The sequence below is a fragment of the Nuphar pumila genome, chromosome 6, assembly GCF_984573655.1.
Source record: "Nuphar pumila chromosome 6, dmNupPumi1.hap1.1, whole genome shotgun sequence".
NCBI classification, from domain to species: Eukaryota; Viridiplantae; Streptophyta; class Magnoliopsida; order Nymphaeales; family Nymphaeaceae; genus Nuphar; species Nuphar pumila.
In genome coordinates, this window is record NC_143254.1 from 79796036 (window position 1) to 79868124 (window position 72089).

Sequence of the window (72089 nt, forward strand, 5' to 3'; positions counted from 1 at the left end):
GCTTCTGCGAAAAGAGATTCAAACTTTAAATTCTTTCTATTGGCTAACCAAAAGGATGAAGGATAAATCTTTGATATGGCCAAAAAAAAGAAGATTCAATGTTATTGAAAATTCGTAGATGATCGATATTAATCGCAGTCAATGGCGCATCTTTAAAGACTATTCTTGTAAAATGAGGCAGTGGAAATATCCTGACCGCTGGAAAAAGAGAGAATTCATCCAAGCCATGTCTCCTTAAAATCACCTAAGCTGCAATTAAGTATCCGCAAAAGGGATCTCTCACCTGTCGTCAAGATAAAGGCGAATTAGGCGAGTAGACCCCCGGGGCCAAAGAAGATTCGAAACATCTCCAAGATGACGGAGTTTGTGACGGATCCTTTCAGAGAAAGTCCAAAGCACTGTCGAGATGAAGGCAGATGCGATGAACCTCTCGACAATCCCTAAAAGGTATTTAATTTCAGCTATCATCCAAAGAATCCCCAGCCAATTAGCCAATATCATCAACATGAACCCATCGTCCAAGAAGGATCGAAACATCTCCAAGTTGAAGGAGCTTGTGATGTACCCTTCCCAAAAGAGAGCAAGAGAGGAAAAAGAGAGAGAGAAAAAGTCAGAACATCTCCAAAATGAAGAAGAATGTAGCCAAAACACCAGAGAGTAAAAAAAAAAAGTGCAAAAAGATTATTATGAGAGAAGCTCCCAGGATATCAAACTGCCAAATTTATCAAGAATCCTCTTTAACTTTGTGAAATTCTATTATCAATATTCTTTCATCAATTGCTTTCATAATATCAAATTCTCTTTCTTGTTCATATCAAGGAAATTGATAGCTTCCTTGAAGAAGGTCAATTGCAAACAATTTGGGTTTCCAATTTCGATTCTACGAAGTGAACCTTGTTTGGAGGTAATGCTTTGGGTAGAAAAGAAAGAATATCTTTGCAGCCATGTGCAACATTTTCAAAAACTTGGAATCAACAACAAAATTCTCAATATTTTGATAATATTTTCTAGCTATCCTGACGTGAAGTGAGAGCTCGATATCCGTCTTTGATACATCCAGACACCAATTTTAAATCCCTCCTAAGGACTTGATTCCTTCCCTTCTTTGAGAGCGTGAACTCTCAGATTGCACACTTCCCTGTGTCTCCACTGTCCCACCATAGACAGTCTAATTTCGGTTCGAGGTCGAACCACAAATCATTTCTCGCAAAAGGCAATTTCAAAAGCTATTTAGTCTCAGCAATGAGGCACCCAAAATCAATCCCTTTTCAAGCTTTAGGGACCCCATTTTCCTTCATTTTGCAAAACCCCTGTCGGATTTATTGTGCAAAATCTGAAGGTTCCATCATGGTCTCTTCTTTCGAGGGTTCCATTCCATTTTCCGCCCGATCAGGATAAGGGTACAAACCTGAGCCTCATTCAAAGAGGTATTTCATTTTCCGCCCAATTAGGATAAGGGTATAAACCTGAGCCTCCTCAGATGAGGTATTCCATTTTCCACCCGATCAGGATAAGGGTACAAACCTGAGCCTCAATCAAAGAGGTATTTCATTTTCCGCCCGATCAGGATAAGGGTACAAACCTGAGCCTCATCCAAAGAGGTATTTCATTTTCTGCCCGATCAGGATAAGGGTACAAACCTGAGCCTCAATCAAAGAGGTATTTCATTTTCCGCCCGATCAGGATAAGGGTACAAACCTGAGCCTCAATCAAAGAGGTATTTCATTTTCCGCCCAATCAGGATAAGGGTATAAACCTGAGCCTCCTTTGATGAGGTATTCCATTTTCCACCTGATCAGGATAAGGGTACAAACCTGAGCCTCAATCAAAGAGGTATTTCATTTTCCGCCCGATCAGGATAAGGGTACAAACCTGAGCCTCAATCAAAGAGGTATTTCATTTTCCACCCGATCAGGATAAGGGTACAAACCTGAGCCTCAATCAAAGAGGTATTTCATTTTCCGCCCGATCAGGATAAGGGTACAAATCTGAGCCTCAATCAAAGAGGTATTTCATTTTCCACCCGATCAGGATAAGGGTATAAACCTGAGCCTCAATCAAAGAGCTATTTCATTTTCCGCTCAATCAGGATAAGGGTACAAACCTGAGCCTCATTCAAAGAGGTACTTTATTTTCCGCCCGATCAGGATAAGAGTACAAACCTGAGCCTCAATCAAAGAGGTATTTCATTTTCCGCCCGATCAGGTTAAGGGTACAAACCTGAGTCTCATTTCGAGGAGATATTCCATTCCCCAATCAGGTTAAGGGCCAAACCTGAGCTTCGTTCCATACGAGGTATTTTTGTCCCATCCAGGTCAAGGGCATAAACCTGAACTTCGCTCTCATAGAGCAAATCTTTCTTCTTCATTCTTCGTTCCATATCTACCATCTTCCTCGGGCTAATTTCTTCACACCCAGTCAGATCCTTCTAACTGGGGCATTTTTTATGTATAGCCCAAATTTGGTGTGTTTTTCTTTGCCACTAAGCTCGGCCATGAGCCGGCTTAGTAGCAAAGAGGGGCATCTGTAAACACCCTAAATTTTCACTCACCTCCCCAACATTTCCACCAAGCATCAACATCCAGCCTCTGAAATCGTTGGAGGGCAAAATGGTCATTTTTTGAGCTCGGACCTTGCAAAAGTCCAAATTTCATCTGGAACTCTCAAAATTTCCCTATTTTTAGCTCAGATGTTCAAAATTTTACTCCTAACAGGAGACAGACATCTCCGAGTCTTGGCTCAAGATTATATTGCATAAGACATGACATTGCCTATCATTGCATGAGCATTTCAAATCACTGCACTGCACAGCATGTCATTTCGAGGTCCAGAACTCTTGATTTCAAAATTTTCAATCCAGATTAGAATTTCAACTCTTTTCAAAATTGATTTCAAAACCCTGGGTCTTCAAAATTATCAGTTCTTAACATTTTACCCCCAGGGCTCTGAATTTTAAAATATTTCCTCAGGAAAATGATCTGGATAGTTTTAATATGGATTTCAGCCACCTTATCTCAGATTTTGCCCTTTTGACAATTTCAACTATCTTCCTTTTACAAAATCGCCCTACAGGGGCCAACTCTTTCCAAAATTTCCTGTGTTACCAATTAGTCCAGATTTTATAAAAATTCCAAAAAGAGGTTTTGTTGTTTTATCCTTATTTCAATAAAGAAGCAATGTGGGACCCACATTGAGGTGGTGTCACACAGGCTTTTCTTTTGAAAAATTTGAATTTTGAAAAACCCAAAAATATAGGAGCCTTGTCCCCTGGATTGGTGCCACTTGTCCTTTCTCTCTCCTCCCATTTACCTGCCATGTGTCAGCATAGGGTTCACCTAGAGTTGGCGCCACATGTCACCTTCTCTCTTCTGCCACCCTTTAACACGTGTCAGTGTGGGACCACCTTAAGATGCCGCCACATGTCATTAGTCATCCTCTTTATTTTATGTCACGTGTCAATGTCTACCATCTTCACCCTGTGCCAAGTGTCATTCCAAGGTCACCATGAGATGCCACGTGTCATGTGTTGTCCTGTTCAGAAAAAGTAGAACTTGTCTCCCCTGAGGTGGCACCATTTGAATTATGTCTCCTGCAGGTGACACATGTCACTCTCTTCTTTCCTCAGGAAAAGCAAGCGACACGTGTCAATCTCTGCTCCTTTCAGAAAAAGCAGCGGACACATGTCTCCCTCCTATTTTTCTCAGAAAAGTAGATGACACATGTCATCTCCAGCTTCCTTTAGAAAAAGTAGAAGACACATGTCACTCCCTGCTTTTCTCAGAAAAAGCAAGTGACACATGTCACCCTCTGCTCTTCTCAGAAAAAGCAAGGGACATGTGTCTCTCTCTGCTTTCTTCAGAAAAAGCAAGTGACACATGTCACTTTCTGCCTCCTTAAGAGAAAGCTAGAATTCAAATGTTCAAACTCCAGTCTGAGGTGGCGCAAATCCTGAACTTCACCTTTTCTATTTTGTGTGAGATGGTGCCACGTGTCCTTTTTCCTCCCTCTTGCCACATGTCATTGTAGGAGCCACCCTGAGGTGGTGCCACATGGCAGTCTCTCCTTTCCTCTAGAAAAAGCAGAAATTTAAATTTCAAACTCTCTCTGAGGTGGCACCATCTGAATCCTCTGCCTTTCCTTCTCACACATGTCAATGAAGATGCTCTGAGATGGCGCCACATGTCAGTCTCTCCTTTCATCAGAAAAAGTAGAATTCAAACCCCTCTGAGGTGGCGTCTTCTGCTTCCTCTGCTCCTACCTTCTGACACATGGCAATGTGGATGCTCTGAGATGGCGCCACATGGAAGTCTCTCCTCCTTCCAGAATAAAGCAGAATTTGAATTTCAAACTCCAAGACAACACCCTCTGAGATGGCGCCACATGGAGGGCTCAGATTAAGCTTCTTTGAATTTCAAAATTTTCCAAAAATCTCTATAAATACAAGGCCCCATGCCCAGCCTAGGGGAGCTTCTTTTGGATTTAGCATTTTCACTCTGAGAGCCTTGTTTGAGAATTGAACTTCAGAATTCCATTTTCATTCTTTCTTGGTTTCCTCTGGATTCACGCCCCTCTGGAGCCCATTATCAAGGTAGCCACTCATTTTGGGATTTCCAAAACCGCTGGAGAACACAAGGTAAGCCTCCATTCCTATTGATTTCACTATGATAATTCTTTTGGTTTGATTCGTGTTGTCGTTTGAAGAAAGAGCTCATCCGAGGGATGGATTGAGCTATTCTCATAAAACGACATATATAAAAATACATAATTATACTTCCTTGATGATTTTTAACATGCATGTAGTTAGATAGATTTAATTTGCATTTTATTTCATTCATTTAGTACATTTCATGAATTAATTAGGATTAATTTAGCATTTATTTCAATTCTGCTTATTTTCAGTAGGTCTCTGTTTTTGTCAGTCAGTACACACGTCATTTCATGCATTTATTTTTTATTAAAAATCTAAAAAAAATCACAGAATGCGTCCTTAGGTGTCCCTGAAATTTTACCAAAAATTCGGAGGCATTTGAATTTTTTTACTGTGGTAAACATTCAAAATGGCAAGTCGGTGTTTGTTACCCGGGATGCATTTTGAAAATCATTTGCTGACTTGTAAAATCGAGATATCCCTTATGGAAGATCAGATTTTCAATCTGAAAGATGTTATGAACTCGGGCGAATGTCTAGTTTTTAATATGATTTTTTCAGATTTTTCAGATTTTTTTTATGTCTGAAAAAAATCCGAGAGTTTGGGACACGTGTCAGAGCCTAATTTGGGCCTCTGAGATCTTGGATCGCCTTAGGGCTATGGTTTCTCTTTGTGTGTTGCTCCAAATCCGAAACTGTAAAAAGTGAAAGTGGTGTCCGAGATGTCCTCTGTTTGAATCTAAAAGCCTGTAATTTTTAAAACAGTGTTGATACCTGCTTCGGATTTTTTTTGTCAGTTCCTTGTTTTGCTACATTTGTCTGTTCTGTTAGTTTAGGCAAGAATAGTTATATTTTTCTCTGTGTTTATGTTAATCAAATGCCGAAGTAATAAACATGAAAGTTGTTTATGTAGGTGTTGTGCATAGCTCTGATTAATTTCATAAATTTTCATGGCTGTTTTATATTTGTTTGGAATTTTACATCAGATTAGGGTGATTTTTACCTCTGTCAGAACTAAATCCATGTTATTGAACTCACCATGGCTCAAATCCCGAGGCTGTAAAAACCAAAAATGTTCCATTTTGGGTCTTTTAGCAGTCTGCAAAATATCAGAAGTTTTCATGGTGTAAATCTTGCATTATCATGTTAAGCATTGCATTTGGTTCGGATCCATAGGCAAAATCCACCATTTTAGGACTTTCTTTGAATTGTAGCCTTTAAATCATATCATTTCGTGATTTTTAGCATTCTAGGCTGTTTATCAGAGTAAGTAGATGCTTCATACCGAATTTGGTGCAATTTGGAATCCATTTGAGGTTCGGATTAGCCACAATACCAAAACAGGGTCCCGCGGGACCCGGATCCAAGTGAAAAACAAGCGAAATTCGTTATTTTGAGTAAATTGCAAAATGCCAAATTCTGATTTTACAGTCCTAATGTGTTTAGCAGCATGTCATACTGCATTTCATCATCATTGAATTCAATTTGAATTTCGAAATCCCAATTTTACTAAGTTTTCCTTCAAAAAACCCTGATTTTAAAGGTGTAACTTTAATTTTAGGGGTATTTTGGTCATTTTGACCCCAATTCCGAATTTCAAACTGTTTTCCACTGAATTCCCTGCATTTACATCATTTCAAATATCAAGGAAGCATGATCATAGGGTTTATATCCAATTAAATCCAATAATTTCATAATATTATTGGAAAATTTTGGAAAAACCCACATATTTGAGCTAACCTTATTTCAAGTTTGGCAGGGACATTCAAAAGAAGGAGGTGAAGTCTGCATATTTCTTTTACTTCCTTTATTTAGTGATGTAATAATGTAAATTTTGGAATAAGAGAGTTAATTTCCTGCTTAGACTAGGATGCATATCATATAGTTTGAATTTATGCAAATATCCTGCTTATGTGATGCATACATCTTATTTCAAAAGCACTATGGATGTTCACGAATGGCACGTGCACCAACTCTTAGGGATTTGATGGACTCGGTGGGATCCATATTTACGGCCCTAGTCGGGATATGGACGAGACCCAGATCCATCATCTTTCTACTAGTCACATAGAGCCTACACTCTTAGGCTATCTTAAAATGCACATCATATTTCCAAAGTTTTCAAAATCATGTGCATCAAATCAACTAAATTCTGAACATATTCATGGCCACAGTCAGAATATGTGAAGGATTTATCTTGACTTAATGCACATTTTTCCAACAAATCTCTTACAAAATCTTTTCAAAGTGCATTCATTCACTCATGTCATTTGCATCATGAAATCATTGATTTTCTCAAGATTTTCTCAAGAAAACTTCATTCTCAAGAAATCGATTTCTCAAGAAACTCTAAGGATTTTTCAAAATCGGTTTTCCAAAGACAAGTTTTTCCACAGTTTTCCCTGGAAAATGATATTTTCTTAAGAGATTCAAAAGAGTTTTTCAATCTTTCTCCAAGATCCAAAATCGATTTTCAAGTATTTCAAAAGGTAAAATTCCCAGGATTTCGATTCCCCAAGTTTTGAATTTCCTTCTCCAATGAGTTTTCCTATAAATCTTCCATCATTTTCCTAAGAAAACTCTCAAAGTCTAAGTTTTCCTAAGAAGTGTTTCCCTTTTCAAAAGGTTCATCTTTTCTCAAGAATCACTTCCATTTTCCCAGGATTTTCAACCATTCATAATTTTCCCAAGTCTTTATGAACTTTCCTGAGATTTCAAATCTTTTCCATCTGAGTTTCCTGAGAAATTGACTTTCAGCTTTTTCCTGAGAGAATCTTTTCAACTCCAAATATTTTCCAAGCATACATCATGTTTTCCCAAGCTGCATTTTCCAAAATCTCATAGCACATGCCTGAATTCTCTGTGCATTTAGGATAGAACATAACTTTGATAATTTAATTAAGTCAAGCACGATTTTGGTCCTTGGTTCGATTACCCCTGTTAAAGGCGGCAGGAACGGTCGAACCTCGTACCGACAGGTCGAGCCCCATCCCATGGATTTTCCCGCAATTTTCAAAACGGAGGCGAGTATTTCAAAACAATTTCCAAAATCCGGTCAAAGTTTGAAGCGCGAAAGTGTTTCCTCTTTTTCTCTTCCGCAAGGAAGGGAAGACGAGGGAAAAAATTCGCGACGATAACAAACCTAAAGCTCGCTGATCAGTAGGGGTTCAGCCTAAAGATCGAAAGGAAAGGTCCTAAAAGATTTCAACCTAAGGATTGCGAATCAGTAGGACTTCAACCTAAAGCTCGCTGATCAGTAGGGGTTCAGCCTAAAGATCGAAAGAAATGATCCTAAAGGATTTCAACCTAAGGACTGCGAATCAGTAGGACTTCAACCTAAAGCTCGCTGATCAGTAGGGGTTCAGCCTAAAGATCGAAAGAAAAGGTCCTAAAAGGATTTCAACCTAAGGACTGCGAATCAGTAGGACTTCAACCTAAAGCTCACTGATCAGTAGGGGTTCAGCCTAAAGATCGAAAGAAATGATCCTAAAGGATTTCAACCTAAGGACTGCGAATCAGTAGGACTTCAACCTAAAGCTCGCTGATCAGTAGGGGTTCAACCTAAAGATCGAAAGAAAAGGTCCTAAAAGGATTTCAACCTAAGGACTGCGAATTAGTAGGACTTCAACCTAAAGATCGACTGTTTTGAGAAAGAATTTTAGTTCAAGAGGAATTTAACCTGCGAGCCATATTGGTTTGACAGGGGTTCAACCTACGAGCTTTTGATTCTATGGGAATTTCTATCTAAAGAAAGGATTCAACTTGTGGATTGAGATAGACCATCATAGTTAAGCTGTATGTGGCCTGGTTTTCAGGATTAACCCCTTATCCTGAATGGGGCTGAAATAAAATCTGAGAAGAATAGAAATTGATGGAAGTTTTGACAAAAGAGAAGAATCAAGGAAATTTTATGGAAATTATTTTTGTAAAAGAATTCTCACAGTCATTGTTGCTCCTATGAGGGTTTTCAGGATTATCCCTTATCCTGAATGTATAAAATTTAGACAAAAGTTGATGAAAAGCTTTGATAAAGAATTGGAAGAATTAAAATTTAATTAAGAAATAAAATTGATAACATTGGATGAAGAAAAAGATTTAGCAGAGATTAATGAAGCTTTAAAAGAGAAAGACATTCAGGACTATCCCTTATCCTGAAGAAAGAAGGACCTCGTAGGATGAGGTTTCAGGTTTATCCCTTAACCTGAAAGGGGGGGAGAAAGAAAGAAAAAGAAGGAAAAGAAATACCTCATGGGAAAGAGGCATCAGGTTTATCCCTTAACCTGAAAGGGTAATTTTTGAAATAAAAATTTGTCAAGAAGAATTAATAAAAATGAATGAATAAAAATAAAATTTGATAAAGATGAATAAAACGGATAAGACTGAAAAGAAGATTTGATAAATTCGATAAAAGTTGAGAAAAGATTTGATCCTGTCTGCATGTGGGATCTTAAAAATGGGAGAAGAAGATGAGAAAATCATTTTTGGAAAGAAGGATTAACCACGAGAGCTAATCTTTGAAAAATGGATCATTCATGAGAGATCATCATGAGGGTTAATTTTTTGAAGCAATGATTTGAAAACCAATTTTCAGAAAAATATGATCAACACAAGGGTTAATCTCTGAAATGCAATGATTCGAAATTAATATGATCAACACAAGGGTTGATCTTTGAAAATGCAATGGTTCGAAAACCAAATTTTTAGAAAATATGATCAACACAAGGGTTGATCTTTGAAATGCAATGGTCCAAAAACCAAGTCTTTAGAAAGTATGATCAACACAAGGGTTGATCTTTGAATGCAATGAAATCAAATTTTGGAAAATGAGATCAACACAAGGGTTGATCTTTGAATGTAATGATTCGAAATCAATTTATAGAAAAATATGATCAACACGAGGGTTGATCTTTGAATGTAATGAAATCAAATTTTGGAAAATGAGATCAACACAAGGGTTGATCTTTGAATGTAATGAAATCAAATTTTGGAAAATGAGATCGACACAAGGGTTGATCTTTGAATGTAATGATTCGAAATCAATTTGTAGAAAAATATGCTCAACACGAGGGTTGTTCTTTGAATGTAATGAAGTCAATCAGATCAACACGATGGTTGATCTTTGAATGCAATAGTTTGAAACCAATTTTTAGAAAATATGATCAACACAAGGGTTGATCTTTGGAATGCAATAATTCGAAATCAATTTTCAGAAAATATGATAAATGCAAGGGTTGATCTTTGAATGTAATGGTTGAGAACCAAAATTTTTTTTTTGGAAAAGATGATCAACACGAGGGTTGATCTTTGAGAAAGGTTTAGACTAAAATATGATAAATTTTCATGATTTTTGAAAGACCCTCATAGGTAATATCATTTCTCTCATGAGTGATGTCAGGATTGTCCCGTATTTTTGAAAAGAATAGGAATTTGGTGGCAAAAGAATACCTTGAAGTGTAAATAAAAATTTAAACAATAAAAGGTGCCTCAATATTGCGAAAAGAAATAAGAATTGAACCTCAAAGAAAGGAAATTAACATTTCATTTATAAGTAAAACTGATAGAAAAGACTGAAATATTTACAAGTATCTTTGACCAAAAGGTCGCAAAAGACTCGGGCTGACTTGTCCTTACAGGATGGTTTGATAGAGAAAATGGAGGATAACAGAAAAGACTCTAGTATCATCAGCCTTTTGAACGATCTGAAAGAGGTTATGCCAGGACGGCGGGCTGCTCTTCAGTTTTCTCCTCTATCAGAAGGTGTTTATCGATGCAGTCCTGGACGATATTTTTCAGAACGAAGCAATGCTCTGTGTCGTGCCCCACTGCTCGATGATACTTGCAAAACTGTTCCTTGAAGCTGCCCAAGACTACTGAAGGATCGGCAACTTTTGGCAGACGAATCATATTCTTTGTGAGCATATATTTCAGAACCTCATCGAGTGTCTGCTCTAAAGGGGTGAATTCGCGGTCAGGACCCCAATCCTTGCGCTTTGGTTTTTCCTGATTCTTTTCTTGTTGCTGAGAATTAGGTTGGGAAGGCTTATTCTTGTTGGAAGACCTTCCTTTTTGACCCCTGAATCCTTCTGAATTGCTAACATGATCATCCTTGTTACCCTTGTTGTCGGATGAGGGACCAGCGGAAAGAGTGAAATGGGCTTTCTTCTTTGCATCTTGATTGCCCCTTGCCAGAGTGGTGCCATCATAGACTCCGTTATCTATTCCCATTTCGAGCCATTCAGCTCGCTCAGTCAACTCAATAAATGACTTGGAAGGGTATGGGAAAATGAGGCTTTTCAAAGGTTGAGAGAAGTTATTGAGGATGAGTTGAAGGGCATGCTCTTCTGAAATGGGGGTTCTCATCTTGTTGCAGGTATCTCTCCACCTACGGATGAAATCTATGGCCTTTTTGTTGTCATCCTGCCTCAAATTGCATAAGTAATTAAGGGTTGGCGGTGCCTCAGTATTGAACATGAACCTCTCTACAAACAGGTTGACAACTTTATCAAAATCTTGCAGCTCAACGGGGTTAATGTGCTCCGCCTACCACTTAGCTGCTACACCCTCCAAACTGCTAGGAAAGCACAAGAAGAGGGCTCGATTGTCTTCACTGAACCTGGCACATTCGGCGAAGAACATTGCGAGATGAGCCTTTGGGTTGCCGGACCCATCGAACTTAATAAATTTTCGGGGGAGATCTTCCAAGCTGTTGTCCCCATCTAAACCAAGGTAGAAGTCTTGTCTGGTATACACACTCTTTCCCTTATCTCGAGTCTGCAGATCTTTGACCATTTTAGTTAATGCTTAAACTAAATCTTCTGCCAGGACTCCATCTTTAGGTTTGTTGACTGATTCAGGTTCTTCTGCCACTTTCTTGGGCTGCCGCAGATGTTTTGGGATGAATACAAACTGCTCTTCTTCGGAGTCCTCATCTGCTGATTCCGTGCCCTCAGATGTGTTGTACTGCTGGACCCTCTTTTTGTTAATTCTGACATGCTTCTTTACTGGCTTTCTCTTGGTCTTGCTTTTAGAGGATGTCTTCTTTGAACTCGCACCTCCTTGCTCAAACATCATCTTTGCCATCATTTTTTGAAAGATCTTATACATCGCCGGGTCAACATCATCTTCCTCTGATTTATGTTTTTGAGACAATCTGGAAGAGTTTATTTCTTCCACTTCGCTGTCATTGTGCTGCTGAGCTGCCCTTCTTCTCGCTCTCGTTTGAACCATGATGAAACGTTGACGTTTTCACTGTGAATAAATGGAGGGATTTTAGAAAAGACCTAGGAAGGAAATTTTAATAAAGGAGGAAATCACAATTTGACAATGAAAATATCCCATTACGAGGGATCGGGTTGTCACCAAAATTTGCGACAACCGCATTGTTTTTCTGAAAAGGATATAACAGATTAATTTTAAAAAGGACATCTCGTGACAAAGATGTTTTATTGTAAATGAGGGTAAGAAAAGAAAATTTTTAAAGAATTACAGGCAGAATAAAAAAGAATTAGAAGAATTTAAGAGAAAAAAGGAAAGTACACCTGGGTTTTAAAATAAAGAGGAAATTTTGAATAATATACACCCAGGGTTTTGAAAAATATAGGGAATATCATACAATCATAGATATACAAAGAAGGATGCACAAACAGCAATCCCTAGAGGCTGACTCTAAATGCAATATTTGAAATGGCTTGTAGGACCTTAATCCTAACTCTAGGGTTCAGATCATCTGATTCCAATCAAGATATGCCGATATACTCAAGCCAAAGCTCGAAGTACGTGGCATAAAATTATTCCTCCGGTTCTAAAGTAATGGTTTCCCAACATCCTTGAGCACCTACTGATATACCTCGGACTATGGCCCTTAGGTACGTGGTAGGGGGGCGCGAACCCAAATAAGTGGTCCAGTTGTTAGGCTCTCTCCCGAACTATGGTTCAGTGAGACAGCCCAGCAACGTGAAGACCAGGACAATGTAGGTAAGGAGGTTTTCAAAATATGCTCAACATGCAAGAAATCAGATGGCTCTAATGCAAGTCCTAAAGAGATAGATTTAAAATGAAAAGAAGCATACACTTGCATACATTGTTTTGCATTCAATCCCTAGAATTGAGGAGAGTTGTATTTCAAACCTAAGTCTAATGTGAACATGAAATAATCTCCTCAATATGGTCCTACCAAACCATACTTAAGTCCTATATGCAATGATGTCAGCTTAGGACAAAATCTAGGCTTCCTAAGGTTTGCATGGAAATATAGCTGACATTTGAAGAATAAAGACATAGATAATATCAAAGCAAAGAAGGAAAGGCATAATTCGACCAGACGGGGACGAGTCCCATCACGGTCGCCAAAACTGTGATCATCGCAAAAAATTTCCTCTCTTGTGTATTTCTCTCTCTTCCTTCTCTTTTCCTTTCCAACCTCTATTTCCTCCTTTTTGAAGGGAGAAAATAAAAGACGGAAAGAAAGAGGGAAGAGAAAAGAAGAGAAAAGAAGAAGATGAATTCTTTTGCGGGTCTCACTTGACCTTAATTTTGAATTTTTTTTTGAAATAACTCGCCTCCGTTTTTGAAATATTTGCGGGAAAACTGGGAGACGGGATCCGCTCGTCGGTACGAGGTTCGACCGTTCCTGGCGCCTTTACCAGGGGTAATCGAACCAAGGGTCGAATTAATGCCTCTTGCCTTGCTAAGAAATTATCTAAGAATTTATTCTAAGTCTAAATGTACAAAGAATCATGCTTGTGCGCAATGCAAAGATGTATGCTCTTTTTGAAAAATGTTTTGTAGAATTTCCAAGTGTTTCTGAGATGAATCTGATAAAGTGAAGAAATGATTTCTAACTTAGAGCTTAAGATTAAAGTTCTAAGTTTTTAGAATAATCAAGAGCTTTGGGAAAATAAATCTGGGTTTAGAAAATGATCTTGAAACTAAGATGAGAGAAAAGAGAAGAAAGGAAATTTCAAAGTGATAAATGGACTTTGAATTAGAAATTTGAACTTGGATGAATATTTGGAATGGAATTGAATTCTATCTTTGAAGTTTTGAAATCAGAATAAATGTGGGAAATTTAAAATAGAATTTGAGAAATAGAATTTGATTTGAAAGTTGGAATTTCAAGATGAAATCCGAATCCAAGATCTGGGTTCTGAATAGAGTTCAAAGTTGAATTTTGAATTTAGGATCTGAAATAGGAACTTGATTTGAAATCTGGAATGAAATGGAATTGGTTTTAAGGATTGGAATTTGGATTTGGAATTTTGAATGGAATTGGATTCAAGATTTGGAATCCGGGATGGTATTTGGATCTGAAATCTGAGATCCAAGATAGGGTTGGATTCTGGATCCTAAGATGGAATTGGATCTGAAATCTGAGATCCAAAGGGGAATTGAGTTCTGGATCCTAGAATAGAATTGGATCTTGAAGTCTGAGATCCAAAGCAGAATTGAATTCTGGATCCTAAGATGGAATTAGATCTGAAATTTGAGATCCAATATGAATGCTGAATCCTAGATCATAAAATGGATTTAGATTTGTTAAATTCAGAAGATGGATTAAGAACTTCCAAGTTTAAATTGAACTTGGAAAAATGAAACTTAGAATTTTGAATATACAAATGAATTTCAAAATCAAATTGGATTTTGAATTTCGGGGCTTTGAATTTGGAATTCAGAAGAGAAATCAAGAATTTCAAAGTTTTTGATTTGAACTTTGAGTTTGATTGGAGTTTTGAATATAAAATGAATTTGGAATTTCAAAGTCAATTTGAACTTTGAAATCTGATTTTGAATTTGAAAAAAAATGACTTTAAAATCTCGAAGTTAAATTGAACTTTGAGATTTTGAAAATGAAATTGAATTTGAAAATGAAAGGATGAATTGGATTTTATAAGAGCTGAAGATAGATTGAGGAAGATATTTACATCACTTGGAGTTTTTGAAAAAGGAATTTTGAAAATATGATGCAATTCTACCCAAAATGATGAATGAATTTAAAGAATTTGAAATTGGAATTTGAAAAGCTATTTCATTCTTTAAATGAATTAAGAATGAAGTTGAAGACATAATACATCCCTGACTATGGTCATTGAATGTATTATGTAATAACTACATTTTAAATTCAAGTGAAGAATGAAAATACATTTTTGGTGCTTTTATAGAATTTAAAATGAAATTAATTCTCAATATACCCTGACTATGGTCATTGGTATATATTTTGAATTAATTTTAAGTTAAATTCTGATAAAAGAAGAAAATATTTGAGGAAATATGATGAATTTTGAAAAAAACGGATCCAGTGTGGATCCAGTGTTATTTCGTAAAAGATAAAAATAATAAGTTTTGTCCATACCCTGACTATGGCCATTGATATGGATCATCAACTTAGGACTAATTTACCTCTTACGAAATGGTGCACGTGCCATTCGTGTTTCACCATGGTGAGAGTTTGAGAAAATAAAGGCAAAATGCATGAGAATAAACAATTTATAATATTTTATAATGCTCATTCATTCTACCTAAAGCAAGAAATGTAAATTCTCATTCAAATCTAACTATTACAATAGATAAAATCAGATGTACAACCCTAAGTAATGATATCTTTTCCATATTTCCTGCAAAATGGACTTAGTGAAATGTACTGTATGAGAGAATGCTATCTTAGATGTGAGATAGGTAAGTTCATGCTTATATACGTATGCTGGAAGAAATACATATATATATACATATATATATATATATATATATATATATATATATATATATATATATATATATATATGTACATATATATATACATATATATATACATGTATATATGTATATCTAGTCTTATCTAGACATGAATGCTTATACCAGGAGATACATCAATGCTTAGAAAGGCTAAGGCTGGGATAAAATGGAATGCCCACACAGGACTGGACTAAAAATATACATGTTGAAATACCCATGTCGATGAATAATCCTAGAACCCAAATATATCATAAGACAGGATATATGACAGGGTGGACTGGGCAACTATGATGGTGACAGCATAGGTACATGTGCATTGTGAAGGGAAGATATGGGAAAATGCAGGTGGTTTATAACAGGGTATGCTCAGTATTGCTGCAAACAGTAGCAGCATGATGGTGCATGGTAGGGGAAGAGTGTATGGTAGTGCTATGGTGACAGCATGCCGAATATGGTGGAATTTAGCAGATGAACTGGGGAAGTGCAGGGGGAGTAACACTATGTATACCACAATTTTGCAGCAAGTGGCAGCAGTAGGTAGATGAAGTGCTGATTGTATGGGGGAAGCAATGTTGCACAGGTAAAATGAAGGTGAAAGTGAGTGGTGAGGTAGCTGATTACAAACGAAGATGCATGAACCTTGGCGAGTGTGGATTAATGAACCAATACTGAAATATTCAGTAAAACCAAACCCATTACATAATATGAACTAAAAACCTTCAACATATTTACTATTACGAAGCCAGTATGCTCATATGATCTGAAGTGATAGAAGCCACCAAGCTACAACAAACCCAATCAGCTACAAAAAAATGCATGATGAACAAAGGAAAGTGTGAACACCCCAAAATTTTCAAAATCTTTTAAATATTCCCTTCTTGCCCTTAAATTCATTTTTTCAGCAAATGAGTCATTTTAAAATCTAAATTCCAGTTCTTTTCTTAAAGTTTTACTGAAATTAAATTCATTTTATATGTTTAAATTAATTTTGGATCCAGATCCATTGTCCAGATCCAAAATTGAGTCTCATTGTCCAATTTTTAAGAAAATACCAAAAATAGTTTTCAAGTAGCTCGGACAGTCCATCCGACATCCGTCTGGATCCATCACATTGTATTTCTCGATTCGAGTGTCAAAACTCGAACATTTTCTCAAAACCTGGGTCCAAACCCCTTTTTCTGAAGAAATTTTCCCCAAGATGGCCTGAAATTCTCGAGAAAACATTTTTTTAAATATTTCTTAGAAAAATACAAAAATTTAGTGTTTAAACTTTGTTTTCATAAAATCTTAATTTTTCTATTACAAAAATACAAAAAGAATGGAAAATGCAAAATAAGAAAAGAAACAAAGAATTAGTTTTTGAAAAACCTCTTTTTGAAAACCATCATTTTTGCAAAAACAACCTTTTCTTTTTAAAAAAACACTTTTGTTAAAAACCGAGCCCCTCTTTGTAAAATCTTAAAAATAAAAGAGGGGCCCATTGTAAAACCTCTTCTTAGGGTTTTCAAATGAGGAAGACAACGCCTCACGCCCCTCTCTTTCACTCAGCCGCACTCCTCTCCTCAACCCTCTTCATTCTCATCGCCCAGCCGCCCGATCACCTTCCCGAGCCACCCATCTGCAACAACCTTCATCCAGCCACCCATCATCAACCGAAACCTCCATTCACCCTTCATCTCCAACAACAAACCCCCCCCCTTCGAGATGCTTCTTCCTCTTCTTTAAGAATCGGCAGAGGCAAAAACGAAGACCATCCGTTATCACCTCCCCATTTTCCTTCTTCAGCAATACCGCCTCCTCACCCCAGCATCCCCCTACTCTTCATGCGATCCATTCCTCTCATCCATCCTTCTGATTCCCCCGAATCTGTTGAAGAGAGTGGAACCTCCCTGCAGCAATACACAAGAAGCCAGGGGAGTGGAGAAAGGGGGGACAGAGGAGCAAAAGGGACATCCGGCTTTGACCCCATTGCTAGGCACTATTCGCCATTAATATCTCCATTCCTTTTCCGTTTCTTGTAGCCTAAGGTTATCCAGTAAGTTTCTTTTCTACTATTCTTTTCTTTTCCTCTCATCGTTTTTTTTTTTTCTCTTCCCGTTTTTGTTTTGTTTTAATCCTCATTTACGCACCACGAGTGGGGTTTGGATCGCTGATAGCAATTTCGACCCTCTCCTTTGTGCAACAGCAAGTGGAATCTCCTAATTCTGACATGTTCTTCTTTCTTTATTTTACATTTCCTTATTCGCTGTTATTATTATAAAAAAAAAAAATCCTTAGTTCTTATAATAAACATTTGTCCGAGGCATCATGGTTTATTTACCATTTTTTTTTTTCCGGATTGCACTTTGTTCGTTCAAATTCATTATGTGTGATTGTCCCTGGTATGCTCTTCCTACACTTATCTCATGGATGACCCTGTATTTTGATATGCCATTATAGTCATCTAATCTGAATCAGGTCTATGTTTTCTCCTTTTGGTCCATTTCAAATATATATCCTCATTTCATCGTATTGTTGGGCTGTGATTCAGAGTCTGGTTTTTGACCTTGTTCGAAGGCTGATTCTGATTTCCTGCTTCGAGTGGGATTAACATTGATTCTTGTTTCAGTTAAGATGCACTGATGTCCTGCTTTTTTTTTTGTTTGTTTTGTCAGAATTTGTTTCTAGATGGTATATGATGATCATACCCTCATAACCTGAGGATCGTATTATCACAGACTAGGGGACTCAAGATGGATTGCTAGTTGAGTACTGATCATCTTCTGGCCTAAATAATCACCGATGTTTTAAGCCTCAATTACAGTCCCTATTTTTGATTTGTTGAAGCTTCCTTATGATTCTAACTGGAACTCGTTAAGGCTTACTAAGTTCTTATGAGCTTAATTTAGTTTCGTTGATCAGGTGGATTAAACTTACTAAATTCGATGTGTACAGTCCTGCTCTGACTCCCAATCAAGGGGAATTGCTGATCTTCAGATATCAGAAATATGGAGACAAATTGGTTTGGAGAATCCAGTTCCTAAGTCGGGCGTTGTCATTGTGCCAAGCTGAAGACTCTATCATCAGTCGGCGAACTGATTTCTTTTAGTCATTACGAATGGTTATCTATCTTCGATTCATTTATTGTCTGTTGTCAGTTAAATTGGTATAAAAGATGATAGCAGAAGTCGTTTCCCATCCATCCTTAGAGCAGAATCTTATATCCTGTATCCTTGTTTTTTTTTTTAAATTACTTTAAATCCTGATTTGGCTGTGATCTCTTTATCCTGAGGTAACAAGAAATGATGCACTAAAAAGTGCATCCTGGCAGAATATTATAAAGGATCAATGGCCTTTGCTGTATTTCTCTTCTAGAACTAAAACTCCTCGTTTGTGCAGGAACACTCCTCCACGTTGATGATAGCTCCATCATCATGATGCCTGAAATCCCTGCTATAAGCGTCAGTTGGTGAATTTCAGCAACCATTCTGATAAATCAGCATTATCATCGCCATTATTGTCAAACATCGTCTGCGTTGAGCATTGCAGCAACCATTCACTGAATTCTACTTCCAAACTTGGGGCGTACGTGGCCATCATCAGCGGCTACCACCGAAAACAGCTACATCTGGATTCTGTAGTGAAATTCCAAGGTATGGTGCCTGTGTGTTGACATTTGAGTATCTCTTTTCCTTTAAGTTTTGTACATAGACCTTGTCATGCTTTTTTTTAATTTTATGACTGCGACTGAATAACCTGCATCACATAGATGTTTAATTTTGAAGTTGGTATAGAAAATGTCAGGCAGTCGATACAAACATGATCAGCTCATGTATATTAAGTACGTTGAGCTTTGTTGCCTCAAGTTGTTGGGAGCATAAAATCTCCAAGAAATATTTTTTTTTTCTTTTTTTTCTTTTTTTATTTTTATTTTTTCATGTAATAATATACCAATTGTCACTGTACCTTCTCGGCTATCCCCTGTGGCCGATGCCCTTCTCCATTTTTTTATTTATTATTCCTGTGTTCTAGAACTCACTGGCGGTAGCTGTTCATATTGATCCATCCATGTCTTCACAAGTGGTGCATCCACTGCCTGATTCATTGATTCGTCCATTATTGAAACAATGAATAAGTAAACAAGAATCACCACCCTGAGTAGTAATTCTAGCTACTGATTGTATCAAATCCCACTTCTATGTTGAATTAGGCTCGATCCAAAAGGCTACTGAACATCAGTTTTTCATAAGAAGGGTCGGATTTCGGATTTGCTTTGCAACATTCCTCTAGTTCAAAATGTGAAACATCTGTTTTGCTATCGCAACATCAAAATTCTGATTCACTGCGCGACTTGTTCCTTTTGAGGTCTTATTAATTCAGAATCAGGTCACTGATCTGCTATGGATCATATGGTTTGGCTGTCATGATAACTAAAAAACCAAAACTTACCTCATTGCACAACAAGTGCTCTGTTGACCCACGGTAGGACACCATCCATATGCCCTCAGCAGTAGGTAACTTCATCACTGATATTAGGTTCTAGTTCAGGAGAGGGCCGTGACTCATGATTAGAAAAGTATTGTTGGAGACATCCTCCTGACAGAATCTTGAACATGGTCCATAGGGGTGAATCCTAAGCATGTATCATCCCACTAAAAACTGTGAGTCGGATTCAGTGACCTCACACAGTTGTGAATGTCTCCTCTCTTTCTCTCCAAAATACACGTATATAGGTATATATATATATATATATATATATATATATATATATATATATGCATATATATGAATATACATATATGCATACATGTATATATACATCTATATGCATATATGTGTATATATATACATATATAACTGTATCTTCAAGTATATTTCTTCACAAACATTCTCATGGGAGGGATTTATTCCCTCATGTATATACATAGCCCTATATATTTTTATTACATTCTTCATCCTATGAATAAAGTGTTTTCTCTCTTTTCCCCTATGTATTTCCTATTGTATACTAACACTCGATTTCGCAGGAAATGTGTAAAGGGTATGGCCTTCCGTTGAGATTAAGAAGTTTTGTAATGTCAATTCCATTCAAAATCTGTAATGAGAATTTACATTCCTTTTTTTTTAGATAGAATAAATGAGCATTGTAAATATCATGAATTACTTATTCTTTATGCATTTTTCCTTTATTTCTCAAAATCTCACATTGGTGAAACACGAATGGCACGTGCACCATTTCGTAAGAGGTAAATTAATCCTAAGTTGATGATCCATATCAATGGCCATAGTCAGGGTGTGGACAAAACTTAGTATTTTATCTTTTACGAAATAACCCTGGATCCGCACTTGATCCATTTTCGAAATTCATCATATTTCCTTAAATATTTTCTCCTTTTATTAGAATTTAACTTAAAATTGACTCAAAATATATACCAATGGCCATAGTCAGGGTATATTGAGAGTTAATTTCATTTTAAATTCTATAAAAGCACCAAATATATTTTATTCTTCTCTTGAATTTAAATATAGATTATTATATAATACATTCAATGACCATAGTCAAGGATGTATTATATCTTCAATCTTGTTTTAATTCATTTAAAGAATGGAATAGCTTTTCAAAATCCAATTTCAAAAAATTAAATTCATTCATCATTTAGATAGAATTGCATCATATTTTTAAATTCTTTTTAATAAATCCAAGTAATTCTTTCCTTCATTTCTCAGATCAAACCCTATTCATAAATTCAAATTCAACTCTATTTCTCAAAAGGATTCAAGAATTCAATTTCAAGGTCCCATTTGACTTTGAAACTTCAGAATCATCTTGTATTTCAAATTCCAAATTCTAAATCTAATTTGACTTTGAAAATTCATTTTTGTATATTCAAAGATTCAATTTCTAAAAATCATTTTCCAAATTCAAATTAAACTTGGAACTTCTTGATTCATCTTCTGAATTTAACTCCAAATCCATTTTAGGATCCAGGATTCAACACTCATATTGGATCTCAGACTTCAGATCCAATTCCTCTTTAGGATCCAGGATTCAACACTCATATTGGATCTCAGACTTCAGATCCAATTCCTCTTTAGGATCCAGGATTCAACACTCATATTGGATCTCAGACTTCAGATCCAATTCTCCTTTAGGATCCAGACTCCAACTTCACTTTTGGATCTCAGAACACAGATCCCAATCCATGTTAGGATCCAGAACCCAATTCTACATTTGGATCTCAGACCTCATATCCAAATCCATCTTAGAATCTAGAACCCAATTTTATATCGGACCTCAGACTTCAGATCCAAATTCATCTTAGGATCCAAATCCCAATTTTATATCGGATCTCAGATTTCAGATTTTAAATCCATCTTTAGACCCAATTCCATTCCCAATTCTAGATTTCAAATCCAATTCCACTTTCAGATCTCATCCAAAACTCCCTAAATCCATTTCTATTCTTAAATACCATTTGATTATCTCATATCCATTCCAAACTTAAAGATCCAAATTCAATTCCATCTCAAGTATTCATTTCCTTTCCTAAATTCAAATTCAAAGTCGATTTTGACTTTGAAACTTCATTTCCTTTCATTTCAAAGCTTCAAGTCATTCTTTCTCATTTATTCTTCCAAATCCTGATTTACTTCAAAAGCTTAGAACTTCTCTGATCTATCTCAAGTTCTAAGTTAGATTCAATCATTTCTTCACTCCCTTATCAAGTCCATCTCAGAACACTTGGAAATTTCTAAATCAATTTTCAAAAGAGCATACATCCTTGCATTGCACAAGCATGATTCTTTGTGCATTTAGGTTTTAGAATAGATTCTTAGATTATATTTAGGCAAAGCAAAAGGCATAGATTCAATCCTTGGTTCGATTACCCCTGGTAAAGGCGCCAGGAACGGTCGAACCTCGTACCGATGAGCGAATCCCGTCTCTCCATTTTCCCGCAAATTTTCAAAAACGGAGGCGAGTTAAATTTCTAAATATTTTTCAAATTAAGGTCAAGTGAGACCGCGCAAAATAGTTCCTCTTCTCTCTTTTTTTCTTTTATCTTCTCTTTCTCTTTTCTTTCTTTTATTCTTCTCCCTTCAAAAAGGAGGAAAATAGAGGTTAGAAAAGGAAGAGAGAGAAACCACAAGAGAGGAAAATTTTTGCGATGATCACAGAAAGCCCTGAACCAAAATGAGTCTATTTAAGTTACTGTAGATGACCCACCATACATGGAAGTAAATGATCCATTTACCATTTCTGGTACATTTCCATGGAGAATAGGTAAAAATAAAAAAAAATGGAATCATGCCCATAATTGACCTAGCAATACAACTACAAATGTTGTCTTTCGAAATCTAGCATGCAATGTATCTGCTCTCAAACCCCTGGAAGATTCTGCAGGTGAAACAAAGAGACTTCAATTCACTTATCACTGTTGAACATCTGCATGGGTAAAAATGCTGAAGGTGGTTTTCTTTTTCTTTTTTTATATATAAAAAGTATCCTTAATTCCATTATATATTTGGGTAAATAAATATAACAAGGGGAAGCACTGGAAAAGAGAAATGAGAAACATCTATTTATGCTATAACAGAACATAGGCCTGTGTTACCATGAAACCCATAAGATTTGCACACACGCAGCGAAACTTAAATAGCAGAAGTATGTGTTTACACTGTAGCATGGTATGAACATCTATCGTAAACGAAAGCAAGGGCCTGCAAAAGAGATAAGGATGATAACCCAAAGAGAAACGATGCTGAATTTCTCCTAATGGCAGAAAGGAATGAAGATTTTTAGGATGTATTTGTTGACAGAAATTCCAAATCCCCTATCCTTTATTAAACCTCAACACCAGATTCCTGGAACATAACCGATTGTCAGGATGTCCAGCACCATGTTCAGAGCTTAAGCAAGTAGGTTTTAACTTCCTAGCAGGTGGTGATGCAGGTGTAATTTCAAGACGTACACAGGGAAGACATGATAATGGTGTTCTGAATGAAACGTTAGTTGGTGCCATAGTGACATCAGATTATAGCTCAACAGGATGTAAATACAAACGGTCATTGGGATTTACACAGATATGGTTACACAAAAAAAAAAAAGCACTAACCACAAATGATTAACTTAAGAGAAGAGGATATACAGGAGTATGATATACATGACTGTATTGCCTATTTTACTGAATGAGTAAAACTTACCTTTTGTCCAACGATCAAATAACTGATGAAGTACATTAATTCTCCACAATCATTGTTGGCATGTCTTAGTGGGTTGAGCACTTCAAGTACCTGGAGCCTCTTTGCAAGACGAGATTTCTGTGCAGGTCATAGCAGCAGCCAGGTCATGGAATGAATTCCACCATCTTGTATGTACAGGTACCCTAGGCAAATATCATCAATTTAAGATATAACTTGTTTGACTGTACAGGGGATACGTTAGTGGTTGAATATTCAAATAAAACCAGACATATATATGACTGCTATGAAATGGTTCAAAAAAAAGTGTTAAATGAAATCTACTATGCACGGTAGGAACTGGGAGAGAAGTATAAGAGCTTTGCCATATGATGTCACAACTTTACCTAGAATCGTTATAGAGCTTCACCTTCTCTTGCTGCAGCAACATGTCTTTCAAAAGATATAACAGAGGTAACATACACAAACTTACAGTATCTTGAACATCTAATTAAGGTGATTGTGGAAGCTTGGAATCATCATCTTGACGTGAGACCACTGATAGTTCAAATGCACAAGCTGGGTGATGCTTACGGCAAATGTGCAGGGTAGATACGATTAGACCAAATTTTAAAACAGAGGGTCCTACTAAAATAAAAGAAGTGATGCTGGGTTATAGAGATATAGGTGGCATAGCATGAGCCAGAATTTCATTGAATGAAAGACGTAACATGAGTACACATAAAAAAAAAAATCGGAAGAGAAGCAATTCGCAAACAGAGAACGAAGCAGGGATATATGTCCTGATGAGCTATTCAACGCAGATGCAAAATCAAATGAGTTATGCTATTGTGGAGGAATGGATGATATTCCTATGATTAACACTGTCAACATAATGCAAATGAACAAATAAAGGGACCAATAAATCCCGATCCAACGAAAACGAAAAAAAAAAAAAAAAGAATAAGATGAACAAACTATGACAAATTTTACAGAATCGCGAAGGAAGAAGAGGGAGTAAATGAAACAAAACAGAAGAAACACCAAAGTAAATTTCTAAAAGGTACAACGATTATCGGAATCGGGCATTCCTGTTGATATAGCATTAGATGGGTCGGTTCTGCTATGAGCAGACCGATATCACCCTTTTGCCTAAAAAAAATAAAAAATAGAGAAGAACGAAATTATACAACAAAGGGATGCTACGAGAAAAAGGGAAAACTTCTCATCAAGAATCATAAAGGAAAATGGGTGGTCGCTTACCTGTAATAGCAGAAGTTCTAAAGGAGGAAGCTGCGATTGATCAGATGGTGTTGCCTCCTCTGGAAATTTGAAGATAGATCAGGTTCCCTGACTCGGCTTTGATCGAGAGGGAAGGTATAATTCTTCTGTCGACTGTTGCGGGAAGGGCTAGTTTCCTTCAAGATGGTGGGGTTGAAGACGGGTGAAAACAAGAGGAAGGAGAAGAAACAAAGGGGTGCGGGGGTGAAGGCGATGGAAGAGAGGGTCTTCGTGCATGCTCTTTTAAGGAGGAAAAAAGAAGGTTCGAGAGATTCGTTTAGGGTTTTGTGGTTGTTACAAATGGATGGAGGAGGAAGGCGTGCGATCGACCATGGAGGAGAGAGAAAGAGAGAGGGGCTATGAAGAGAGTCGTCCGCCACTTTTCCCTAAGGTCTCCTCCAAGAGAAACCCTAAGAAGGGTTCGTTTGTAAAAATTTAGGATTTTCCAAAAAGAGGCTCCGTGTAAAAGGTTTTTTTCCTAAAAACGGCTTTAAATTGATTTTTTGTAGCAAATATGATTTAGAAAGCTTGAACTCATTTGTTTCTCTTGTAAATTTTCCATTCCTTTTGGTTTTTGTGTTATTTCAAAAAAAAATTTTGTATTTTTAAAATAAAATCCTAAAGTTTTGTGAAAAAACAAAGATTAAAACTGATTTTTTTGTGTTTTTGCAAAAATATTTACAAAAGGGAATTTTTCTGAGAGTTTAAAAGCTATTTTGAGAAAATTTCTTCAGAAATGGGTTTTGATCCGGATTTTTGGAGGAAATATGGATTTAAAGTACTGGATTCGGATCCAGAATTAATTTTGAATATAGCTTTATGGAATTTAATTCAGAAAATCTGAAGAAATGACTTGATTTTCTCAGAAAACGGGGTTAGGGGCAAAAGGATCATTTTTACAAAATTTTGGAAAATTTGGGGTGTTCACAGCGAGAATGCAATGTTAAATAGAATAACAAGGCATAAAGGCAATGAGAAGGGAGGAAAATGTTTAGATTGATTTTGGACAGGGTATACCCAAATCAATAGATGAAAATGACAACGCCTAGTGAGTTCTGAATGAGATGTAGGATGATGCTTATGCTGTGTAGAGGTAAGGCCACTGGGTTATGCTGTTATAAACAAATGGACAATGCTTCCAATGATCAGTACTATTGACGTGATGTAGATGAGTAAAGAAACAGGAAATGGTGAACACGTTCGTGTAATTGAGTGATAGTGGTTGTACACAAGGATCTTGATACATGTTGATGTGGTTAAGACATTGTATCCAAACTGTACTAAAGGAAGTAAACAAGCGATCCACGATCCGATTTACTTTGCTTCAATACAAAAACGGAAAGCTGGTCCCTCAATACTTGTCCAGTCTTTCATTCACTCCCATCACCAGCTTATTTGCTTTATGGTCCTCAGCGATTTCAAATTTTCCAATGTAACCTTGCTTCTGTATGAAGAAAAACTTCCAAATGGGAGGGGCCTGAGTGTCAGCAAACCCAATACCTTCTCAACAATCACTTGATTGACTTCATAGCAAACAAAGCATTGAAGTAAAAATTGGGCATCAAATATGCATTGGGACTTGAACTATAAATTAAACATGTAAAACAGAAAGATTAACAGAGCTAACTAGGTTCAGGAGAATGGTAGGCTATATCAGACGAAGTTACAGAAGAAGAAAGAAATGAATTACAGGAAAATAAGCAAAAAAAAAAAAATTTAAAAAAAGGAGCAATACGCTGAGTCGATGAAGGCATGCTGTGAAATCCTACTTGATCCATCAAATACCAAAGGGAGAGAATTATATTAATTTTGGCAGATATGCAAATTACACAGCCAGTTGTGGTGAAATAATGTCTTATGATGGTGGCAGATTATATTTCCTCCGTGTTGCAGCAACGAGATTCCAATGTTGAGTATTGAACTTATTTCACTTGCAGAAAAATCGATGATGACCCCAATCGAATCCAGTTGCAGGAATCAAACTCAAATCTAGGATCAAAACCCGATGGTGGTTCAGACCTGGTTACTTAAATGTTAAATGAAATGCAATAGAAATAAGAAGGGCCAGATGTAAAAGAAAAACAAAAAATCAAAATGCCAATCGAAAATCAAAACGCAAACAAAAATTAACGCGCGATGGACGATTGGAATGAAGACATGAACAATATCAAGAGGAATGATCGTGATGCAATTAGGTACTCAGAATTGAAAAGAAAGTTAAGCAATCGAGAATCAACGAAAAGAAGGAAAGATTAGAGCAAAACAGGATTAAATTGGAATATTATAAAAATAGGGATTCAAGGGATCATGAAAAGAGAAGAAGAAGAAGAAGAAGAAGATAAAATGCCGTAATCAAAAGGCATAGATATATAGAAAACAATTCAGATATGCTCGATTAGAGCGTAAATAAACCCAAGAAATTTAAATAAAGCAAGGAGGAAGGAGATGTTGGAGTGAAAACTCCGTTGATATTGCAATGTGTATGCTGGTGATGCCATAAGCAGACCAACGCTACAACAGGTGCATTAAGGGAGTCAAAATAAAGAAATTAAAAGAAAATTAGAGAAAATGAGGGGGAGAAGGGTACTCACCGTGGCTTTTGCAAGATTAAAGCGATGGAATCGAGGATCCGCTTCTATCGTGGATGTCTTTTACTACCGATTGCTGGACGGTTGATCTTCTTTCAAATGGGAAGGTGAAGGGGATATTCTGAAGGAGAGAGAAAGGTGTTGGGGGGAGAACGGGTATTTCTTGCAGATGATGGATACTGAAGAAAAAGGGTGGATTGTAAAATGGATCCCGAGCCCTTCTCCTTCATGCCTCTTTTAAAGAAGGGGAAGAAGCTTCAGGAACTCATTCGTTGAAGATGGATGGTGTGAAGAAGATGGGTTGTTTGAGATCAACGATGGTGGGGGAAGAGGGAAACGTGCGGGAGGAGTCTGTTGTAAATTTTCTTTTTTTTCAAAAAGGAGGTCCCCTTTTAAGAAATTTTTGTAAAAATGTTTTAAAATCGAGGTTTTCAAGAAAATTAACTTAAAAAGCTTCAAAAACCATTTGTTTTTCTCGTAGTTTTTCCAATTTTTTTGGTTTTTGTGTTATTTTTCCATTTTTGTATTTTTAGAATAAAATCCTAAAGTTTTACGAGAAAACAAAGATTAAAAACTATTTTTTTTGTATTTTTGCAAAATATTTACAAAAGAGAGTTTTTTTGAGAATTCAAAGCTATTTTGAGAAAATTTCTTCAGAAAATGGGTTTATATCTGGATTTTTTTGGAAATATTTGAGGTTTACAACCTCGAACTGAGAAATATAGGGTCATGGATCCAAGATGATGCCGGATGAACTGCTCGAGTCATTCAAAAACATTTTTGGTATTTTTGTAATTTTAATTTGAAAATCAGACAACGAGGCTCAGATTTGGGTTTAAAACACTGGGTTTGGAACCGTAATTGAATTTGAATATATCAATATGAAATTTAATCCAGAAAACCTGAAGAATGACTGAAATTTAGCTTTGGTTTTCTCAGAAGATGGAGTCAGGGGCAAAAAAGGTCATTTTCACAAACCTTTGAAAAAATTGAGGTGTTCACAGATGCCCCTCTTTGCTACTAAGCCGGTTGAAAGTCGAGCTTAGTGGCAAAGATAACACTCCAAATTTTGAAAATGCCCCAGTCATCAGATCTGAACTGGGTGTGGAAGAATTATTTTTGAGAATATGACTTTTTAGGCTTAAAAACCTTATCCTGAATGGTTTTGGGGAGACGAAGTCCTCAAAAAATGATATGACTAGATAATTAGAAATGAGGAAATTGTGAGGGGACTTTGGGTGAAAATCTCGAAGATGGTGGAAATAAAAATTTTGATCAAGTCTCATGGGTGAGACAAGATACGCTTTTGGAATAATTCAGGTTTAGCCCTTAACCTGGATGGGACGAAGATATATCAAAATGAATTGAATAAAGAAAGGAATATATGAGGACCTTTGATGAGACATTTTTGAGAAAATGCCTCGTGAGATGAAGTTCAAGTGGAATCCTTTCTTAGACGGATATACAAAGCATGAATTCCTCGATGGGAAGAACCATGATGGGACTGGAAGAAAACATCTCGTCAAAAATGAGGAATCTCGTTGGAACAAGACTCAGGTTTAATCCAAACCTGAAAAGGAAGATACCTCGTGAAGCGAGGTTTAGGCTTAACCCTTAACCTGAAATGGAAAATCTACCATATGGATTTCTCAAATGGAGAAGCCATAATGAGACCTTCAGAGTTTGGACGAATAAATCCGAAAGGGGTTTTGCGAAAGGAGGAAAATAGGGTTCTCTAAAGCTTTGAAAAGGGGAAGAAATGGGGTGTCTCATTGCTGAGACTGAAATAGCTTTTGAAATCAATGACCTCTCACAGAAAATTTAGGTTTGACCCTTATCCTGAGTGGGAAACGACCATACGAAATTCTTTAATGAGAAAACCGTGATGGGACAGGAAGAGATACTTCTACTAAATGAGGCAACTCTTCCTGAAAGATATAAACAACGCTAGGTTGCATCAAAATGGATATTGAATATTTATTTCATTCTTGGAATAGCTAGAAAATTTTGCCAATAAGATAAAATTGTAGTTGATTCAAACGCTTGAAAATGTGCACGTATGTGCAAAGATATTCCCTCTTTTACCTAGGGTATTTCCTCCAATGAGGTTAACTCCTTGGTTCTAAGAGTCAAATTCAAAATTTTAGCGCTGATGATTTCCTTCAAGGAAGTTATCCATTTCCTTGATATGGGAAGAGAAGAAATATTCTTAATTTCATAAAAGCAAGTAGTGAAAAGATATTGATAAAAGAATTTTGCATGAGAAAAGATGACTTCTGACAACTTTGGCAGTCTGATATCTGGGTGTTTTCCCATGATGATCCTTTTGCATTCTTTTTGAGTCACTGAACTTTCTCAGTTTTTCACATCATCCTTCATCTGAATGTGTCGTGACTTTTATCTCTTTTTCAGGGGAAGGGTACGTCACAAACTCCTTCATCTTGGTGATGTTTCGATCCTTCTTTTATCTTAGAGATTCTGTTGATGATATTGGCTCAAAAAAATCTTTAGATGATAGCAGAAATCAAATATCCTTTAGGGTTTGTCGGTAAGTTCATCACACTCACCTTCATCTCGACGGTGATCTGAACTTTCCCTGGAAGGGTCCTTCACAAACTCCTTCATCTCGGAGATGATCCAAACCTTCTTTGGCCCCGGGGGTCTAATTCGTCTATTCATCTTCATCTTGACGATAGTTGAGAGATCCCTTTTGTAGATATTTGATTGTTGCTTAAATGGTTGAGAAGACAAGGATTGAGTGGATTCTTTTATGGCTCAAGATATTTCCATTGCCTGATTGCCAGATATCCGTCTTTAAACATGTGCCATAGCTATGATCAATATCAATTTGCTTCTGGCTTTTCAATATCATTGAAGATTTCTTTCACTGGTCATATCGAGGATATTTCTTACATCCTTTTGGTAGATCAACAGGTAACAGATTTGAATTTTACCGCTTTTCGCAAAAAGTTTCACCCTTTTAGAAAGAAATACTAGAGGTAATTTGAGGTAATTTTTTTTGTATAGTAAGAATATTGGAATCAACAACTGTTTTTAGCAAATTGGTATAATGTTCCAGAATCCTTTTGTGAAATAATCACTCAATATGGATTTTGACGAAACCTTTAGTTGTAATTTAGGGGAATGGTATAAAGACCAGACTTTGAAAAACTTGACTTTTTAGATTTTGGAAATTTTGACCAGTGAAAACACTGCATTTCAAATCCCGACCAGTTATGAAAACTGGATTTCAAATCCCGACCAGTTATAAAAACTGGATTTCAAATCCCGACCAGTTATAATAACTGGATTTCAAATCCCGACCAGTTATAAAAACCTGGATTTCAAATCCCGACCAGTGTGAACACCCCAAATTTTTCAAAATCTTTCAAATATCCCCTTTTTGCCCCTGATGTCACTTTCTGAGCAATTGAGCCACTTTTAAATTTAAATTCCAGTTCATTTCTCAAGTTTTACTGAAATTAAATTCATTTTTTATGTCTGACTTGATTTTAGATCCGGATCTATTGTCTAGATCCAAATCGGAGCTTCGTTGTCCAATTTTTAAATCAAAATTCTCAAAATTACCAAAATAACCTTTTTAACAGGCTCGGACAGTCCCTCCGACATCCGTTTAGATCCATCATGTTGTATTTCTCGATTTGAGATCCAAAAACTCGAACATTTTCTCAGGACTCGAGTCTGAACCCATTCTTCTGAAGAAATTTCCCCAAAATGGTCTGAAATTCTCAGAAAAATACTTTTGTAAATATTTCTCAAAAAAATACAAAAAAATTAGTGTTTAATCTTTGTTTTCTCGTAAAATCTTAGATTTTTATTCCCAAAAATACAAAAAAAAATGAATGAAAAATAACACAAAAATCAAAAAATTGGAAAAAAATATATATAAAGAAAGCAAATGGTTTTAAAACTTGAAAGAGTTGAACTTTGCTAAAAACCTCTCTTAAAAAACCCCTTTTGAAAACAAAAAGCCACTTTTTAGAAAAATCCTGAAAAGGGATCCTCTATTGGGAATTTGAAAAGATTTGCAACGACCACTCTCATTCGCACCATCCATCGCTCTCCTCCCTGCTGAGTGGCCATCCATCTCCAACAGCCTCCCTCTCTGGAATCCTCCTTTTTCTCCTTAAAAGGGGAGCACGCAGAAGAGGGAGGGATCCGTCTCCTGCCTCTCCACTGTCATCCATCCTTCACCTCTTCACTGCGTATCCCCATCAATTTCCATCCAGCATCCGCTTTCACCCCACGTCCTTCTCTTTTTTTTCTGTTTCTTCTTTTCGTCCAAGAGCTGGATCGAGCCTACCAAGTGCACAGAGGAGATATCACCCCTTCTCGAGCAACTAGGAGTTCGATTATCCCCACAACAATCAGGTAAATAGCCTATACCCCTCTTCTGGTTTATTTCTTTATTGGTATATATTTTTTTTTAATCCTTCATAGTTTTCCTCTTTTATTTCTTTCTTCCATCAAAAGCAAATTTGTATCCTCGATCTGCATATTGCAGTCTCGATGATACGTATTGCAACATTGACGGAATCCCCGATTCCAACATATTTCTCTTCTTTCGTATTTCATTACGGCATAGTAGACTCAATTTCCTATCTTCTCCTGTTACTTCAGTCCTTTTGTTCACATCGAAGTCCATTTTAGATGATCAATAGGTATGTTGATTTGATTTTTTTTTTTTGGGGAGTCCCCATTGTATATTCTACATAAATTCATTACATTATGTTGAGAAGGATAAGACCTCTGTGGTTGCCTTCTATTTTGTGAATTGGTGATGCCTTGCTAAGGCATCACTGATTCACCCATCTATATCCCATTTTTTTTTATTTGTTTTGATTTCTTGCTTATAGTCAATTATCTGTACTATTTTTGATAATCCATTTTATTCTCTGTTGTTCTCTTTAATATTGCCCATTTTTAGCCTAATTGCTCATCGCCTGTAATTTCCCATTTCGCCCTATCGATTTCCTATGTTTATCTCAATTTCTAATTCATCTTTCATTACCTATTCCATGTTCTTCATTATACTATCGGTATTTAATCAGCATCAGACTCTTTGTCTTCCCAGATCTGCTGCTGGATAATTTTTTTTTTTTTACAGTATCGCCATTCCCCCTTCATTCAACATTTATATTCCATTTTTTTTTTTGAAATTGGCATTCATTTACACCCTTGGTTTTCACGACTGTTTTCAGTATTTCTGATCTCATCGTTTTATCCATACTTTTAAATTAACATATGCCTTCATCTCACCTTTTTCTGGTTCAGCAATGAATCGCCATCTACTTTTTAGTTCGAAATAAACTCTTGCACTACCTTGTTTCCATTGTGATGATTCCTTTTAGGATCGATCAACGGGCTTTGATCTGGTAAGTTTCACTTAGGTGGCAGTGAGCCCAAGCTGTAGCTTCCCAATTGCAATATCTCTCTGGTTTTTATCTCTATATACATAGTCATTCCATAACGTAGCATCAGGTTTATGAAAGCCTTTTCTATCTTAGGAGAAGATATAACGTTTCTTTACCTTCCTGCAGAACGTCTTATGTTCTTGCAAAATTTCTTTTACAGATGTTGATTAATTTAGCAATGGAATGTTTCATTTCTCCTTACAAGATCTACTTGTGCTAGAATCTGTGGATTAGATAAAGTAATCTTGTTGTATATGCATATATGAAATATTTTCCTTCTCCAAGAGCGTTGAGCATCAGAGACCCCTTTCACAAATGTCAAACTGGATTTGACATCATACATTTGGTCTTGGCGTATATTAAATCTTATGCTAGTAAGAAAGAATCTGGGACCCTTCTATCACCTGCAGGAAAATACGTGATGAGGCAGACACGATTCTTGTGCTGTCTCATGGTTACCTACAACATCCCAATACCCACCTCCATTTACACAGCCACTTACATTGTTGCCAACACTAAGCAAGAGTCCTAGAAGCATATGCCCATAAGAGAGATCTCTCCTTCGAGGTTCAAATAACAAACAGAGGTCCAGATACATTCTAGCATTTGAAGAAACAAATTTGGCTAAAATCGTTGAACCTTTATTCTTGTCTCAAGTGATTTTAAACACCTAATTAAGAAGGAACGATCAAGTGGAAAGCTAAAAGCCTCAAAGTGTTTCTATACAAAGTTTGATTAAAATGATCAAGTGGTTAATTCCCCTTTTCTGACCTTTTGGTGACCTTGTTCATAAGCTATGGCCAGGACAATTGTGGTCAACGCTGGATATGGTAAGTGGATACTTTGGGTCTATGTCCACTCCCTCTAAACTCTCCCAGTTTTGTATATGATGGTAACAGGGGCCTTCAGCAAGATATTACAGCAGGATTCAAAAAGAATCAGTGGTGAAATTGAGTTGAACTGACGGCATGCTCAAAAGCCCCTACAGACATGTTACCTGAACAATGTCTAAAAAGATTATTCTCGGCTTCTCTAACCGAGATTTAGCTTGCAAGGAATATGGTGGTTTATACCTCCTTAAGCAACTCGAGTATCTGGTAAAGTTACCTATTCCAAAGGGAATTATGGAAGTGCCCATGGCTTCCAAACAATTTTGTGCTAAGTAACGTTGAAATTTCCCTCTATAGGTGGTTCTCAGATTAGTGGGTCGATCCAGCTATGGCTTTTCTTTTTCTTTTTTTTCTTTTTTTTCTTTTTCTTTTTTTTTTCTTTTATTTTTTGATATGCACAATCACTAATACTTGTATGTTTCACAGCATATACATTCAATATACCTGTACATTTTCCATCTGTACATATTGCATTGTTACACTTGCATTCCACCATACACCTTAGTTTACATTACCTACACTTACCTGCCACGCATATGTCTTTCCCTGCGAATGACACCATTCATCACAACAATGCACCCTTGTTTTACACTCATTTTTCACTATATATATCGCACATCTTCACCCAGCTCACATACTCGCACTCCCATCCCTCTCTGCTGCACCCTCCACTGTTGTAAAATTCCCTCACTTCCAGCCATTATTTACATTTTTTGTTGCTATGCCTACAGCAGATTCATCCTTCTCATTGCATATCTTCACTGTTGTATCCATCCTGCAGCTTCAAAGTTGCCTTCCAATATATGCAGATTCTCGGTATTTAGTGCATGAGGCGACTACACACCTTGTATAAGCCGACCCCTTTGGAAGTCTCGGTCCCAATAGATGCATATAAGCATATTTTTCAGAGATATGTGGCGGTCCCCTAAGGATGCCTCCGTAGATGAATAGGTTAAACAAGAAGTTCAAGCTATGATTAAGAATACAACTACATCTTTCATTGTCTCAAGTCCCTATTACATCTGTTTCTGAAATGGTGTTCCATCAGCCCGTGTCCTTCATAATTTCTGTAGCCATACATCACTTTACTGCTATTTTTCCCCCTTTTCCTGCAATAATCTCTTTCTCCTAGTACTTAGCCACCTGTCACCATTACGCATCATCTTTGTCACCTTCTATTTCATCATGGCAATTCCTCTTTTCTCATTGTTAAATTCAGCTCCAGCAACCCCCCACCTTGCTTGCTGTATCAATTCTGTACACCTATTTTCCCCCTACCTTCAGCCTGTTATAAACCTTCTGATCGCACCACCTATATCCAGCATCTTCACATTCCCTCCTTTACAGTCTCCACTTGTGTGCCCTCACTGCACTTTGCCTTGTCATAGCCTATCCTTTCATAGCAGTTAACACCATGGCTGCCTTCCCCACTTTATTGCAATGTATGCAGACACTCACAATCGGGCCCCCAGTCATCTCTTGCATTTGCAGCATGGCCTCTCCTATGCTGCTTGCATTTACCCATATCCCATTAGCCTTTATCCACCTGTACAGTTGTTTATTGTCCATCACTCCATCATGCTGCAAATACAACTGTAGTAGCACCTATATTCAGTTATCATATACTTCTTTAGGATCATGTCAGGCCCCTTTCCATCACATAGCACTCTTCAATTCCATTTTCTACAAACATCACTGCATCCCATTACATCTGCTATATTTGTTCACCCTAGCCACACTGTGCACTAATCCTTCACTCCCCAAACATGTTACAGCCTACCTGCTCTTTCTTTTTCTTCAGCATTTACCTTTGTTTGCCGTTATCATTGCTATGAACCCTATGCTCACATTTACAATAGATGCATAAATACATAGGCCTCAGCATATGCATTATGTCTAGCAAGTAGGATGAACATTCTATCTCTCTCTCTCTCTATATATATATATATATATACACACACATATATATATACATATATATATATATATACATGTATATATACATGTATTTTCCATATATATATATATATATTTGCTTACATAGATATATAATGGTTCTTAATACAACATCCGTCCATTATATATATTCCAAATCCTGTGCTAACTCTGTTTTGCAGGAATATGTAAAAAGCTTGAATTTCTCTCTTAGATTAGAAATTTTTGATATTTGCAATTCAAAGTTGTAATAAATTAGGTATTAATGAGAAATTTACATCTTCAAGCATAGATTAGAATGTATGAGCATATAAATCATCTGTTTCATATCATTTTTATCTTATATTTCAAAATTTCACGAATGGGAACACGAATGGCACGTGCACCATTCTAATAAAAGGTGATTTAATCCTAAGTTGATGATTTACATCAATGGCCATAGTCAGGATGTGAACAAAACTTAGGATTTTCATCTTTTATGAAATAACATTGGATCCACATTGGATCCTCTTCAAAAATCATCATACTTTCAAATATTTCTTTCTTTTATTAGAGTTTAACTTAAAATTGGCTCAAAATATATACCAATGGCCATAGTCAATGTATATTGAGAGTTAATTTCATTTTAAAACTCTATAAAAGCACAAAAATATGTTTTATTCTTCACCAGAATTTAAATATAGATCATTATATAATACATTCAATGACCATAGTCAAGAATGTATTATATTTTCAATCTTATTTCAATTCATGTAAAGAATGAAATACGATTTTCAAAATCCAAATTCAAAATTTAAATTCATTCATCATTTAGGATAGAACTGCACCATATTTTCGAAATTCTTTTCAAAATCCAAGTGATCTCAAATATACTTCTTCAATCTCTATTTCAATTCATTCTTCTAGCTTATTTCAAAGATTTACATTTCAATTTCAAAGTCCAATTTGACTTTGAGATTTCAAAAATTCAATTTTATATTCAAAATTTTTTATTCAAATGAGATTTCAAAGTTCAATTTGACTTTGAAATTCCAAAATTCATCTTATATTCAAAACTCCAATCAAATTTCAAAGTTCAATTTAACTTTGAAATTTCTGATTCATCTTCTGATTCCAAATTCAAAATCAAGTTTATTTTCTTATCTTCAAAATCCAAGCTTTGAGATTGATTCCAGAATTTTTCTAAGTTTTAAATTCAATCTGGGTTTTCAAAACCCAGATCCATATTCAAAAGTCCCATTTGGACTTTCAAAAGCCCAAATCCAAAATTAGATCAACTTGGATCCAGATTTCCAAGTACAATCTTCATCATCGAACCTCAGACTTCAGATCCAAATCCATTTTAGGATGCAGAACCCAATCTCTTTTGGATCTTAGATTTCAGATCCTAAACCCATTTTAAAGATCCAAAATCCCTCTTAGGATCCAGAGTCCAACTCTACATTGGATCTCAGACTTTAGATCCAATTCCATTCTAGGATCTAGAAACCAATTCCACTTTTGGATCTCAGACATCAGATCCAATTCTATTTTAGGATCTAGAACCCAACTTCCATCTTGGATCTCAGATTTCAGATCCAAATCCATCTTAAGATCCAGACTTCGGATTTAAATTTCAAATTTCAAATCAAACTCTATTTTCAATTCCAACTTTCAAATCCAATTCTATTTTTCAAATTCCAACTTTCAAATCCAAATCCACTTCATTACCAGATTTCAAATCTAAATCCATTTTTCAGATCTCATTCGAACTTCCTAAATCCATTTCTATTTTTAATATCATTTGGATTTCTCAAATCCATTCTAATTTCAAAATTGAAATTCAAATTCTATTTTAAATATTCATTTCCTTTCCTAGATCCAAGTTTAAAATCCAAATTCAAAGTCGATTTCTGACTTTGAAACTTCATTTTCAGCTTCAAATCATTCTTTCTCAAAATCAAGATTTATTTTTTCCAACTCTGATTTACTTCAAAAACTTAGAACTTCTCTGATCTATTTCAAAGTTCTAAGTTAGATTTTTACCATTCAGAAATCAGATTCTTCATTCCATCATCAAGCTTATCTCAGAAAACTTGGAGATTTCCAAATCATTTTTCAAAAGAAGCATACATCTTTGCATTGCACAAGCATGATTCTTTGTGCATTTAGATGTTTAGGATAAATTCTTAGATGACATTTAGGCAAAGCAAAAGGCATAAATTCGATCCTTGGTTTGATTACCCCTGGTAAAGGCGCCAGGAACGGTCGAACCTCATACCGACGAGCGGATCCCGTCTCTCCATTTTCCCGCAATATTTCAAAACGGAGGCGAGTTAAATTTCTAAATATTTTCAAATTAAGGTCAAGTGAAATCCCGCAAAAGAGTTCCTCTTCTCTCTTTCTTTCTTTCTCTTCTCTTCTCTCTTCTTTTCTCTCTTTTATTTTTCTCCCTTCAAAAAAGGAGGAAAATAGAGGTTAGAAAAGGAAAAGAGAAGGATGAGAGAGAAACCACAAGCGAGGAAAATTTTTGCGATGATCACAGTTTTGGTGACCAAAATGGGACTTTCATCTCCGTCTAGTCAAATTATGCCTTTGCTTTGCTTTAATATTTTCTAAGTCTTTATTCTTCTATGTCAGCTTCATTTTTCATGCAAACCTTAGGAGCCTAGACATTGTCCTAAGCTGACATCATTGCATATAGGATCTAAGTATGGTTTGGTAGGATCATGTTGAGGAGATTATTCCATGTTCATATTAGACTTAGGTCTTAAATACAACTCTCCTCAATTCTAGGGATTGAATGCAAACAATGTATGCTTCTTTTCATTTAATTCTATCTCTTTAGGACTTGCATTAGAGCTTTCTGGTTTTATCTGCATATTGATCATGTTTTTGAAAACATCTATACCTATATTGTCCCGGTTTTCACGTTGCTGGGCTGTCTCACTGAACCATAGTTCGGGAGAGAGCCTCACAACTGGACCACTTATTTGGGTTCGCGCCCCCCTACCACGTACCTAAGGGCCATAGTCCGAGGTATATCGGTAGGTGCTCAAGGATGTTGGGAAGCCTTTACCTTAGAACCGGAGAAATATATTTATGCCACGTACTTCGAGCTTCGGCTTGAGTATATCGACATACCTTGATTGGAATCAGATGATCTAAATCTTAGAGTTAGGATTAAGGTCCTATCAGCCATTTCAAATATTGCATATAGAGTTAGCTTTAGGGAACGCTGTTTGCGCATCCTTGTTTGTACATCTGGGATTGTATGATATTTTATATCTTCCTTATATTTTTCAAAACCCTAGGTATATATTTCAAATTTTTCTTTTTTGTTTCTAAAAACCCAGGTGTATTTTCTCTTTCTTCTAAATTTCTTCAAAAATTCTTCTGATCCTGCCTGCAAGTTCTTCAAATTTTAAATCTTTACCATTTCTTCTCAAATTCCATTTTTCCTCTTATTTTCTTCTGATTTTATATTCTTTTTTATATTTTCATAAAAATCTCTTTCCGTCAAGAGATATCCTTTTCAAAAAGGTATTTTCTTTCATATTTTTAGTTGGTTGCTCTCCCTCGTAGAATAAAACAACACAATTGTCACAAATTTTGTGGCGACTCGATCCCTAGTAATGGGATACAATTTTTAGATTTCAACCTAAATCCTTCCTCTTGTCAAAACTTCTCCAAAAAAGTTTCTTTGGTCTAAAAACCTCATCTTTCCTCTACAGAGAGCGCTGATATTCAAAAATGGTTGAGACAAGAGCTGGAAAAGAAACAGTTCCTCAACTCAGCAACAGTGAGGTGGAAGATATGAGCTCTCTTAAATCAGTCAGGGGACAGTGTCAGAACAGGAAAGATGACATCGACCCCGCTATGTATGATATGTTCCAAAAGATGATGGCAAAGATGATGTCGGAGCAAGCTGAGGCCAAGCTGAAAGAGGCAATTCCTAAAAGCAAGCTGAGGAAGAAGCCTGTAAAAAAGCAAGTCAGAATCATCAGAAAGAAGGTACAACCAGACACTACTTCGGAAGAATCAGAGTCAGTCGAGGAAGAGCAGATTGTCTACAAACAGAATCCTTCGAGACAGTCCGTAAAGATAGCTGCAAAAGAGCCTGAATCCGTCAATAATCCCAAGTCTGGGACTCCAGCAGAGGACCTGATGAGCAAGCAGATGAAGGAGATGAATTGAGCAATCAAGGACATTCAAGCCAAGGGTAAGGGCAAACAGACCTACACTGGCGAAGATTTTTACGATGGTCTAGATGGGAACAATAACCTGGAGAATCTTCCTCGCAAGTTTCTTAAATTTGACAGGACTAGCAACCCTAAAGCCCGCTTAGCCACATTTTATGCAGAGTGCAGCCGCTTCAGAAAAGACAACAGGGCTCTGTTCATCTGCTTTCCCCGCAGTCTAGAGGGTGTAGCAGCCAGGTGGTATGCCGACCACATCAACCCTATCGAACTACGAGAGTTCGATAAGGTAGTAAATCTGTTTATCGAGCACTTCTTATTTAACACTGAAGCCACACCCACATTAAATCATCTTTATAACCTGAAGCAAGGAGAGACTGAAAGAGCAGGAGATTTCATTCACAGGTGGATAAGCACCTGTAATAAGATGGAGGTACCCATTCCAGAGGAACACGCATTGCAGGTAATCCTCAATAATTTCTCTCAGCCCATAAGGAGCCTCATCGCCACTTCTCCGGCGTAATCCTTCATCAAATTGATTGAGCGAGCCGAATGGCTCGAAGCAGAAATAGAAAACGGGCTTTACGAGGGCACGCCTCTGGTCAAGAATATCCAAGACCAGAAGAAGAAGACGCAGTTCGCTCATTCAGTTGATGCCTCCTACAATAATCTAGGCAGCAGCAACAAAGGAAACAAGAACAACAGTGGCAGTGGCCCGAGAGTAGATCAGAGCAAGGAGCAGAAGGAAAGATCTTATAAAAACAATGACAAACCACTTCCAATTGGCCTTCAGCAAAAGGGTGATCTTCAAGAGAAGCCCAAGTACATCAAGTGGGAGAAAGATCGAGTCTTCACTCCATTAGATCAAACTTTGGAAGCAGTTCTGGATTACCTTTTGAAGCATGGGATGATCAAACTCCCTAAAATAGCGGATCCTCCCGTAATCCTAAGAAAGTTCAAGGACCAATTCTGCAAGTACCATAGGGCAACAGGGCATGACACAGAGCATTGTTTCGTCCTCAAGCACATGATACAAGACTGCATTGACAGAAGTGAACTGATAGAGGACGAGGAAGAAAAGCAGCCAGCAGTCCTGACAGAACCATTCTCGGACCACTCAAAGAATTGATAAAGCCAAAGTTTTTGCTTTCGTCTCTTTTTGTCAGTTGTCTTGTAGGGGCTAGTCAGCCCAGTCCTCTATGAATCTTTTCCTTTCAAAGTTCTTGTAAATATTCAGTTTTGTTATCAAACCTTTGCTTATCAATAAAATGTCGATGTTCTTTTTATCTTTTTTACTTCCCTCCTTTGCCATACTGGGGCATTTAAATTCCTGTTCTTTTCAGAATGCGGGACAATCCTGACATCATTCATGAGAGAAATGATATTACCTATGAGGGCTTTTCAAAAATCATGAAATTAAAAAAAAAAAAAAAGTCTTCGTTATGACCAAAGAGTTTAAATATTCTTTGGTCCAACCTTTGTCAAAAATCAACCCTCGTGTTGATCATATTTTTAAAAATAGGTTTTTGAACCATTGCATTGAAAAATCAGCCCTCGTGTTGATCATGTTTTCCAAAATAGGTTTTTGAACCATTGCATTGAAGGATCAACCCTTGTGTTGGTCTTATCTTCCAAAAATAGGTCTCAAATCTTGTGTTGATCATATTTTCCAAAAGTGATTTTTCAAACCGTCACATTTAAAGATCAACCCTTCCGTTGATCTTATCTTCCAAAATGGGTTATAAATCATTATATTCAAAGATCAACCCTTGCGTTGATCCTATCTTCAAAAATGGGTTATAAATCATCATATTCAAAGATCAATCCTTGCATTGGTCTTATCTTCCAAAAATGGTTTTTAAATCATTATATTCAAAGATCAACCCCTGTGTTGGTCTTATCTTTCAAGGTTGATTTTTAAACATTATCTTCAAAGATCCACCCTTGTATTGATCTTATTATCAATTTCGAACTGTTATTTTTAGAAATCAGACCTATTGTTGATCTTCTTCTTCAAAAATAGGTTTTCAAAAACCATTGCCTTCAAAAATTGACCCTCATGATGATCTCTCATGTCTGATTTAAAGGATCAGATCTCGCGCTGATCATTCTTCTTGTGGTGAATTTTCTTCCCCAAAAAGATTTCTCACTTATCTTTTAAATAAACATTTTCCTTTGAAGATCCCATATGCAGGCAGGATAAAAAAAACTCCTTTTTCTCTTAAATCTTATAAATTTTCAGTTAATTTGGATATCTTTATCAGTTTTCATTCATTTTATTCAAATTTACATCAATTTTATCAAGTTTTATCAAGTTTTTCCCTCAATTCTATTAAATATTATCAAATCTTCTATTTTCCTTTCAAGTTAAGGGATAAACCTGATGCCTCTTTTCCATGAGGTATTTTCTAAATCTTGTTTGCCCTTTCAGGTTAAGGGATAAACCTAACCCTCGTTGTCCGAGGTGTGCCCTTTCAGGTTAAGGGATAAACCTGACCCTCGTTGTTCGAGGTGTTCCCCCTCAGGTTAAGGGATAAACCTGACCCTCGTTGTCCGAGGTTTTCCCATTCAGGATAAGGGATAATCCTGAGACCCCTCGTAGGAGCAATAACGCTACCTATGAGGATTCTTTTGTAAATGCAAGTTTTGTCAATCTTTGTTGATTTTCTAGAGTTATATCAATTTCCCTTCATTAAATCTCTTTAAATTCTATTCTTTTTCCCATTCAGGATAAGGGATAATCCTGAAACCCCTCGTAGGAGCAATAACGCTACCTATGAGGATTCTTTTGTAAATACAAGTTTCGTCAACCTTCATTGATTTTCTAAAATTATATCAATTTCTCTTTATTAAAATTCCTTAAATTCTTTTTCCCATTCAGGATAAGGGAAAATCCTGAGACCCCTCGTAGGAGCAATAACGCTACCTATGAGGATTCTTTTGTAAATACAAGTTTTGCCAAATCTTTATTGATTTTCTAGATTTATATCAATTTCCCTTTTCTTAAATTCTATTCTTTCTCCCATTCAGGACAAGGGATAATCCTGAAACCCCTCGTAGGAGCAATAATGCTACCTATGAGGATTCTTTTGTAAATACAAGTTTTGTCAATCTTTGTTGATTTTCTACATTTATATCAATTTCCCTTTATTAAATTTCCTTAAATTTTATTCTTTTTCCCATTCAGGATAAGGGATAATCCTGAGACCTCTAATAGGAGCACCAGTGCTACCTGTGAGAATTCTTTTCCAAAATAAATTTTCAATAAATTTCTTTGCTTTTCTCCATTGTTATAAATTTTATTCTTTTTCCTACTCAGGATAAGGGATAATCCTGAGACCACTCATAGGGGCAACCATGCTACCTGTGGGAATTCTTTTTACAAAAATAAATCAATTTCCTTAAATGTTCTACATTTTTTTCAAAGTTCTATATCCTTTTGTCTTCTCAAAGTTTTATTCTTTCTTTATTCCCCGTCAGGATAAGGGTTTAAACCTGAAAAATAGACCGCATATCTGGTTCATCTAAATCATAGATCATAAATTCTAAGTCTTCTCATATCCCTTCTAAATTCAAGTTTCAAGTTATCTCGTCACAAAATCTTCTATTTTCCCTTCAGGTTAAGGGATAAACCTGAATCATTCTTTTCCTAAATTCTCATCAAGTGTCTATTCCATTTCCCCTTCAGGATAAGGGATAATCCTGAAACCCCAACAATCATTCATGCTTTAATCTCTAAATATCTTAAAAATGTCGGTCTCTTTCCTGACTCTCAGTTGAAAAAACCCAGTGCTCGCACTGGTTATTTTGCTAAAGTTTTTAAATCCAAAGATCAAGATCAGTCCTCGTACTGGTTGTCTTTCAAAAGTTTTGAACATAAATTAGGTCATTAAATGAAAAGTCCCAGCTACTTCGCTGGTCGTTAAAAGATTAAATGAAATGTCTCAGCTACTTCGTTGGTCGTTAAATGATTAAATGAAAAGTCCCAGCTACTTCGCTGGTCGTTAAATGATTAAATGAAATGTCCCAGCTACTTCGCTGGTCGTTAAATGATTAAATGAAATGTCCCAGCTACTTCGTTGGTCGTTAAATGATTAAATGAAATGTCTCAGCTACTTCGATGGTCGTTAAATGATTAAATGAAAAGTCCCAACTACTTCGCTGGTCGTTAAATGATTAAATGAAAAGTCCCAGCTACTTCGCTGGTCGTTAAATGATTAAATGAAAAGTCCCAGCTACTTCGCTGGTCGTTAAATGATTAAATGAAAAGTCCCAACTACTTCGCTGGTCGTTAAATGATTAAATGAAATGTCCCAGCTACTTCGCTGGTCGTTAAATGATTAAATGAAATGTCCCAACTCCTTCATTGGTCGTTAAATGAAATGTCCCAGCTACTTCGCTGGTCGTTAAATGAAATATCCCAGCTACTTCGCTGGTCATTAAATGAAATGTACCAGCTACTTCGCTGGTCGTTAAATGAAATGTTCCAGCTACTTCGCTGGTCGTTAAATGAAAGGTCCCAGTTTTTACTGGTCATTAAATGAAAAGTTTCAGCTACTTCGCTGGTCATTAAATAAAAGGTCCCGGTTTTACTGGTCAGAATGTCCAAAATCATAGATGCAACTAAAGGTCACATCAAAATCTATATTAAGTGCTTATTTCATGAAGAATTCTCGAAAACTTTGCCAAATTGCTAAAAGCATTTGTTGATTCTAAATATTCTTACTGCATAGAAGAATCGCCTCTGATTACCTCTAGTATTCTTTCCAAAAAGGTAAAACTTTTTTGCGAAAAGAGGTAAAATTCAAATCTTTTCCCTGTTGATCAACCAAAAGGATGAGAGAAATATCCTCGGTATGATTAGCGAAAGAAACATTCGATGACATTGAAAAGCCGGAAGCGAATTGATATTGACCATAGTTATGACGCATGTTTTTAAATGATTTTCTGGCAATTAAGCAATGGAAATATCCTGAGCGATAAAAGAATCCACTCAATCCATATCTCCTTATCCATTTTAAAGCTGTAATCAAATATCTGCAAAAAGGATCTCTCAATTGTTGTCAAGATGAAGGCGAATATGCGAGCAGACCCCCAGGGCCAAAGAAGATTTGGATCATCTACCGAGATGAAGGAGTTTGTGAAGGATCCTTCCACCCAAAGCTTTGGCGGTCATTTCCGGACATATATTGAGGCTGCTGCCTCCATCGATCAGCACATGAGGAACTGTCATCCCTCTGGTTCGAACTACAACATACAAGGCATTGTTGTGAAATACATGAGGTTTAGGGAGATCCTCATCAGAGAAAGTAACTGGAGCATTAGTCATGGCCTGATTGACTATATGGGCCATGTCTTCAGGAGTTGTGCTTGGTTTCACCTTGATCTTTTGTAGCAGATCATTCAACACCTGCTGATGCTTGGCGGAGGCTTGAGTTAAGTCCAAAATTGAGACATTTTATAATGCTGTAATAGGCTTTAAAGTTGATGTCTCGCTTTTCTTTATGGTGGACTTAATGAGATGCTTAGGGAGCCATGGCATACTTCTGGCTACCTCGGGAGATATCCCAGCGGACTTGTCAGACACTTTCAATTTGCCGAAAGCTGAAATAAGGTCCATCTTCTGGGCCTTGGACCGAGCCTGCTGCAATACCAGGACTTGATGCTGAGCTTGCATGTCATTTTCAGAGCATGGCCTGATATGCTTCTGCGGTTGAAACGACTGTTCGGTGATGACTACTGTAGAATGACGAGGAAATGGCTCTTTTAGAATATCTATATTTTCATCTTTCGCGCCTTCTACTAGAAGATTTTTATCAATAAGGTCCTGAACAATATTCTTCAGAACAAAGCAGTTCTCAGTATTGTGCCCCACTGTTCTGTGGAACTTGCAGAATTGGTCTTTGAATTTTCCCATAGGAACGGGAGGATCGGCCAGCCTTGGCAACTTGACCATCTCCTTGGTCAACATGTACTCGAGCACAGTCTCGAGTGATTGATCTAATGGAGTGAATTTCCTGTCATAGCTCCATCCCTCATGCTTCACTTTTTCTCGGGGTTTTGGTCCCTGCTCTAGCTGAAGCGGCTTATTGAATTGCAGGATCGACTTCCCTTTCTGATCATTCCTGTTTGAACCTCCTGCCCCATAACAGAAGTCTCTATTCTGCCCCTTGTGATGATTCCATTTATTATTATTGACAGAATTAGTAAAGTGAGTCTTCTTCTTTGACTCGTTCTGGCCGTTGTTCTTGGTGAAAGTGAAACCTTCATAGAAGCCATTCTCCAGACTTAATTCGAGCCATTCGGCTCGCTCTGTTAATTCAATAAAGGTTCTGGATGGTGCGGTGGAGATGAGGCCTTTCAGAGGCTGCGAGAAATTGCTTAGAATTAAGGACAAAGCATGCCCCTCTGATATGGGATCTCTCATTTTATTACAAGCTGACCTCCAGCGGTGGATAAAATCTCAGGCCTTTTCATTTTCTCTCTGTTTCAGGCCACAGAGGTGGCTGAGGGTCGGGAGTGCCTCAGCGTTGAATAAGAAGCGCTCAATAAACAAATTGACCACTTTATCAAACTCTTTCAGCTCTATGGGATTAATATGCTCTGAATACCATTTTGCTGCAATACCCTCCAAACTGCGAGGAAAACAAAGAAATAAGGCCCTGTTATTCCTCCTGAACTTAGAACACTCTGCGAAAAAAAGGGCGAGGTGCGCCTTTGGATCACCCGAACCATCAAACTTAATGAATTTCTTGGGGAGGTTATCGAGATCATCATCCCCATCCAATCCATCATAGAAGTCTTCGCTGGTGAAGATTTTCTTGCCCTTGTCGCGGGCCTGCAGATCCTTAACCATTTTCATCACATCTTTCAGTTGTGACTGCGTAGGGTCGTCAACAGACTGATTCTTGGATTTGTAAGCTGACCCCTGACCCTGAGTCGACCTTCTGAATTCATATTTATTTTCACATTCCTTGTCAGCATCGTCAGCTAATTCTGACTCATCAGATATTTCCTCGTGACGACTCTGCTTTTTGCTGATCTTCACATTCTTGACGGCCTGACCCTTATCTTTCTGTTTAGTTTGAATTTGCTCAGTACTGGCCTCAGCTTGCTCTGCCAGCATCTTGGTCATCATCTTTTTGAACATGATATACATTTGGGGATCGATGCCATCATCCGCCTGCTGACCCTGACTCTGGATTGATCGAGGTGAGTCCATCTCTTCTTCTGAAGCTACTGAATATGCGACACCTTCAACTGATGCGGCTTTCTTTCTGGATCTTGTATTGACCATCGGGTATTGCAAATGTTCTCTTGGATGTTGTTGATGCTCTCTTGAGGTGTCCTGGACAACGAACTGACTTCCACAAATGTCCCATGCTGTCTGTAGATTTTGAGCATATCTACATATTCATTTCCATCTTCTTTAATCAATGGCCAAGACTTGCGTCTTGTCATGCGAGCTAATGCATCCTTAGGGTCCAGACCCTTGACATTGATCAAAAACTGTTTCTCTAATGGATCTCCAGGCTGACCGGCTGGCTCGGGCAATCCCATAATCTCTGAAAATTCATCTATCAGTACTGTCATCTCGCCCCACGGGAACCAGAAGGTAGAAGTGCTCGGATTCCACCGCTCTGCTAGTGCATGGATCAAGTTGTCGTTGACTGTCTGCTTTCCCACTGCGGACGCCAGTTCCAATCCACACTCATCCAGATGGTCCGGAAACATACGAGAGAAGTTTTTGAACCATGAATAATACCACCGGGGAAAGAAAGATCCGGTGCTGAGGACTCGATGTTCGGGAAGACTTTGTCGCACCTCGTAGGAGATGTGACCCTCGGGGAAGACTGAATCAAGCTGACTGGATGCCATTGGACTGGAAGACATGGAAATTGGAATAAAACTTGGAAAATACAGGAATTTTGAGGAAAATGTAGGCAGGATAAAAATAAAGCAGGAAATTCGAGATCCAGAAGACAGGAAAGATGGCAAATCACCTGGAGTTTTGAAGGAAATAGAGGAATTTCCTGAAAATCGTCCAGGGTTTTAATATTTCATAAAATGGAGTATTTGAAAATCGTCCAAGGCTTAAAACATGGACAGTACATGGACATAGATTGGGGAATTTTCAGAAAATCGTCCAGTATTTTAGAAAATTGGGAAAATATGGAAAATAAAAGGAAATGACTATAACATATTCAATCACATTCTGCACGAACAAGTATGCACATACAGCATTCCCTAGAAGCTGACTCTAGATGCACAAATTTTGAAATGGCTGTAGGACCTTAATCCTAACTCTAAGGCTCAGATCATCTGTATCCAATCCAGTTATGCCTATATACTCAAGCCAAGGCTCAATGTACGTGGCATAAAATCAATTCCTCCGGTTCTAGGTTCAAGTTCTCCAACATCCTTGAGCACCTGTCGATATACGTTGGACTATGGCCCTTGGTACGTGGCAGGGGGGCTTTCACCCAAATAGGTGGCCCAGTTGTGAGGCTCTGTCCCAAACTATGGTTCTGGAAGAGAGCCCAGCAACATGAAGACCGGGACAATATAGGTGGGGTGATTTTTGAAAAACATGAGCACATGCAATCAAATAGAAGGCTCTAAGTCCTAAAGAGATAGATTTTTGAAATATTTGAAGAAGCAAGCATTGTTTTCATACAATTCCTAAATTGAGGAGTGTTGTATTAGACCTAAGTCTATGTGAGCATGAATAATTCTCCTCAATATGGTCCTACCAAACCATACCTAGTCTATATGCATTCCATGTCAGCTGGGTTCAAGTCTAGGCTCCTAGGTTCACATGATATCATAAAGCAAAGCTGACATTCCATGGAAATCGATTTTGACAATTTGAACTAAGTAGAGCATTAGATTGATCAGGCAAAGACAGGTCCCATCACGGTCGCCAAACCTGTTTTCATCGCAAAATTTTTAACTTTTGCAAATCAAACTGACCTTTGAAAAGTTTTTGAAAATAACTCGCCTCTGTTTTAAAATGCGGGAAAATTCTGTAGAATGGGACTCGCCTGTCGGTACGAGGTTCAACCGTTCCTGCCACCTTTAACAGGGGTAATTGAACCAAGGATCAATCTTATGCTCTACTCTATTCAAATTGTCTAAATCATATTCTAATTTCTAAATGCACATAGAATCAGGCATGTGCTATGAATTTTCAGAAAATGCACATTTGAAAACATGATGTTTGCTTTGAATGATTGAAATATTCAGAAAATGTAAATCTTGGAAATGATATCACATGAGAAATCGTGAAATGGGATTTGAAATGTACTTCTGAGAGAAGTAAAAATCGATTTTGAGGAATCCTTGACATTTGGTGAAAATCGATTCTGAGAGACTTGGTTTCTCTGAATTCAAACTTTGAAATTGAAATTCTAACTTAGAAAATTTGAATTTGGAACTTGGGAAATACTTGAAATATTCTTTGAAATTCAATGCTTTTGGGAAAATCGATTTTGCTATAAGACTTAGGAGATTTTGAGGAATTCAATTTCCTTGACTTAGAATTTGAATTGGAATTGGCAAATGCATGAAATGAATGAATATGGATTTTGAGGAATTGAGAAATACTTTTTTGTATTTTTGAGAAATGCAGTGCATTTTGAAGTTAGCCTAAGAGTGTAGGCTGAATATGGCTAATGTGAAGATCATAAATCTGGGTATCATTCATATTCTGACTATGGCCATAAATACGAATTCCACCAAGTTTATAAACTTCATAAAAGCTAGTGCATGTGCCATTCGTGTAGACCATGGTGAATTTGTAAAAATATGCATGAATCATCATCCATCACACATTAAAATTATAAAAATAAACTATATGCAATGCAACCTAAGCTAAGCAGGAAATGTAAATTCTTATTCCAAAGTTTAATTACAAATTACATCACTATTGAAATTTAAATACATGAAAAATAAAGTCTTCAATGTACCTGCAAAACTAGAAAACTTGGTTAATGAAAATATGTTGGCTTTTCTAGATTTATCCAACAATATCAGGAAATTATTGGATTTTGCTAGATATAAGCCTTTTCCTTGATTCCCTTAAATAAATATGAAATAAAATTGAATAAATATGAAAGAGAAGATATGGAATTTCGAAATTGGGTCAAAATGACCAAAATACCCCTCATAACAAGACTATGGCCTTGAAATTAGGGTTTTTAGAAAGATATTTGATAAAATGCAAATTTTGAAATTTGAATGGAATAAACTCAAACCAAATATGCTATGACATGATTAAAAATATGAAATTAGGGTTAGGGATTTCGAAATTTAGGTCAAATGACCAAATTGCCCCCGATAGCAAGACTATGGCCTTGAAATCAGGGTTTTTAGAAATAGATTTTGGTAAAAATTTAGGTTTTATGCACTAAATGAAATCAAATGAGCACAAAATTAAACCTAAAGCATCCTAATATGATTATGAACATGATTAAACCCTAAAAATATATGCTTATGCACAAAAATCCAACAATATCACAAAAACTGTGATTTTAGCAGTGTTTTTGGATCTTTCAGGAACCCGGTTTTGCAATTTGCTTAATTCAGCCATCAAATGGATTCTAAAATCCATAAAAATTGGTACCTGCACTTGTTATAACCCTAATGTCGAATTGGAATTATAAAAATAATTTTTTGACATTAAAGTAATCCGAAAATTGCATTAAACCCTAAAAATATGCTATTTTTGACCTAATTCACCAACCAGTCTCAGTCCAAGACCTAAAACAAGGATCAAATCTCCATGGAAATTTATGAAATTTTACAGAAACTAACTAGAAAGGAAAACAGAGATTTACCAATTTACAGATCGGAAAAATAATCTCCGGTTAGGGAGAAACCCTTCTGGCAATCTGAGCTAAAATATATCACTCTTAACAGGGATTAAAACAGCTATTCCAGATTTAAAATACAGACATAAATAGAAATCTTAAACCAAAATCTCTGAAATTTTAGTGGTGAACAGTAGACAGAAAAATAACAATACTCATTTTTTACAGATCATGAATCGGATCTGTGGTTTGGGGATTTATGACTAACACAAGTCTGATTAGGGTTTTGGTAAACCCTAACGAGTTTTAAATTTAACAACAGATTCTCTGAAAGGGGAAAAATACTAAAAAGTGATAAAAAAATCTAAAAATTTCACAGAAGACAGATCTATTCAATGTGAATTCATAGCATTTTAAAGATCTAAAATTGGACATAAGATGAGAGAAATATCATCACAGCAAGTTACCTTCTTGATTTTAACCACGATTTTAAAGCTTTTAAAACCCGATTTGATGTCTGATTTTTTTGACAGGGTTCCCGAGATCCAAAACCTCTGATTTTTATACAGTAACTCAATAACTCATGCATGCACTACATATAAAAAAATCAGAAATAAACAATGAGTGCTTCCATCCGAAATAACATCATCTTTACTGTTCTAAACCTAAAACACACAGAAATTTAAGAAACTTGAAAAACCATGCATTAACTAATGTAAATCAATAAAATAAACCATAAAACAGTAAATAAAAAATATTTCTATGCTATAGAACGTAAAACAAACATGAATAAACCATGAAAATAAAATAAAAACAGGGAATCAGTGGCTGGAATTTGATATCACCTTTAAAACATAGATTTAACCCATTAAAAAGGGCAAATCATATATTTTATTGGTTATTAATGCAAAGAATCATATTAAAATCAATTCTAATGGATTAAAATCTCTGTAAATCACCCCAAAAAGGGTTGGATCACCTTCTTGGATTGTTCTTGCTGATTCTTGATGGTTCTTGAGGTTGAATCCATGGTTTAATCCATGAAGATGATGGTACCAATGGCTAAATCATGTTTAAAACAATGAAAAACATTAAATAAAAACTAAAAATTAGAGAAAATAGTTACCTTGAGGTTGCTGCAATGGAGGAAGGGCTGGAGAGGAGAGAGAAGCTCCAAGAATCCAAAGGAAAGCCCATTGGGAAAATCGACCCCCTTATGGCCTCTATTTATAGAAAATTTTTTAGGTTTAAAAATTGACAATTTTGAAAATTTTGGACTCTAAAGGGGGGGGGCGATTTTGGGGTGGAGTTACCTAACTACCCCTAGTCTAAATTATCCTAAATTATGCCTAATTAACCCCTAGCTAATCCTAAAAATCCCCCAAATGTGGTGCCACTTGGCATTTTCTCACATTGGGTTTTTAAAACACCTTTAAAAACCTTTTAAAAATACTAGTTTTAAAAACTAACTTTCAAAATGAGTTTTTTTTCAAAATGGTTTTGACTCTTCTAAACCTCTAACACTAACCAAGACATCAACTAACCCTAGTCTAGCCCTGACTGACTCGAATATGGCACCACCCCGAGTGGGCCCTACTTGAGTTTTTCAAAAAAAAAAAAAAAACGATTTTAAAACTTGAAATTGAAGGAGTTTTCAAAAGCTTTTCAAAAGCTTTTCCAAAGCAAACTTTGAAATTGAAATTTTTGAAATGATATAGGATCCTAACTGAATTAGAATTCCTCTGGATATGGTGCCAACTGAGTGGGCCCACATCGAGTTTTAGAAATTTTGAAATAAACACTGAAAATGGCTTTGAAAAAGGGTTAAAATTGACATTTGAAATTCAAGATTTTTGAAAATAGGGTCTCATCCGAATTGGAACTCCGGTTTAGAGTCCTGAACTCTTAGGACTCTGAAATTTTAAATTTTAACAGCCAAATGAAAGAATTTTCAAAAGATTTTATCAAGAAATGATGAAATAAGTCAGAAAACACAGCCAGGGTTAGACTCCTAACTCGACCGAACTCTAAAATAGAATCCTGAACTAACTGGACTCTGTAAAATGACCTAAATTTCAAAAACAAACGAAAAAGATAAAAAATGGAAGTAAAACAGACTTAAAAACCAAACTTCTGACCGGATTAGGACTCTGAGACAGAGTCCTGATCAGACTGAAACTTTCAAAAATTTGAGAAATTTGATGAATAGAGGCATTCAGAAGCGACACCATCTAAATGGGTCTCATCTGTGAATTGAAATCGATTAAAGTTTGAATTTGAAAGGAATCCAGATTGTTTTCTGAGAAAATATTTCGAAATACAAAGTTCTGGGGTTGGAAAATTACAGAGTATTGAATAAAAACCCATGTTTTGAAATTGATTTTGAAATAAAGCTTTAAAATTCAAATCTGGATTGAATGTTTTGAAATAGGAGTGCTGGATCTCAAAAATGAGATGCAATGACCTGCAATGCTATGCAATGACATGCAATGCTATGCATAATACATGCAATGCTATGCATAATACATGCAATGACATGCAATGATCTGTAATGACTTATGAAATGGACAAACACTGGATGAGGGTGAAAATTTGGTGTGTTTACAATGTTCTAAGTTAAATTCAATCATTTCTTCACCCTCTTACCAAGTTCATCTCAGATAACTTGGGAATTTTTCAAATATCTTTCAAAAAGAGCATACATCCTTGCATTGCACAAGCATGATTCTTTGTGCATGCTAGACTTAGAATAAATTCTTAGATGATATTTAGGCAAAGCAAAAAACATAGATTAGATCCTTGGTTCGATTACCCCTGGTAAAGGCGCCAGGAACGGTCGAACCTCGTACCGACGAGCGAATCCCGTCTCTCCATTTTTCTCGCATATTTTCAAACGAAGGCCAGTTAAATTTCTAAATATTTTCAAATTAAGGTCAAGTGAGACAGCGTAAAAGAGTTCCTCTTCTCTTTTTCTTTCTTTCTTTTATTTTACTCCCTTCAAAAAGGAGGAAATAGAGGTTAGAAAAGGAAAAGAGAAGGAAGAGAGAGAAACCACAAGAGAGGAAAAATTTTGCGATGATCACAAGTTTGGCGACCGTGATGGGACCTGTCTCCGTCCGGTCGAATTATGCCTTTTCTTTTGCTTTGATATTATCTAAGTCTTTATTCTACAAATGTCGGCTACATTTTCATGCAAACCTTAGGAGCCTAGACTCTGTCCTAAGCTGACATCATTGCATATATGATCTAAGTATGGTTTGGTAGGACCATATTGAGGAGATTATTCCATGTTCACATTAGACTTAGGTCTTAAATACAACTCTCCTCAATTTTAGGGATTGAATGTAAACAATGTATGCAAGTGTATGCTTCTTTTTATTTAAATCTATCTTCTTTAGGACTTGCGTTAAAGCCTTCTTATTTTATTGCATGTTGATCATATTTTGAAAACATCCCCTACCTATATTTGTCCCGGTCTTCACGTTGCTGGGCTGTCTCACTGAACCATAGTTCAGGAGAGAGCCTCACAACTGGACCACTTATTTGGGTTTGCGCCCCCCTACCACGTACCTAAGGGCCATAGTCTGAGGTATATCGGTAGGTGCTCAAGGATGTTGGGAAGCCATTACCTTAGAACCGGAGAAATATTTATATGCCACGTACTTCGAGCTTCAGCTTGAGTATATCGGCATACCTTGATGGAAATCAGATGATCTAAATCTTAGAGTTAGGATTAAAGGTCCTATAAGCCATTTCAAATATTGCATATAGAGTCAGCTTTAGGGAGTGCTATTTGTGCATCCTTGCTTGTATGTCTGTGATTGAATGATATTATATATTCAGTCCTACAGAGAGAGCATTTGGTATTAACAGGTGGTTCAGGCTAAGATCAAAGACCGCACCAGTTAGAAGCAAGAATTGAAATGGACTCTCGGAGGTTTTCCAGAGAAGGAGGTCAGGACAGCCAGAATGAGATTGATCCTGCTATATATCAGTTGTTCAAAAAGATGATGGTTGAGATATTATCTGAGCAGGCTGAAGCCAGTTTTGGAAAAGCTCCCACCAAGGAAGAGACACCTGTCACCTTCCCAATGAGCAAGCACAACGACGGCAGTACAAGAAGTTTTAAAATCAGCAGGAGCAGCAACAAAGGCAACCCGGGCAATCAAAACAGCAATTTGGAGTCATCTAGAAACCAGAAGGGAAAGTTCAGCAGAAACCAAGATGAACCACTTCAATCCAGTCCTCCGTAGAAGGAGAAGAATCAGGAAAAGCTAAAACGTAAAGATTGGAGTAGTAACCGAGATTTCACTCCCTTGGATGAGCCGCTGGATAAAGTTCTCAAATACATGTTGACCAAGAGATTGGTCAGGCTCCCAAAAGCCACGAGTCCTTCCACTATCTTGGGAAAATACGAGAACCAATTCTGTAAATTCCATCGGACGACAGGATATGACACTGATCATTGCTTTGTCTTTAAAAATATTATTCAAGACTGCATTGATAAGAATCTTTTCGTTGAAGACGAAGAAGAAAAGTGTCTGATCCCCCTAACCAAGCATGCTCAGTCTAGCTCTCAAGAAAGGGACAGCTCTAAAAAAAAATCAGGCAAGCCAAAGGAGGCAAAGCATGTTGGCTGGAGTCACGATCGCGAGTTTTCCCCTTTAGGTCAGCCAGTCGAGGAGGTTCTCGAATACCTACTCACTAAAGATATGATCAAGCTTCCCAGGGGAGTTGATCCTTCGGTCACCATGGGAAAATGGAAAGAGTGTTTTTGCAAATTTCATCAAGGGGGCACGATGCAGAGCATTGCTTCGTCCTCAAAAACATCATACAGGATTTCATCGACAAAGAAATTTTGGTACCAGAGGAAGAAAGGGAGCAACCTGCAGTTCCAACCTAGACTCTTCCGGATCACCCAAAGAATCGATAAAGCCAAAGTTTCCTGCTTTCGTCTCTTTTTGTTAGTCATCTTGTAGGGGCAAGTCAGCTCAGCCTTCTACGGATCTTTTCCCTTTTTAAAGTTCTTGTAAATATTCAGTTTTTGTCATCAAAACCTTTGCTTATCAAGGAAATGTCAAGTTTTCTTTATATCTTTGATATTTAAATACTTCCTTCTTTTGCCATACTGGGGCATTTAAATTCCTGTTCTTTTCAGAATGCGAGACAATCCTGACATCATTCATGAGAGAAATGATATTACCTATGAGGGTTTTTCAAAAATCATGAAATTTTGAAAGTCTTCATAACCAAAGAGTTAAAATATTCTTTGGTCCAACCTTCTTCAAAAATTAACCCTTGTGTTGATTAGATTTTCCAAAAATGGGTTTCTAACCAAAATCAACCCTTGTGTTGATTAAATTTTCCAAAAAATAGGTTTTAAACCATTATCAACCCTCGTGTTGATCATGTTTTCCAAAAATGGGTTCCAAACCATTATCAACCCTCAGATTGATCACATTTTTCAAAAATAGGGTTCCTTTTTGAACCATCATCAACCCTCGTGTTGATCTTATTTTCCAAAGGTTGATTTTTAAACATTATATTCAAAGATCAAACCTTGTGTAGGTCCTATCTTCTAAAAATTGATTTCAAAACATTATATTTAAAGATCAACCGTTATGTCGGTCTTACCTTCCAAAAATCGGTCTTCAAATCATTATATTTCAAAGATCAAATCTTGTGTTGGTCTTATCTTCCAAGATTGGTTTCAAAACATTATATTCGAAAAAAAAAAAATCAACCCTTATGTTGATTTTATTATCAGTTTCAAACTGTTATTTTTAGAAATCAGATCTCTTGTTGATCTTCTTTTTCAAAAAATTAGATTTCAAACCATTGTCTTCAAAAATTGACCCTCATGATGATCTCTCATGTTTTGAAGGATCACTCCTCGCACTGATCATTCTTCTTGCGGTGGATTTTCTTCCCAAAAATGATTTTTCACTTAAATAAACATTTTCCTTTAAAGATCCCACGTGCATGCAGGATCAGACAAACTCTTTTAAAAAAAAATCTTCTCAATTTTTCAGTTAATCTTGTTATCTTTATTAGTTGCATTCATTTCATTTTCCAATTTAATCAAATTTTCATCAATTTATTATTTTTGTCAAGTTTTATCAATTTTTCATCAATTTCATTTAATTTTATCAAATTTTATTCTTCCTTTTAACCCTTTCAGGTTAAGGGATAAACCTGATGCCTCTTTCCCATGAGGTATTTTCTAGATCTTCTTTTCGGCCCTTTCAGGTTAAAGGATAAACCTAACCCTCGTTGTCCGAGGTGTTCCCGTTCAGGACAAGGGACAATCCTGAGATCCCTCGTAGGAGAAATAACGCTACCTATGAGGATTCTTTTGTAGATACAAGTTTTGCCAATCTTTATTGATTTTCTAGATTTATATCAATTTCCCTTCATTTAATTTTCTTAAATTCTATTCTTTTTCCCATTCAGGATAAGGGATAATCCTAAAACTCCTCATAGGAGCAATAATGCTACCTATGAGGATTCTTTTGCAAATACCAGTTTCGTCAACTTTTATTGATTCTCTAAATTTATATCAATTTCTCTTCATTTATTTTTCTTAAATTCTATTCTTTTTCCCATTCAGGATAAGGGATCATCCTGAAACTCCTCGTAGGAGCAATAATGCTACCTATGAGAATTCTTTTGCAAATACCAATTTTATCAATCTTTATTTTCTAAATTTATACCAATTTCTATTTTTTATTCTGTTAAGGATAATGGATAATCCTGAAACCCCTCGTAGGAGCAACAACGCTACCTGCGAGAATTCTTTTGCAAATACAAGTTTCATCAAGCTTTATTGATTTTCTAAATTTATATCCATTTCTCTTCATTTAAATTCTATTCTTTTTCCCTTTCAGGTTAAGGGATAAACCTAAATTATTTCCCATAAAATTCCTCAACTCACATCAAATTCTATTCTATACTCCTTCAGGATAAAGGAAAATCCTGAAGCCATCATAAATAGATTCGAATCTTAGGCCATCTTGGGTCAAGGATCTCTAATAAATCTCTCCTCTTCATTGTCGGAATCTATTCATACATTTTGTCAATCCTTCTAAAATCCGACTCTTGGGTAGAAATTATCTCCTTTCTGTCTGAGTTCCGACTCAGGTTTTTGTTTTGTTTTTGGTTTCATTTTTGTTTTTAAGATCCGAGTTCCGACTTGGGTTCTTTTCTTTTTTATTTGACGTTTGAAGTTTCGACTTCCGACTCGGACTTCCTATCGGATTCAACGCTCGTGTTGGAACCAATCGTTGTAAATACCCCAAATTTTCCTCATCCATTCTCAATCAATCATCCTTGTGCAGTGCCAACCCTGTTAGGTCAGTGTAGGAGTCAAACCCCGAGTCAGTTTCAGAAAATCACCATTTTACCCACTTTCATTAGGAAATTACCATTTTACCCATAGATCATCCCGGACGCCAGTCAGTCAGAGTCAACCAAGCTTGTTGGTCAGTTCAGAATAGTTAGAATATCAGTCATTTCAAGCTCATCTGAGCTCACAATGAACAGACCATTTTCATTTCTGACCATTCCTGCCAAAATGGGATCATTTCTTCAGAAATGAGCTCATTTCTCACTCAAATCCAAGCCAATTGTCTCCAAGTCAGGCATTTACAGTCAGTCATGTTCCCCAGAGTCTAACTTGAGCTCACCAGGAGTTCAAGCGCTCCAGTTTAGTTCAAAACCATTTCCAAGTGTCCAGGAGCCCATTTTAGTCCGTTTCAGCTCTTTCAGCTGAAACTGAGCCGAGTTTAGTCAGTTGAGCCAGTATTTGAGCCTCGATTTTAGTTCATCTCAGTATTACTGACCTTTGTTTCAGCTCAAACCCAGTTCAGGTTCGTAATTCACTTCATTCCAATGATCATTCCATACCATTTCTCTAAAAATGGCAGCTTTTCTTGAAAAAAATTCAGTCGGAAAGTTCAGTTGAGTCAGTGCCTGGTCAGTTCATTTGAGTTCTGAAACTCTAAAACCCAGCTCAATCTAGCTCATCTTAGTTCAATCCAGCTCGAACCCCAATTTTCAGTGTCACTCTAACCCAGTAGAGTCCCGAAAACCATTTCTTGAGCTATTTTGCAAATTTTATCAATTTTAATGCTTTTTAAACTGATACAAGTGTCAATCAAGGTCTGACATCCAAAATTCTTTATTCAAGGTTAGCATTTTGCATAGCATTTCATGTCATTTCTCATCATTTCATATCATTTCTCAGCATTTCATAACATTTCATCACATTTCATTTCATTTTCGAAGTCCAGAACTCCAGTTTTATAAATTTCAATCCAGATCAAGTTTCAAAAGCTTTCAAAAATCAATTTCAAACCCCGGGTTTCCAAAATTGATATTTTTACCCCCGGAAGTCTAAATTTGGAAATATTTTCTCAAGAAAAATAATCTGGATTTATTTCAAACTCAAATTTTTGAATTCTACACTGAATTTGCTTCGCAACGGGGTATTGAACTTCAAAATCCGAGCTCGTTTCAAAAACTGCCAAAAATAGCTCGTTTTGTCTGAAAATAGATTTGGAAGCATTTTCTCGAGAAAAACAATCTGGATTTCTTTAAAAATTATATTTTAAAATTCTACATTGGATTTGCTTTGCAACGACGTATTGAACTTCAAAATCCGAGCTCGTTTCAAAAACTACCAAAAATAGCTCGTTTCGTATGGAAATTTTTTGAAAAGACTATTTGACCCCTCTAATCGTCAAAATGAATTTCAAAAGTAGAATTTGGATCCGCTCTGAGATGGTCCATCCATTTGCATTTTTCATTTTAATTTATATAGAAAAAAGAAAAAAAATCACATTTTCTTTATTTTTTTTATATTTTTTATATTTTTTATATTTTTTATTTATTTTTTATTTATTTTTCCTAAGGTGGGACCCACAAGGGGGTCGACCACCCTAGCCCTTCTCTTCCAGCCCATTTCCTTTCTTTCTTCTTCCATTTTTCTTTTTCCTCCTTCCTTTCTTTCTTCTTTTCCTTGTTTCTTTCTTTTCTTCCTTTCTTCTTCCTTTTTCTTTTCTTTCTTTCCTCTCCCACCACTCACGTACATTTTTTTTTAGCCCCTCCTTCTTCTTCTTTCCCTCTCCTTTCTTCTCCTTTCCTTTCCTTTTCCTTCTTCCCCTCTTCTTTCCTTTTCCTTCCCTTCCTTCTTTCCCCTTTCTTCCTTACTCCCTTGCCATTTTCCCACAATTTCAGCCTTTTTCCCATCTGTCTTCTATTTTTCCCATGTTTTCTACCGAAACCTGTCTGTTTCCCCTAAATCCTAGAGTCGCCGGATTCCGATCCGACTTGCCGGAGTGGCACAGCTCCGACCATAGGTCAAAACCAGAAAATGTAAAAGGCAAAAATCCTTGCCTTACTGTCCTCTGTCACCCCATAAAATTTGGAAAATGTTTATGGAAGTTTGATATCCTAAATCCCCTTTAGAATCAACATTTTAGGCAAAAATCGTAAAATTTAGGGTTTTTATTTGAATTTCCATATTTAAAAATACAAAAAAATTATATTTTCGAGCTCCATTATGTTTCTAGGGTTATTTTAGTTGTCCATGCCAAATTTGGTTTAATTCCAAGTTCATTTGTTCCATGTGTTAGTTTATCTTTAAATTCAGAAGCGAAAATCAAGTTAAATTCAATATTTTATGATATTTTCGCCATGTTAGGGTTTTTATCATGTACATAAGCATGTAGAATCATATTAGGGTTAATTTTAATCTCATTTGCATTTCATATTTTTCAATTTTGCAAAATTTATTTCAGAAAACCCTGGTTTCAAGGCCATAGTCTTGTTATCAGGGGTATTTTGGTCATTTTGACCTAAATTTCAAAATTTCAATTTCTAATTATCGAAAATTTCATGCATATCATCACATTTTATCATATTATGTTTGATTTATTTCATTTGATTTTCAAAATTCCAAAATTTACAATAATTCTTTCAGAAAACCCTGATTTCAAGGTCATTAGAGGTATTTTGGTCATTTTGACCACAATTTCGAACTTTCAAGTTTATTTTCGAAATTTATTCATTATTTATCATGTTTATATCAAAGGGGGTATGAATTTGGGTTTATATCTGAATAATATTCGATAATTTCCCATATTTTCGGATAAATTCAGAAAAACCTACATTTTTGTGCTAACCTTGTTTTCTAGTTTTGCAGGAACATTCAAGAAGAAGACTTAGTTATTTCATTTATTTATCTTATTCAATTCAATGTAAAAAGCAATGTAATATTTGGAATAAGAGTTACATTTTCTGCTTAGAATAGGATTGCATTGCATATAGTTTAATTTCTGCAAATTTCAATATGTGATGTATGATTCATGCATAGTTATTTCAAATTCACTATGGTTTACACGAATGGCATGTGCACAAGCTTTTATGGAGTTTATAAACTCGGTGGGATTCGTATTTATGGCCATAGTCAGAATACGAAGAAAACCAAGATTTATGATCTTTATATCAGCCACATTCAGCCTACACACTTAGGCTAACTTCAAAATGCACTGCATTTTTCAAAGTTTTAAAAGGATTTTCCAATTCCTCAATGAAATTCCCTTTTCAAATTCATATTCATTCATTCATTCATATCATTCAAATTGCATTATTTTCAAACTCATTTTCCAATTTCAATTTCAGAAAATTCAGTTTTCTCAAGAATTTCCAAGTCTTTCTCAGGATCTGGTTTTCTCAAAATTCTAAGTTTTCAAATGACATTTAAATGCATTTCCCAGGTTCAAATTAAGATTTTCCAATGTTTTAAAATTCTCAAATTTCAAAATCCCAAGTTTTCAAAAATTGATTTTCTCAGATTTCCTATTTTCTTGAGAACCCAGTTTCCTGAGAATTCATTTTCCATTTCAAAAATCCTTTTCCAATGAACTTCCCAATCTTCTCAGAATTTTCAAATCCATTTCCTCAGAAAAGCAATTCCAAATTTCAAAATCAATTTTCTAAAGTTCAAATTTTCTTGAGAAATCACTTTCCAATGCAAATTTCTGATTTTCAATAAAATTCAATGATTTTCTCAGGAATTCCATTTTCAAGCATTTTCCAGTCCTTTTCTAAATGCATTTCAATTTTCCAAAGCAAACATCATAATTTCTCAAACTTGCATTTTTCAAAATTCCATAGCACAAGCCTGATTCTTTGTGCATTCTAGGAAAAATAGAGCATAATTTAGATATTTGAGTCAAGTTAAAGCACATAATTGGTCCTTGGTTCAATTACCCCTGGTAAAGGCGCCAGGAATGGTTGAACCTCGTACCGACAGGCGGATCCCATTCTACGGAATTTTCCCGCAAATTTTCAAAACGGAGGCGGGTAAATTTTCAAAATCATTTTCCAAACTTTGGTCGAGTTTGACTCGCGAGATTCGTTTCTCTCTCGCAAGGGAGGGGAAAAATTTTGCGATGATAACAGGTTTGGCGACCGTGATGGGACCTGTCTTCGCCTGATCAATTATGTGCATTGACTTAGCTCAATTATCAAAATTATGCTCTATGGAATGTCAGCTTGAATTACTGATATCATGTGAACCTAGGAGCCTAGGCTTGAACCGAGCTGACATGGATTGCATGTAGACTAGGCATGGTTTGGTAGGACCATATTGAGGAGAATTATTCATGCTCACTTAGACTTAGGTCTGAAATACAACACTCCTTAATCTAGGATTTGTATGAAAATAATGTTTGCTTCTTTAAAAAATTTCAAAATTCTATCTCTTTAGGACTTAGAGCCCTCTGTTTGTCTGCATGTGATCATATTTCAAAAACCACCCCACCTATGTCTACCCGGTCTTCACGTTGCTGGGCTCTCTTCCAGAACCATAGTTCGAGACAGAGCCTCACAACTGGGCCACTTATTTGGGCTAACGCCCCCCTGCCACGTACCAAGGGCCATAGTCCAACGTATATCGGCAGGCGCTCAAGGATGTTGGGAAAACACAAGCTTAGAACCGGAGATGAATTTTTATGCCACGTACATCGAGCCTCGGTTCGAGTATATCGGCATAGCATGGTTGGACACAGATGATCTGAGCCTAGAGTCAGGATTAGGGTCCTACAGATCTTTCAAAATTGATGCATTTAGAGTCAGCTTCTTAGGGAATGTTGTATGTGCATAATTGTTTGTGTAGGATGTGATTGAATGCATTCTTCTTTTATTTCTCAATTCTCTTTTATTTTCCTTTTACAAATTTCATCTATTTTTCTTCAACAATTTTATCAAAAACCCTTGACGATTTTTCTAAATTATCTACCTTTTCCATCAAAACTCCAGTAGATTTTCCATTCTTTCGTTCCTCTGGACTTCGAATTTCCAGCTTTCATTTTATCCTGCCTGCAATTTTCAAACTTCTTGTATTTTTCCAAAGTCTAATTCCAGTCTTCTTGTCTTTCAGTCCAATGGCATCTAGTCAACTCGATTCTGTTTTTCCTGAGGGTCACATCTCCTACGAGGTGTGACAAAGTCTTCCTGAGCATCGATCTCTTAGCACCGGACCCTTCTTCCTCCGGTGGTACTATGTCTGGTTCAAAAACTTCTCTCATATGTTTCCGGACCACTTGAGCGATTGCGGGTTGGAATTGGCATCTGCAGTGGGAAAGTTGACAGTCAACGGCAATCTGATTCATGCACTGGCAGAGCAGTGGAATCCGCGCACTTGCACGTTCTGGTTCCCGCGGGGCGAGATGACACTACTGATGGATAAATTTTCAGAGATTATGGGACTGCCCGAGCCAGTCGGTCAGCCTGGAGATCCATTAGAGCAGCAATTTCTGATCAATGTCAAGGGTCTGGACCCCAAAGATGTCGTAGCTCGCATGACAGGGGGCAAGTCTTGGCCACTGATTGAAGAAAACGAGAATGAGTACGTGAGCCTGATCGAGATCTACCGACAGCATGGAAAATTTGCAGAAGTCAACTTGCTGTCCAGAACAGCTCGAGAGAGAATTCAGCATGCGATGGTTCTATGTACTGTGGGACTTGCTTTCTTTCCAGATGGACAAAATTAAGTGGATGTCAGAATAGTTCAGCTTTTGAGAAGATGGGGAAGTCGACAGACCAGCCATCTCTCGATAGCCATGGCCGCGCTTGCTTTTCTATACAAAGGATTGACTTGTTTCACGCTTGGAGAGTCCATCTTAGTCAAGGGATGTACCTATGCTCTTCAGTCTTGGTTCCTTCAGCATGTACTGATCAAAGCTAGTTCGTTCAGATATAACGGCAAGGAGCTCCTTCCAATTGCACGGTACTGATTCCTGATCGATTATTGCAAGAAGAAGTGGCGTGAGACTATTTTGATCGAGAGTTATTACCTCCCAGATACACCTATGCATATGGTAAGATATTCAAGCTACTCGACCCATTTTCTTGTACCTACTACTATCTAGAGTGATGTGTCAGACAATTTTCTCAGAGACAGAAGCGCGTAGAAGCTCGACTACTATCAGGGGTTATGCCAGAATTTGACCTTGCATCAGCGCAGTGATCCGAAACATACCATTCTGCCAAATATGGCTGGGATTCTTTCATCATTCCCACTCTTTTCTCCAATCCTCGTGTTTCTGTTGATCATATAGAGTGGTGGCAAATTGTTTGTCCGCCTCCTCTTTCTCAAGTTTATTATTAATACAAGCATGTTTTCCCTTCAATGAATAAAAATCTTTCAAATTCTTCATTCTTGGTTTGACGACCTCGCCTAGGTGACAAGGCATATTTGCAGTTGTTCGTTCTTCTTGCAAAGAACGACAACATAATTGTCGTGACTCCAGCGGGGACCCAATCCCTAGTAATAAGATGTTCTTCCAATTGTCTACCAAATTCTCATCAAATATTTTTTTCTATATTCATTTCTATCCTGAATCTTCGTCATCGAAATTTAATCATCCATTCTGTAGAGAGCATCAGTATTCCCAAGTGGTTCAGATCAAATCAAGCAAGAAGACACCACTGTATCAGGGCATCAGTGATTTTAGAAGCAGACAAGAAGAAATGGATTCTCCAAGATCTGCCAGAAGACAGAGTCTGAATGATAGAGATGACATTGATCCTGCTACATATCAGATGTTCAAGAAAATTATGATTAGGATGATGTCTGAGCAAGCTGAAGACAGTTTCAGAAAGGCTTCCATCAAGGAGAAGACATCTGTCTCCTTCTTTCAGAGTATCACTGGTAAGAGCAACCAGTGATTCAGTGCATGTCTTCCCGATATTTTATTCTCGCCGATGTCCTCTATCATCGTGGATTCAGTTCTGAATATTCCAAATGCCTAGACGAAGAAGAAGCCAAAGAAGTTGTGCAAGAAGCACATGAAGGCATTTGTGGTGGTCACGTTGGCTACCAAACTCTTGTCAAACAAATCATCCGAGCAGGATATTACTGGAGAACTATGCAACAAGATTGCTATCGTTTTGTGAAGAAGTGTGTTCAATGTCAGATGCATGCACCTTCCATTCATGTGCAATATATTTACAATCTGTCGTTTCGCCATGGCCATTTTCTATGTGGGCTTTTGATGTTGTAGGCCCCATTACTCCTTCTGCTTCAAATGACAACAAAAATTTGCTTGCCGCAACAGAATATTTTACTAAATGGGTAGAACCAATCACTCTACGCACAGTAGAAGGTCTACATGTGGTCTCATTCATCCACAAGAATATCCTATGTCGTTTTGGCATACCACATGATATTGTGTTAGACAATGACAGTTATTTCAAGAATGAGAGAATGAGGACATTCTGCTCAAAATTCAGAATCCATCATCATTTCTTCGCTCTTTATTATCCTCATGGGAATGGTCAAGCAGAGGCCACCAGTAAGATTCTTATTAGAATCTTGGAGCGAACTTTAAAAACAGTTCGTGACTGGCATGAGAAGATCCATGATGCATTGTGAGCATACGGAATCATCATTTGAACTCCAACTAATGCTACTTCGCCAAAACTTGTCTACGGAACTGAAGTAGTGCTGCCTCTACATGTTCAGAAACCTGCCTTAAAGTTCGCATCACTGCTGGAGTTACCGCTTGATCAATATCAGCAGCAGCGACTGGTACAACTTGATTTGCTCAATGAAAGAAGGCTCCGAGCAGCAGAGCGTGCTCAATCATATCGGCAGAGGTTAGCCAAACAATATGCAAAAATTGTCATTGAAAGGAAATTCTGAGTCAATGATCTAGTACTCAGATCCATGGCTTATCTCCAGCATCGCCCAAGTGGCAAATGGCCATCGAATTGGGAAGGGCCCTATGTTGTTGAGGAAGCATTACTCTGCAATTCATATCTGCTCATCAATGTCGATGGTGTGGAATTATTAGACCCCATCAATGATCAACATTTGAAATCTTTCTATACTTAAATCCTCTATTCCATCCTTTGTAATTCCTCAATATATTTTCCTCAATAATGGTCAAATCCTTCTTTCCCAGTTACACTGGGGCATTATTTTAAAATTTGTCTTCAAAACATTCTGTATGCAGGCAGGATCAAACAAATCTCTCATTTTGCATGCATGTGCATCCATTTACATCATTTTGCATTCATTTGCATAAATTTGCATTCATTTGCATTTACATGCATTCATTCACATTCATTTGCATCCATATGTATCAAATTCATTTCCCCTTCAGGTTAAGGGATAAACCTGAGTTTCCCCTTCAAGTTAAGGGATAAACCTGAACTTCCCCTTCAGGTTAAGGGATAAACCTGAACATCCCCTTCAAGTTAAGGGATAAACCTGAACTTCCCCTTCAGGTTAAGGGATAAATCCTGAGACCCCGACAGTTGTCCAAGTCGTCGTGAGGGTGAAGACTGAAAATCTTCTATCAAAATCAATTAGTAAATTCTCAAAAATCCAGTGTTCGTGTTGGTAGATTTTCAAAATCCAATGTTCGTGCTGGTAATTCTTCCAAAAACAGTATTCGTACTGATCTATTTTCAAAATCCAGTACTTATACTGGTTCATTTCCAAAATCCGGTATTCACACTGGTACATCTTTCAAAATCCAATTTTTATTGGTCAAACTTTCTAAATCTGGTTTTACTGGTTAATGTTTTCAAACCTAATCCATGCTGATCTAGTCTTCTTGCGGGATTCGAGTTTTGACTCGAATTTTCTTTCCTGTGGGATTCGAGTTTCAACTCGAATTTCTTTCCCTTCTGAATTGGTCTAGAAGATTAGAGTTCTGACTCGAATCTTCTTCCAAATCCAATTCAAATGTCCTAGAATTGGTCTAGAAGATTAGAGTTCTGACTCGAATCTTCTTCCAAATCCAATTTCAAATATCAAATTTCAAAGTTCGAAATTCTAATTTCGGCCCTTGGGCCACCCAATTTCCAAATTTCCAATTTTGACCTTCAGGTCAATCAATTTCCAAATTTCTAATTTTGACCTTCGGGTCAATCAATTTCTCAATTTCCAATTTCCAATTTCCAATTTCCAATTTCCAAGTTTCAAATTCCAAATTTCCAATTTCGACTTTCGGGTCAATCAACTTCAATTTCGACTTTCGGGTCAATCAATTTCAAAATTTCCAATTTCCAAATCCAAAATTTCCAATTTCCAATTTTGACATCCGGGTCACCCAATTCTCTATTTCAACCTTCGGGTCACTCAATTTCTAATTTTGACCTTTGGGTCATTCAAATCCTCAATTTCGACCTTCGGGTTATTCAATCCTTCAATCTCAACCTTTGATTTCCCATTTCGACCCCTTATGTCATTCGACTCCCAATTTCGACCTTCGGGTCATGTAATTCTCAAATCTTGACCTTCGGGTCATCCAATTTGATCAATCAGGCCTCTGAGCCGTCCACTGTATCAGATTCTCAATTCAAGCCTTCGGGTTACGATCTTACCAACATCAATCATTCTCCCGCCTTTGGTTTACAACTTTGTAATTATCTATCACTTTCCAAGCCTTCGGGTTACAATTTCATTAATGTCAATCATTTTTAAATCAACAAAATCCTGCTTTTGAGCAGGTCGGTCAACAAATCCTGCTTTCGAGCTGGTCGGTCAACAAATCCTGCTTTCGAGCTGGTCGGTCAACAAATCCGGCTTTCGAGCCGGTCGGTCAATAAATCATGCTTTCGAGCTGGTTAGTCAAAACAAAACCCAACTTTCAAGTTGATCTTTCACTGAGTCTTTTCAGGACTCAATTTGGTCATGGATGTGTCAATTAGACCTCAAGTAATTTCTTTCACCAAGGATTTCAAGAACATTTTGCCAATTTGCCATTAAATATTTGTTGATTTCAAAATTTTTATTGCACAAAAACATTACCTCAGAATACCTTCAATATTATTTTCGAAAGGTCAAAGCTTTTGTGAAAAAGGATTCAAAATTCAAATTCTTTCTATTGGCCAACCAAAAGGATGAAGAATAAATCCTCGATATGGCCAGTAAAAGGAAATTCAATGTTGTTGCAAAGCCATAAGTGATCGGTATTGATCGCAGTCAATGGCACATTTTTAAAGATCATTCTTGCAAAATAAAGCAGTCGAAATATCCTGGGTGATACAGAAAAATCTATTAAATCCCTATATCTCCTCAATCACCTAAGCTGCAATTAAATATCTGCAAAAGGGATCTCTCAATTGTCGTCAAGATGAAGGCGAATTAGGCGAGTAGACCCCCGGGGCCAAAGAAGATTTGAATCATCTCCAAGATGACGGAGTTTGTGACGGATCCTTCCAGGGAAAGTTCAGAGCACCATCAAGATGAAGACGACTGTGATGAGCCTCCCGACAAACCCTAAAGGATATTTAATTTCTGCTATCATCAAGAGATTTCCAACCAATGAGCCAATAACCATCGATATAATCCCTGAGAGAAAAAGAAGGATCGGAACATCTCCAAGATGAAGGAGTTTGTGACGTACCCTTCCAAAAAAAAAAAAAGAGAGAGAGAAAAGTCAGAACATCTCCAAAATGAAGGATGATGTAATCCCCAAAAAGCCCAAGAGAGCTCTAATTCTGCCAATAAAAAAAAAGTCGGCAAAAAGATCATCATGAGAAAAGAATCCCAGGATATCAGACTGTCAAATTTGCCAAAGAATCTTCTTTAATTTTGTGAAATTCTATTATCAATATTCTTTCACCAATTGCTCTCACAATATCAAGAATACTCTCTTTTCTGCTCATATCAAGGAAATTGATAGCTTCCTTAAAAGAAAGCCAATTGCAAGCAATTTGAATTCGAATCTTGATTCTACGGAGTTAAGCCCAGTCGGAGGTAATACTTCAGGTAGAAAAGAGGAAAGATTTTCATACTAATATACATCAATTTCAAGCATTTTGAATCAACAAACAATTTTTAACATTTTGGCAATATTTTCTTACTATCTTGACATGAAGTGAAGAGCTCGATGTCCATCTTGACACATCCTGATATCACCTTTTACCTCCTTGAGAGAGTAACCTTTGTCATCTTTCGCGTTGTTGAAAGATTAGCCTTTTCTGTGAAAGGATCGCCTTTGTTATCTTTCGCGTTGTTGAAAAAATTCATCTTTTGCGTTGTCAAAAGAATCGCCTTGCTCCTTTGGATCGCCTTATCATCTTTCGCGTTGTTGAAAGAATCGCCTTGTTCCTTTGGATCGCCTTTTCCATCTTTCGCGTTGTCGAAAGAATTCATCTTTTGCGTTGACAAAAGAATCGCCTTGTTCCTTTGGATCGCCTTTTTCCATCTTTCGCGTTGTCGAAAGAATTCAACTTTTGCGTTGTCAAAAGAATCGCCTTACTCCTTTGGATCGCCTTGTCGTCTTTCGCGTTGTTGAAAGAATCGCCTTGTTCCTTTGGATCGCCTTTTTTCATCTTTCGCGTTGTCGAAAGAATTCATCTTTTGTGTTGTCAAAAGAATCGCCTTACTCCTTTGGATCGCCTTGTCATCTTTCGCGTTGTTGAAAGATTAGCCTTTTCTGTGAAAGGATCGCCTTTGTTATCTTTCGCGTTGTTGAAAAAATTCATCTTTTGCGTTGTCAAAAGAATCGCCTTGCTCCTTTGGATCGCCTTATCATCTTTCGCGTTGTTGAAAGAATCGCCTTGTTCCTTTGGATCGCCTTTTCCATCTTTCGCGTTGTCGAAAAAATTCATCTTTTGCGTTGTCAAAAGAATCGCCTTGCTCCTTTGGATCGCCTTATCATCTTTCGCGTTGTTGAAAGAATCGCCTTGTTCCTTTGGATCGCCTTTTCCATCTTTCGCGTTGTCGAAAGAATTCATCTTTTGCGTTGTCAAAAGAATCGCCTTGCTCCTTTGGATCGCCTTATCATCTTTCGCGTTGTTGAAAGAATCGCCTTGTTCCTTTGGATCGCCTTTTCCATCTTTCGCGTTGTCGAAAGAATTCATCTTTTGCGTTGACAAAAGAATCGCCTTGCTCCTTTGGATCGCCTTATCATCTTTCGCGTTGTTGAAAGAATCGCCTTGTTCCTTTGGATTGCCTTTTTCCATCTTTCGCGTTGTCAAAAGAATTCATCTTTTGCGTTGTCAAAAGAATCGCCTTACTCCTTTGGATCGCCTTGTCGTCTTTCGCGTTGTTGAAAGAATCATTTTGTTCCTTTGGATCGCCTTTTTCCATCTTTCGCGTTGTCGAAAGAATTCATCTTTTGCGTTGTCAAAAGAATCGCATTGCTCCTTTGGATCGCCTTATCATCTTTCGCGTTGTTGAAAGAATCGCCTTGTTCCTTTGGATCGCCTTTTTTCATCTTTCGCGTTGTCGAAAGAATTCATCTTTTGCGTTGTCAAAAGAATCGCCTTGCTCCTTTGGATCGCCTTGTCATCTTTTGCATTGTTGAAAGAATCGCCTTGTTCCTTTGGATCGCCTTTTTCCATCTTTCGCGTTGTTGAAAGAATTCTTCTTTTGCGTTGTCAAAAGAATCGCCTTACTCCTTTGGATCGCCTTGTCGTCTTTCGCGTTGTTGAAAGAATCGCCTTGTTCCTTTGGATCGCCTTTTTTCATCTTTCGCGTTGTCGAAAGAATTCATCTTTTGTGTTGTCAAAAGAATCGCCTTACTCCTTTGGATCGCCTTGTCATCTTTCGCGTTGTTGAAAGATTAGCCTTTTCTGTGAAAGGATCGCCTTTGTTATCTTTCGCGTTGTTGAAAAAATTCATCTTTTGCGTTGTCAAAAGAATCGCCTTGCTCCTTTGGATCGCCTTATCATCTTTCGCGTTGTTGAAAGAATCGCCTTGTTCCTTTGGATCGCCTTTTCCATCTTTCGCGTTGTCGAAAAAATTCATCTTTTGCGTTGTCAAAAGAATCGCCTTGCTCCTTTGGATCGCCTTATCATCTTTCGCGTTGTTGAAAGAATCGCCTTGTTCCTTTGGATCGCCTTTTCCATCTTTCGCGTTGTCGAAAGAATTCATCTTTTGCGTTGTCAAAAGAATCACCTTGCTCCTTTGGATCGCCTTATCATCTTTCGCGTTGTTGAAAGAATCGCCTTGTTCCTTTGGATCGCCTTTTCCATCTTTCGCGTTGTCGAAAGAATTCATCTTTTGCGTTGACAAAAGAATCGCCTTGCTCCTTTGGATCGCCTTATCATCTTTCGCGTTGTTGAAAGAATCGCCTTGTTCCTTTGGATTGCCTTTTTCCATCTTTCGCGTTGTCAAAAGAATTCATCTTTTGCGTTGTCAAAAGAATCGCCTTACTCCTTTGGATCGCCTTGTCGTCTTTCGCGTTGTTGAAAGAATCATTTTGTTCCTTTGGATCGCCTTTTTCCATCTTTCGCGTTGTCGAAAGAATTCATCTTTTGCGTTGTCAAAAGAATCGCATTGCTCCTTTGGATCGCCTTATCATCTTTCGCGTTGTTGAAAGAATCGCCTTGTTCCTTTGGATCGCCTTTTTTCATCTTTCGCGTTGTCGAAAGAATTCATCTTTTGCGTTGTCAAAAGAATCGCCTTGCTCCTTTGGATCGCCTTGTCATCTTTCGCATTGTTGAAAGAATCGCCTTGTTCCTTTGGATCGCCTTTTTCCATCTTTCGCGTTGTTGAAAGAATTCTTCTTTTGCGTTGTCAAAAGAATCGCCTTACTCCTTTGGATCGCCTTGTCATCTTTCGCGTTGTTGAAAGAATCGCCTTGTTCCTTTGGATCGCCTTGTTATCTTTCGCGTTGTCGAAAGAATTCATCTTTCGTGTTGTTGAAAGAGTCACCTTATTCCTCTTCAAGAAAATTGTCTTATTCACCATCCAACTTACCATTTTCGTTGCCCAATCAGGATAAGGGTACAAACCTGAGCCTCCTTTGATGAGGTATTTCATTTTCCGCCCAATCAGGATAAAGGTACAAACCTGAGCCTCCTTTGATGAGGTATTTCATTTCCCGGTCAGGTTAAGGGTTAAACCTGAGCCTCATTTTGATGAGGTATTTCATTTCCCAAACAGGTTAAGGGTACAAACCTGAGC